General features: G+C 39.1%; 4 protein-coding genes and 1 long non-coding RNA gene across 7 annotated transcripts; 2 read left to right on the forward strand and 3 right to left on the reverse strand.

Annotated features, from left to right (window-relative positions):
* Positions 1-11,562: 11,562 nt before the first annotated feature.
* On the forward strand, positions 11,563-22,137 carry LOC124131589 (1,2-dihydroxy-3-keto-5-methylthiopentene dioxygenase-like). Its single transcript, XM_046494956.2, has 4 exons — positions 11,563-11,799; positions 16,625-16,744; positions 17,096-17,275; positions 20,632-22,137. Exons 1-4 carry the CDS (start codon positions 11,677-11,679, stop codon positions 20,746-20,748), a joined length of 540 nt encoding a protein of 179 aa, XP_046350912.1. The 5' UTR covers positions 11,563-11,676; the 3' UTR covers positions 20,749-22,137.
* Positions 22,138-24,118: 1,981 nt separating this feature from the next.
* LOC124131590 (26S proteasome non-ATPase regulatory subunit 14) lies at positions 24,119-36,554 on the reverse strand. Its single transcript, XM_046494957.2, has 11 exons — positions 36,477-36,554; positions 33,964-34,034; positions 32,945-33,019; positions 30,753-30,872; positions 30,451-30,521; positions 29,424-29,574; positions 28,520-28,627; positions 27,760-27,834; positions 26,361-26,486; positions 25,946-26,008; positions 24,119-24,556 (listed from the first exon to the last, which is right to left on the reverse strand). Exons 2-11 carry the CDS (start codon positions 34,009-34,011, stop codon positions 24,458-24,460), a joined length of 936 nt encoding a protein of 311 aa, XP_046350913.1. The 5' UTR covers positions 34,012-34,034; positions 36,477-36,554; the 3' UTR covers positions 24,119-24,457.
* A 3,695-nt stretch (positions 36,555-40,249) lies between these two features.
* Positions 40,250-46,609, forward strand: LOC124131591 (claudin domain-containing protein 2-like). 3 transcript variants are annotated; one of them, XM_046494959.2, is made up of 3 exons: positions 40,250-40,721; positions 44,485-44,622; positions 45,566-46,609. In XM_046494959.2, exons 1-3 carry the CDS (start codon positions 40,514-40,516, stop codon positions 45,709-45,711), a joined length of 492 nt encoding a protein of 163 aa, XP_046350915.2. In that variant the 5' UTR covers positions 40,250-40,513; the 3' UTR covers positions 45,712-46,609. The 3 variants fall into 3 exon arrangements, with proteins under 3 accessions (XP_046350915.2, XP_046350916.2, XP_046350914.1); XM_046494960.2 differs by having other exon boundaries at positions 40,250-40,703; XM_046494958.2 differs by lacking the exon at positions 40,250-40,721 and adding an exon at positions 42,615-43,245.
* A 6,891-nt stretch (positions 46,610-53,500) lies between these two features.
* LOC124131717 (MFS-type transporter SLC18B1-like) lies at positions 53,501-64,198 on the reverse strand. Its single transcript, XM_046495186.2, has 8 exons — positions 63,953-64,198; positions 61,078-61,223; positions 60,024-60,122; positions 58,901-58,995; positions 57,913-58,008; positions 57,159-57,233; positions 54,347-54,440; positions 53,501-53,893 (listed from the first exon to the last, which is right to left on the reverse strand). The coding sequence occupies exons 2-8, from the start codon at positions 61,108-61,110 to the stop codon at positions 53,801-53,803; spliced, it is 585 nt and encodes a 194-aa protein (XP_046351142.2). The 5' UTR covers positions 61,111-61,223; positions 63,953-64,198; the 3' UTR covers positions 53,501-53,800.
* A 2,129-nt stretch (positions 64,199-66,327) lies between these two features.
* Positions 66,328-68,230, reverse strand: LOC124131718. The gene is made up of 3 exons (XR_006860700.2): positions 68,175-68,230; positions 67,288-67,435; positions 66,328-66,386 (listed from the first exon to the last, which is right to left on the reverse strand). It is a non-coding gene; the product is annotated as an uncharacterized LOC124131718 (long non-coding RNA).
* Positions 68,231-72,089: the final 3,859 nt, after the last annotated feature.

Raw genomic sequence — 72,089 nt, forward strand, 5'->3', positions numbered from 1 at the left:
TGATGCGTATTTCGAGCCTGGCTGCCTCTTATACCAAACTGTGCTTCGCATTCATCAATCAATCTGTGAATGAGAAGATTGGTTTGACAAACATGTTTGTTCTGTAGACATTAGCAAACCACCAGTGTACCTGTTTACCGGAACATACTCGTTGACAACAATAACAAAAGTCAAAACAGACGCATATTTAGTTATACATAGTAATGTAACAAAAAAATATCATATGTAAATAGGCAATTCCCAGATTTAAAAGACCATAACTTGAAACAAGTAATACAAAAAAAGCACACCTCAAAGTCAATTTTCAGTTGATTTCAATCAAGGTCAAAAACGTTCCCAGTTTGACTGGATTACCAACACCTTAGTTAACTTCATTATGACTGTTATAACACGCCTTTCCGTAATATGATGATCACGACGAAGATATCACGGTAGAGTAGACGTTTTTCAAGATGTCGGGGGCACGGGTGGCCCTGTCGTCTAAGGCGCCGCGATTCGCTGTGCAGAGTTACGTCCCTTTGGCACGCCAGAAACCTATGATTGTGGGTTCGAATCCCGGTTCGCTCCGATTGTGTTTCTAGGTTTGTCAGCACCATACCCGTGCTCGTGGGTTTCACCGAAGTGGTAAACGTCTTAGACCTGCATTACCTCGGGCTTTCCTCCCACATTAAGCTGACACGCCGCGATATAACTGTAATACTGTTAAAAGCGGCGTTAAACCCAACTCACTCACTCAAAATTTCAAGATGTCAGGGATCAACCTACACGAGTCAGTAGTGGACAATGGCTAGTATACTATCCAGGTAGGACGATACGAGAGCAGATACATATCACCATCTATGAGAAGTTTATTATGGACGGACATAAGGTACACGGTCCCTATATATATTTCTCTCATATATAAGAAAACATCATTTTAATGTGTAAGGCAGAGCATTATATAAAGAAACGTCCAAAACACAATCTGGGACACTGTGATAGTTTGAAATACTCATGTACTCAGCCATAGGCAAAATATAATGTCAAGGTATTTGCCTTTCTGTGCTCACTGAAGCAACGCTCAAGATAACAGAAGGAGTGTATGTGTGGCGTGGCGTGGCGTGGTTGGCTTGGTTTGACATAGTTCGTCAATTATAGAAAGCATACTTTGGGGAAAGTGTATGGATACTAATAATAAAGGTTTCTGGAAGTATAGGTTTATGAGTCTCTAGCGTATAATGTTATTATAACGAAAGTTTGGGAATCAGCTTGCTTAGCAGAGGTACCACTATACACGACAAACCCACACAACAACACAAGACCTGATGCCTTAGTCGCATATCCACCGATGCCGGGAAAGATTAGTTTACGATGCCCGAAATGGCTGAAAATCGGGCAAATTGAGAGATACCCGACGGGGCGCCGGACGATCATCTGTGAGCATTGGCCATGGTTTTGACATCGGGAACACCCCGGTGGACACATCGGAAGAAAATAACTCGAAGTTGTTTTCTTGCGGCGACCGCTTGTCCACACCCCCATCGGTAATGGATCTGTCACACATCTTCCGGCAGCCCATCAGTGACCTTCCACGCACCTGCCTGACGGCGATGGATCGGACAGATATTTAGTGAGCATGTGTGGTATGGTCACCGGAGGATAGCCGAAAGGTCATCTGCAGGGAATCGGTCAATACTCGGACTCGGTGACCGGACGATTAAGTCGTAAGGTGACCAACCGGAGTTCGGGCAAGCATCGAGCAGGCGTCGAGCGAAAATCTGTGGCACACCGGGGCATCGATAAAACCCACCGATGGCCCCACATCGTCCGGCGACCGTTGTATTTGTGACATGAGTGAATAAACAGTCAGTTTATTAGACAGCCACAGAATGTCTGACTGTCTGTCGCCCGTATTTATAGCTACTACATATAATCTCATTGACTGATTAAAATGACGATAAAGTTGTTATCGCGAACTTTAGTGGCTTTATGAAGACAGAATTATAAAATTTAGTTTGACCGATGCATTGATGATAAGGCATGGGTGTTTATGAGTGAAGTTTAGTAAGAATAATAGTTTATCAGTTGTTGATATGCAGCGAATGTATACGTGGTAGGGTTATTTGACGAGGGTGGATGATAAACAGCTGTAGATACAGGTACAGATATTAACGTCTTAAGCCCCTTTCTCACATTCACGAATCTGAACACGAATGAACACGAGTTAACGTTTTTCCTTAAATCGTGTTAGAACGTATGAAGGTCGCGCACTCATTCGTGTTCATTCGTGTTAAGTCGTGTTTGGTCGTATGACAGTCGTATTGGGGTCGTGTTAAATGAGGTTAAATCGTGTCGTATCGTATGAATATCTTATGACGGTCGTATGAGTGTCGTATTCAGTCGTATGAAGGTCGTATGAGGGTCGTATGAGGGTCGTTTTTGGTCGTATGAGGGTCGTGTCTGGTTAAGAAATTTGCATAAACCACAAGGTCGAGCACGAATCAACACGATTTTTCAACTTTTCTTAAATCGTGTTCGCAATTTCTTAAATCGTGTATGTGAGATAGGGGCTTTACATTTGTTTGCTAAACTCTATCTGACCTGCACCATGAGAATTGCGGGTCCTGTCTGATATGCGTTATCGGGTTGACCCTTGGCAGTCTAAAGACAATGGAACGTGGTCGTTAGTTGTAATATTCCCTTATTTCACAATTACCAATTCTTAATATGTGGCATTTAACGTGATAAAATATTTGTCAAACTTTGTTCATTTTCCCCATGTTAATAAAGTTATTAGCGCTTGAGAACCAACTGCAGAGTAAGATCATATCACAAGCGTCTTGCCAATAAATAAAACTAAAAATAATTATGCTTCCAGTTGAATATTAGAGGGAAAGCGTTCAGATGCATTTAACGTACGTTTGTGTGTAAACATATATTCCACGTTCGCAATCACTTTAAATAGGAAGATATATTTCTAGGTACAGTAAACACCAATAGTTATATCAAAGGTGAATCATTTTTGGCGCATTTGACAACGTATTTGAAGCGCGAAGGCGGTATCTAACAGGAACGAGTGTGGCAATGTATTCATAACTCGCTTAAAATTTGGACATTACCTAAATTCTGCTTTGTAAAAAGACGTCGCTGCTATAAGAATGTAATATTTGAGATGAGGATGACATTCCAACGACTGTCCACTTGGTCCAAGGGGGCCTACTCTCATTTGTAGTTTAAGGTCATCAGACGCCGCGTTAAGAATGTCGCGATGATGCTTTGCCATACTGTTATGTTTTTTAGTGATCCTCTGAGTGAGTGAGTGAATGAGTTTGGTTTTACACCGCTTTTAGCAATATTACAGCAATATCAAAGCAAAATTTGTCTCAACACTCCCACCTAGTCACCTTGAAAACAGTTCGGTCAATATTTGTTGCTGGGTATTTCAAGTGAAATCATAATTCTATCCAACCTTCTTCATTTGTAATTGGGTGAGTGAGTGAGTATGGTTTTACGCCGCTTTTAGCAATATTCCAACAATATCACGGCAGGGGACACCAGAAATGGGCTTCACACATTGTACCCATGTCGGGAATCGAACCCGGATCTTCGGCGTGACGAGCGAACGCTTTAACCACTAGGCTACCCGACCGCCCCAGTGATGCTCTGAACGTTTGTGATGCCACAATGCTTGCAACATTTAGGTACAAAACTTGCGGGCCCTTATACTTATATTCCAAACGTATTGTTCGCGACCCTTGCAATAGATCATAGCTATGCAACTGCGGGGCGGTCGGGTAGCCTTGTGGTTAAAGCGTTCGCTTGTCACGCCGAAGACCTGGGTTCGATTCCCGACATGGGTACAATGTGTGAAGCCCATTTCTGGTGTCCCCCGCCGTGATATTGCTGGAATATTGCTAAAAGCGGCGTAAAACCATACTCGCTCACTCGCTAGCTATGCAACTGCAACACGTTCAAATAAAATATGTCTTTACTGCGAGTTTTGAGGTGCATGCGTGATATCTGCGTATTGCTGGAGGTTCGTGAACATTAACATCAGTAGTGTCTGTCGGGAGTAGGTAATCGGCCTTGGAGCAGAGTAAACGTGTACGCTTTGTTTGTTGTTTTACGCCGCACTCAGCACTATTCCAACTATATGACGGCGGTATGTAAATAATCGAGTCTGGACAAGACAATCCAGTCATTGACAGCATGAACATCAATCTTGCAATTTTATCTATCGTTCTGAAACCGGAAGCACGTACCGCGTCTCACACATCGAGGCAAAATATGCAAAGGTTTATCAAACTACCGTCGCTTAATCACGAAAAAAGATTAATCAGAGATTACGTAATTTATATTCTATCGTCAACTGTTTACTATGTTTGTCCTGGGCAGCAGTCTCCACTCCGATGTTTGATATCTGTTTGTGAGTGCCGCAGGTGCGTGACATGTTGGAAGTCTAAATCCGAAATCGTAATGCTTGGGTTCCACTGTCGATTTATTTCGAAATATTTTCTGACAACAACGGCGGCGGGGAGTGATATAACATATTGATATGGGATAATAATAACTACATTATTTTGTAACTGGTCTAACATTACAAAAAGAACAATTTAGAATATTAAAGATGTTGAAAACTTTGTCTGAGAACCTCCCGTCCTCTGAACCGATTAAAATTTTGGTACACGATGACTGGATGGAGGGTGTAAATATATACAGGATCTGTATGTGATTTTGTTCCCAAAACAAATTAAATTGTACCAAAAAAATTTGTGAATTTGTACCTAAGAAAATAAGACAATAGATCTATAATTATATTAATTTCATGTTTTCATGTAGATGAGCAGAACACATAATAAAATATTTCATCAAGTTCATAATATGAAAATGACTGTGATCCTTGAAACTGATAGTTTGGTTTTGATAGAAAATTTACGTTTTGTCACTGAAGAAGAGTCCAGTTAAGTTGGTTAAACCTAAGTTAAAATGTATTTTTTATATAGGAAAGTGATAGTAAGTTAACTTTAAGACACAAAAATTAATGTATCGCTTTGAATTTATTCTAGTTAGATCTACCATATCACATACCCATTTGGATACCAAAATACTAGAGATTTCGGGTACAAAAGTCACTACTGTACATTTCAACTGGTTTTCGTGAATCAGTGGGATAAAAAAACCTCGTCCCAATGATTCCTTTTCACATGCTAAGACAAGAATTTGTTTTACTAACAGAACAGGCAGATCTGCACGGCTCACGTTTTGTCCTACAAATATTGAAAAATGTGAAATGTGGACACCTCAGAAATGAGGGCTTTTAAAGTTATAATTCTACCTAACTTGTCACATGGTTTGATTTAGGTCTATTAAAGAAAAGTCCTTATGAAAATCTTTTATTTAATGTTTATGACACTGACAATTTCTGGCACTTAACTAAAGTGTATTCAAGCAAAGACAAATATGTTTTTGATTAAAAATATGACTTTCCTTTATAATTCTTGTTTCATGGTGACAGGGCAACTTTTATACACAATAGCTCAGGAAGTTGTGATACTGTGATATTGCATACAAAAGAAAAACAGTACCTGTATGTATAAAATAGACCACACAAGGTGAACTAAAGTCATGGGGCGTGGCTGACTGGAAAAAATACATCTGGCAAGGGTAGTAAACGTGTACAGGTACATTTCTTTTCACTCCAACCAGATGACCGAGACAAACAGAACGTGATAAGGACCTTTTCTGACTGGATATTCTTAAACCCATCAAATGTTCAAGGATGTCAGATCCAAAGTTGGTGATGATCTGCATTTATGTTCATTTTTTTATACATCACACTGACTGATAGACGAAAACCTGTTGGCCACAGTCCACAATGGTTCATGTTCCTTCAGGGACACGAGGCTCACTGTCAGACATCCGAGCATACTGTAACAAACCTGGAAAGTCCTGCCAGACTAATTACACATTATTTCATTGGTGAGAACCCAGAAAAAAATACATGCATTAGGTCATTCGTCACCACTCGCCCCTTTCCGTAACCTGCAAGAAGACTCGTCCCCCTATCGATGAATGTTATGTGCGAAAATACGACAAAACAATCAGAAGGCGCGTATGATTTTAAGTTCTTCGTCAAAGAATCCCTCAGAAATGATTTTGGATTTTACGTATGTCTTGCATCTAAAAATATACCCAAGACACAGATAAATGAGTTCAATCATACTGTATAATTCCGCACTTCCAAATGTGCTTTAAATTGCATCTGAAATATATATAATATATGGGGAAATAATATGTGAACCATTACGCAACGAGTTGACAACTGTTTTAGGTATGCCTGTTTGCGCTAAGACGAACCCGGTCGCAAAAAATGGCCATGAGCGGGGCACGGGTCGCTATTCGGCTTGTCCCGGAATAACACGAGTTGGTCACGAATGGCATAAGGTCGGATATTTCCATGTACTTTTCTCCAACAGAACAGAACTTCAAGAATTGTCAATATGCCCTATTTCTTTTTCAAAAGATACCATTTTCATTTAAACATATGGCTAATTTACAAGCGTATGTGCCACACTGGTTCTTGTGATTAACGTTCGCTCGTCACGCCGAAGACCCGGGTTCGATTCCCGACATGGGTACAATGTGTGAAGCCCATTTCTGGTGTTCCCCGCCGTGATATTGCTGGGATATTGCTAAAACCATACTCACTCACTCACTCACTCACTCTTGTGATTAAACAAACAAATATTTCATGTACTGTTACAAGTAATTAATGTATCATATTCCTATTACAAATATATTTTAGAATTGTTTTATTTGGAAACAAATGGAAACGAATGCACAAGATTAATGTCCACATGAGTTAAGTATTTATATGTTAGGTATCTGATCAACTTAGTCATTATTCATGGAATACTAAAATTAAACGACATCAAATAGTTACTTATTCACATAATTGATGTTCAGAGTGAAAGATAATAATTGCAGAATAAATTATCTTTAAACTGAAGATAATCATTGAATCATCAGTAACACTGGGCTGATCCACTGCCCAATATTAAGTGTCCATACACACAATCATTGTGGAAAAAATATCTACAAAATATAAAAATATAACTTAAAATTTCAAAACCTGTAAACAGCTGTAAATAATTAAACAATTATAAATCTATTATCAATACGCAATCAGGGCGGTCTTCATATTTTGGGAATACATTTCGAAATGCTTCGTGAAATTGTTCTAAAATCATGCTAGAATCTATTAATGTATTATGAAAGCAACACTGTCCCAAATGTAATTTGTAACTAACAGCGAAAATATGTAGCATTTTATTGCTTATATATATCCTATCATATTCAAAAACGCAGGAATGTTATTGTGAAACACATTTTGTCAAGCCCATTTCGCGCACCTGTTGCAGAGGCCCGGGAGATCTTGCTGATCGACAATATCCATAGACGTATTGCGTGGGACACACTTATTACAGTGAAACTTATCAGCGTGTATATCGCAGAAATATGAATCATGTCCATTTATATTCACCGTAACATTGAATGGTGATTCTTAATATCAACAAAGGTTCAAGTGAAAGATACCGAGAAACTTGCATGTAGCATGTTGATTTATCGTCTACCGTTTCCGAGTCACGGGAGCATGCAAAGTCAAACGGATTGAATAATAACCCAATTATATCGTCAGTCACATTTTTATTTCATATTAGTGGTGATTACTGATACTATGTATTGACTTATGTTTTTGCTGCATGTGAAAGGCGAAATATACTCAACAACAAAAGTTCCTGTGACACCAATATTTTAGCGTATTTTTCAAACAAGTAAAGTTTGGTTGTCAATATTGTAGTACATGTATAGAATCAAGTCCCAAAAACGCAGCTGCTACAGAAAAGCATGCATTCCATACAAAAGTTGACTTTTATGCAAGCCCCATGCATTTTATTACCCATGAATGGGTATAAAAACATGTGCGTTAACGGGATTCCATATGCATTGTTTAGCATCGTGCTGACAACAACCACTAAAAAAACAACAAAATTACGCAATTATTCAACATTACGAGATGTCACGCCTGTCCGAAAATAAGCGTCTGCGAGCCATTGGTATGCTTGAAGCAAGATCGAGTCAACGTGATGTTGCAAGACAATTTAACGTCAACAGAAACACCATTTGGTATTTATGGCAACGTTGGCAACAGACGAATGCAGTCAGAACCCATCCTCGGAGTGGCACACCACGCGTAACCAATAATCGACAAGACAACTGGATTCGAACAACACACCTACGAAATCGATTCCAGCCAGTAACAGTGACTGCAAGAAGCATACCTGGCATTCGACGAATATCTTCACAAACCGTACGTCGTCGCCTCAGATGTGCAGGGATTGTCGCCAAAAGACCCGCCAGACGTACCATTTTGACAGGAAACCACCGTCAAGCACGTCGTGGTGCAGACAGCGTCTAAGCTGGACGGCCATGCAATTGGGATAAGTTCTATTCACTGACGAGTCTCGCTTTCACCTCAGCCACAGCGATGGACGGATTCGAGTGTACCGACGTCGAGGTGAACGTTACGTCAATCATTGTGTGATGGAAGAAGATCGGTTGGGGGGCGGCAGCGTTATGGTATGGGGTTGGGTTACAGCAAGACAGGGGACCCGTTTTATAGTGGTAGAGGGAAATCTCAATGGACAGCGCTACCGCGACGAGATCATCGGCCCTGTTGTTCTACCGTTTTTGCGACGTCATGGCCCAGGCATTACCTTTCAACATGACAGGTGTGGTGTGGTTGAGGTAGTTGAGGTGCTTGATGTGAGATGGCCATTGTCCAAAGACCGGTGAATTCTTGCACATAAGGATTGTTTAAAATCTTAGATTGTTCTGTCACTATTTGCAAATAGGCTATTCGTAAATGATAAAACACGCCTGTGAGGTTTTGGTTGAGGTCCAAGGGCTTTTCCTGACCCAAACTGTTTAACCAAAATCTAGGAAAACTTTTAGACTGTGTAAATGCAAGAAATACCAGAAATAATACTCACTAGGCTACAGATGAGGTCGCAGGTTCGATCCAAACGAAATATAACTAACGTAGCATCAGTTGTTTCTGTACATTTCCTAAAGACATAACTGTTATATGTTTGCTATGTATAGATTGAGTTCAAATGAAGAATAAACCGAGGGAGATCCCTGCAGATCGAGGGACTTTCTACAGAATATCCCTGGTTGAGGGTGACTTTGGCTTTGTACAGAATATCCCTGGTTGAGGTTGGCTTTGTACAGAATATTCTTGGTTGAGGGCAATCTCATTAAAATCAGATCTTAGTTCTCTCTACCGCTAAACAAAGATCTAAGGACATCCCATTACGGGTCACGTCTGACCGACCTTTTCCGAACTTTGACCGACCAATGGAATGACTGACATGAAGTCGACATCATCCCTGGGTGAGGAGGACTTTGTGCAGAATGCCCCTGGGTGAGGTTGGCCTTGTACAGAATATCCCTGGGTGAGGGTGGCTTTATACAGAATATCCCTGGGTGAGGGTGGCTTTGTGCAGAATATCCCTGGGTGAGGGTGGCTTTATACAGAATATCCCTGGGTGAGGTTGGCTTTGTACAGAATACCCCTGGGTGAGGGTGGCTTTGTGCAGAATATCCCTGGGTGAGGGTGATTTTGTGCAGAATATCCCTGGGTGAGGTTGGCTTTGTACAGAATATCCCTGGGTGAGGGTGGCTTTGTACAGAATATCCCTGGGTGAGGGTGATTTTGTGCAGAATATCCCTGGGTGAGGTTGGCTTTGTACAGAATATCCCTGGGTGAGGGTGACTTTGTACAGAATATCCCTGGGTGAGGTTGGCTTTGTACAGAATATCCCTGAGTGAGGTTGGCTTTGTACAGAATATCCCTGGGTGAGGGTGACTTTGTACAGAATATCCCTGGGTGAGAGTGACTCTGTACAGAATATCCCTGGGTGCGGGTGACTCTGTACAGAATACCCCTGGGTGAGGGTGACTTTGTACATAATACCCTGGGTGAATGTGGCTTTGTACAGAATACCCCTGGGTGAGGGTGACTTTGTACAGAATACCCCTTGGTGAGAGTGACTTTGTACAGGAAATCCCTAGGTGAGGGTGGCTTTGTACAGAAAATCCCTAGGTAAGGGTGACTTTGTGCAGAATATCCCTGGGTGAGGGTGACTCTGTACAGAATGTCCCTCGGTTCCTCTTCACTTGTGCGTTCCGAATGCATGAAAACCTCTCTACACATTTTGAAACAATATATATATTTTGTTGTTTTGGCTGCATTTTGTTTGCTATCCTGTTTAGGGTACTTAATACATTATTTACATTGTATAATGGGGAGTGATCCATCAAGCTCGTGTTCAGCTCAAAAACGGCGGTACTTGCAATTAAATACTTCACTTTGTTTCCTTTGGCAATGGATATGCCAGCAGACTCATTTTAAATCATCAGGGTAAGTTGAGGATAACTACATATTGGGATTGTCCTGGACAAACATGGGCAGTGAAAAGTATCGAAGTCAATCAAATTAAGCCAGGTGGAGTGAGTGCGCTGGGTTTAACGCCGCTTTTAACAGTATTCCAGTTATATCACGGCGTGTCAGTTTAATGTGGGAGGAAAGCCCGAAGTGATGCAGGTCTCAGACGTTTACCACTTCGGTGAAACCCACGAGCACGGGTATGGTGCTGACAAACCTAGAAACATAATCGGGGCGAACCGGGATTCGAACCCACAATCATAGGTTTCTGGCGTGCCTAAGGGACGCAACTTTGCACAGCGAATCGCCGCCTTAGATGACTGGGCCACCCATGGTGGAGGTTCGGATCGAAGAGATATCTAAAATCCTGTTTTAATAAAGTTTGTTGAGCGATGAATTAGTTCAGCATTTAGGGACTGGTGATTTATTATATGGAGGTGGGGTTGGGGGCGTGAGATTGACCTGAGGACAGCTAGTAACATTTTTTATGCCCCACCCCTCTCTCTATATCAAATGAGCATGCAGTCCTTATAAAACGTTTACATTTAAAAACATATTATTTGAAAATAAAATAGAACTGTGTCATATTTCTATGGGCCCACCATAAACGGAACTCTCCCCATTATATGTTTGCGATTAACCGCCGGGGATAAAGAGCACATGTATCTGAAAGAAATATAAGCCCGATGGTTAATCGAGGAACCACGGTAATTGCCCTGTGCTTGGTTTTTAATAGATTAATAATTGTCACTTCAAACCCCATCTTTATTAGGGTTAGACCAGAAGTAATAAGTCTATCGGTGTTTTTCAGTCGGCTGTTCAAATGGGTTAACCCTCACATCAATTCATCCAACCTTGACGTGCCTGATTCGTGACCAACTCGTGTCATTCCCTCTTGGCAGATTGCACTATCGGCTTGTCCCGGAATAACACGAGTTGGTCACGAATGTATCAGTAGCGACATAAACCCGAGTTTACCCGAGCGGTGTCATTCCTAAGCTGGTTCCCGGCTCCCTATGCGCGTCTTCAACTTGCGTATATTGTGATATTAGAGACGGGGCTGGTTACGGAAAGTGTCGAGTGGTGACGAATGGGCCCGATTTTCCACATGTGACGGATTACATGAATCAAAACAGATCCATATTCCTGCACAACGCATTTGATCGTCTAAACTAACAGCAGTTAAAATGGTGAGGGCGTGGTTTATGGACAGTTCTGACACTGATCAGCGTCAGCCCCACATGCAGGAACCTCCGCAGTTTGTCGACTTAGCTACGCTCAGAGAGCTGGCTGGTGTCGAATACTACCAGGTAAGTCGTCCCTCCCGTGATGAATGACCCAATTGAAAAAATGACACGTTTCCACTCTTTTTTATATTATACAAATATAAATTTTAACATTATTTAGGGACTGGTCATGTAATGTAGGGAGGGGGTGGCATGAAAAAGTGTGACATGTATTTTGGTGGGGATTAAACATGATACAGTCCAATATCATGTTTAATTGTCACCCCACACCAACCCCTAAAATGAAAAATGTCCTGTCCCCCAAAAGGGGATGAGTAAAGGCTACTAGAGCTGGGGATGGAATGGGGTATTGTGCCAGGACATTGCAGTTGAATGACAGACACCTAGACACACTGTGGGGGTGTTATGGTGTCAATAACGGCGTAGAAGAAGGTGCAGAGTGCCCATGGAAAGCCTCTTTGAAAGTTCAAGGCCATGTGTTGTTGACCTGCTGTATGTTCAGCGAAGCAGATGACCCACCTTGATATTGCTATACAGGTATAGTGGCAGGACATTGCAGTTGAATGACAGACACCTAGACACACTGGGAGAATTTTGACTGCTGTTAGGGGTACTCTGTAAAATGGATGAAATAAAACTGATTCACATGGGTTTGAAGTATGACCTATAGAAGATGTTCTGATATTGAGCAGCATTCTCTCCATGTAGGACCTGGTCATGCACCAGTGAAGACATGAGTCAAATGTATCCGTTTTGATTTCTTTGTTGCATCTTTGTCAGACGCTTTTCTCTCAAAGTGAGGTAATGAAAAATGAGGTTTCCAGGGTGCTACCTCGGCCACTTAAATTCTTCTTGCCACACCCTGCTTCCTGGGGATGATGTAGCTCTTTCAAATTATTTATTTATGAAGGAGTATTTCCAATGTTATATTATGTCCTCAGATTGCATGACCTTCTTACACTCCATATACAACTAGATGATGTGAAGTGCGAAAGAGTATGGCAGTACTTAAAAAGATATCATCTGGGTGACTTTTGGCCAACCCATCTTCTGGTCATCAGCACGTTACAGCTCCCTTAGACTCCGCATACCACCCTCGTCAAGCATGGGAAATTAGTTTTAGTGTCACAGCACTAACTTCCATTCCCGCTTTTTCTAGATTCAATGGTACCACCTATCTCTTAGTGTCACAATTTTCACAGTCTATCGGTCGATAACAAAAAAAGAGAAATACATATCATATTGATCCATCACAGAAGTCATCGAGCTACCAATTCCACTGATCGACATCTACACACTGCCAAAACTGAAAAATATTTCTTTATCAAGAATGATGCTGATTAAGATCTGCTTATCAATCGCCTACTCAGAGATAGTTCTATCCTATGTACTTCCATCACATATCTCTTAACTTACATTATATTTATATAAAAAAATATATGCCAAAATTCCATGGTTGTAGTACCACTTTTCTCGCAGCAAACATGGAGTCTCATCTGTGGGACATGAAAACAGTCGAGGAAAACCTCATGAACATTGTTTGTCATTGATCAAAGTTCTTCTATATTTAAAAATAGAAAGTATATTATTTTTCTTATATGATATATTATTCTAAGAAATTAAACATAGATGACTATTCATCCTATTAAGTAGTTTTGTATGTTTGAACAAAGTTTGAAAAGTAGATGCTGACTGTGGCAAAATAAAATCCACAGAGCTGCTGAATGTTGCTTAAATTAGCACTGCATATTCATGGAACCTAAATGAAATTAATCTCATAATTGAAGTCTCAAGGTATGATCAGAATGTTTATTTATAAGTGTATTATTTGTTTCGCCTATAAATATTAAAAATATCCAAGAAAAACAATACAAATGTTTGTTTTGTAAAAAAATAATAGGATATGTATTATACATGGTATTATGGAACGTGTCAGATAATCTTATCAGCCCATCTTTCATAAAAAAGGTTAAGTAGCTTCATGATTTATGATTAAGACATAACAAGAGAGGATATGGTTATGGTTGTATTTCAATAGTTTGTATGTATCTAATTGCAATGCTAAATGGTTTGAAATATATGGAGATGCATGCCTTCTTACATATGTGCAGCACTGTATTGAAAAAATAGCATGCCTTCTTACATATGTGCAGCACTGTATTGAAAAAATAGCATGCCTTCTTACATATGTGCAGCACTGTATTGAAAAAATAGCATGCCTTCTTACATATGTGCAGCACTGTATTGAAAAAATAGCATGCCTTCTTACATATGTGCAGCACTGTATTGAAAAAATAGCATGCCTTCTTACATATGTGCAGCACTGTATTGAAAAAATAGCATGCCTTCTTACATATGTGCAGCACTGTATTGAAAAAATAGCATGCCTTCTTACATATGTGCAGCACTGTAGTGAAAAAATAGCATGCCTTCTTACATATGTGCAGCACTGTATTGAAAAAATAGCATGCCTTCTTACATATGTGCAGCACTGTAGTGAAAAAATAGCATGCCTTCTTACATATGTGCAGCACTGTATTGAAAAAATAGCATGCCTTCTTACATATGTGCAGCACTGTAGTGAAAAAATAGCATGCCTTCTTACATATGTGCAGCACTGTATTGAAAAAATAGCATGCCTTCTTACATATGTGCAGCACTGTAGTGAAAAAATAGCATGCCTTCTTACATATGTGCAGCACTGTATTGAAAAAATAGCATGCCTTCTTACATATGTGCAGCACTGTAGTGAAAAAATAGCATGCCTTCTTACATATGTGCAGCACTGTATTGAAAAAATAGCATGCCTTCTTACATATGTGCAGCACTGTATTGAAAAAATAGCATGCCTTCTTACCTATGTGCAGCACTGTAGTGAAAAAATAGCATGCCTTCTTACATATGTGCAGCACTGTATTGAAAAAATAGCATGCCTTCTTACCTATGTGCAGCACTGTATTGAAAAAATAGCATGCCTTCTTACCTATGTGCAGCACTGTATTGAAAAAATAGCATGCCTTCTTACATATGTGCAGCACTGTATTGAAAAAATAGCATGCCTTCTTACATATGTGCAGCACTGTAGTGAAAAAATAGCATGCCTTCTTACATATGTGCAGCACTGTATTGAAAAAATAGCATGCCTTCTTACATATGTGCAGCACTGTAGTGAAAAAATAGCATGCCTTCTTACATATGTGCAGCACTGTAGTGAAAAAATAGCATGCCTTCTTACATATGTGCAGCACTGTATTGAAAAAATAGCATGCCTTCTTACCTATGTGCAGCACTGTAGTGAAAAAATAGCATGCCTTCTTACATATGTGCAGCACTGTATTGAAAAAATAGCATGCCTTCTTACCTATGTGCAGCACTGTATTGAAAAAATAGCATGCCTTCTTACCTATGTGCAGCACTGTATTGAAAAAATAGCATGCCTTCTTACATATGTGCAGCACTGTATTGAAAAAATAGCATGCCTTCTTACATATGTGCAGCACTGTATTGAAAAAATAGCATGCCTTCTTACATATGTGCAGCACTGTATTGAAAAAATAGCATGCCTTCTTACATATGTGCAGCACTGTATTGAAAAAATAGCATGCCTTCTTACATATGTGCAGCACTGTAGTGAAAAAATAGCATGCCTTCTTACATATGTGCAGCACTGTATTGAAAAAATAGCATGCCTTCTTACATATGTGCAGCACTGTATTGAAAAAATAGCATGCCTTCTTACATATGTGCAGCACTGTAGTGAAAAAATAGCATGCCTTCTTACATATGTGCAGCACTGTAGTGAAAAAATAGCATGCCTTCTTACATATGTGCAGCACTGTATTGAAAAAATAGCATGCCTTCTTACATATGTGCAGCACTGTATTGAAAAAATAGCATGCCTTCTTACATATGTGCAGCACTGTAGTGAAAAAATAGCATGCCTTCTTACCTATGTGCAGCACTGTATTGAAAAAATAGCATGCCTTCTTACCTATGTGCAGCACTGTATTGAAAAAATAGCATGCCTTCTTACCTATGTGCAGCACTGTATTGAAAAAATAGCATGCCTTCTTACATATGTGCAGCACTGTATTGAAAAAATAGCATGCCTTCTTACATATGTGCAGCACTGTATTGAAAAAATAGCATGCCTTCTTACATATGTGCAGCACTGTATTGAAAAAATAGCATGCCTTCTTACCTATGTGCAGCACTGTATTGAAAAAATAGCATGCCTTCTTACCTATGTGCAGCACTGTATTGAAAAAATAGCATGCCTTCTTACCTATGTGCATCACTGTATTGAAAAAATAGCATGCCTTCTTACCTATGTGCAGCACTGTATTGAAAAAATAGCATGCCTTCTTACCTATGTGCAGCACTGTATTGAAAAAATAGCATGCCTTCTTACCTATGTGCATCACTGTAGTGAAAAAATAGCATGCCTTCTTACATATGTGCAGCACTGTAGTGAAAAAATAGAACTTCCTGTTTCTTTAAGAAGGTCCTCACTGTATTTCTTCAGGATTTAGTAGAAGGGAAGTAACTCTTCCTTTGCTTTGTTGTTTCTTGTAAACTGTAAGCCTTGCAAACCAGGGTCTTCTGATGACACTATGGTACAGTGTTTGAATCTGGGAACCCCTAAATCTTCCGTGCTTATCATTAAAATTAGGACAATAAACCATAGACTTTGATGCTTTATTTTGAATACTATATGATATAATGTTCAACAAAGTAGACAAAGGCGATGTATCAGCTGTATTCTTAACCAAAGGTTTTATCTATTTTTATTGTTCATTTCCCCTGCTGTCATCTTCTGAAACTGGGAATGGAGATGAGAAACTCATAATTGATGGACATTGACTCTCATCGCTTGTTTTGTCAACAGATGGATGCAGATGGTTACCTGGAGAACAGCGCCCTGAAAAAGCTCCGTGAGGATAGAGGTTATTCGTATGAAGATTTGATCGAAATTAAAAAGGATACTCTACCAAATTATGAAGTGAAGGTAAACATTTGGGTGAATCCCATTTCTTGTGTTCCCCGCCGTGATATTGCTAGAATATTGCTGTCCATTGTCCATTTTATGTTTTATCTACTAACTGCCTGATGTTTAATGTAACAGAATAATGGTTTACGATAAGGAAATGTCATTATGTGTTCTCGTCATGCCGAAAACCCGGGTTCGATTCCCGACATGGGTACAATGTGTGAAGCCCATTTCTGGTGTCCCCCGCCGTGATATTCCTGGAATATTGCTAAAAGCGGCGTAAAACCGTACTCACTCATTATGTGTTCATTTTTCAGTAAATATGCTGTTCATCATGTAAGATTATGCTTACTGTCCTTTCCACACTAGATAAAGGCTTTCTTTGAGGAGCATCTTCACTCTGATGAAGAGATTCGGCTCATCATTGATGGCAGCGGTTACTTCGATGTTCGAGATAAGGATGACAAGTGGATAAGAATCGAGTGTGTGAAGGGCGACCTCCTCATTTTGCCTGCTGGGATCTACCACAGATTCACCTTAGACACCAAGGTAATGACAGCATAGTATTCACAATCCCTTTCTCCAATATCTGTTGTCAGCCATTGCTGACATTAATGATTAAGTTTATGGCCTCTATCAAGTAATGTAACTTTGTATCCTTGTGCGCATTATCATGGTTATGTTACAAGTAATAGTGACCATAAGTTTCATCATTAATGTAAGCAATGACTGACAGGTGTTAGAGAAATCAGCGTTAGAAATTGGCACAAGTGCTATAGTCTTTGCCAAACAGCCCAATATGAGGTATCATTAGGACTTGTAGAAATTTGCTCTTTTTAAGGATTTTGCTATATGTTATCATTATAAGGACTAGTGCACTAAAGCTATTTGTTTCTATTGCTGGAAATGGATCCATTCATCCATCCATCCATCCACCTCATGTATGTTATTATCTATCCTGTTCATAACTATTTCAGAATAGCATAATTAATTGTATGCCTGAAGTAGTGGTGTAGAGCCTGTGACAACACTGGTAACATCCATTTTCAGTGTTCATGTTTTACATTGAATAGATATGCCGAGTGTTGATGGAAGATTATAATGTACTAGACCCACATACATGTACTTCACTGAAGATAAAACTGTTTATCTCTTGTCTCTATACAACCATATCTATACTGTGTTGTGTTTCCACTAGTGTTCGGGAATGATGTGACATATGTTTTATATTCCAGTACAACATGTTTGTGAAACTAATTTATATCCCGTAATTCATCATGCATACAGAGAAAAACATTAGTTATATATGCACTGGGGATTGGTAAAATGTTATCCTTAATTATTGACAATAATTGACAAATATTGAGTGCAGTACACTCTATGCGAATTGTGATGCTGTCACATTGAATGTTGGTTGGGATGGGAGTGGACTGTTCAGGTCATACGCTTGTCAGTTCTTGTATTTTATCTATTTATCTATCTACTGCAAAAAGTTACCATTATGTTACTATTTACGGTATAGAGCCTGATACAACACTTACAAAATCCTCTGTGTTTAATGTCACAAGTCCTACGGTAAAACATTTTTACTGTGTCATGATGAAATTCCATAATATATTTGACCCACTTATTCAACAGTAGAAAAGTCTGATAATCAGACAGTGTACATGCAGTAGGGTATAAGACCTGCTCCAACACATTTGACATCATCTATATTTAATGTTATAAGTCCTACTTAAATAGATTTTGTTGTGTCATGATGGAATAGCATAATATAGTTGACCCACTTTTTCAACAAATCTGATAATATGTGAGTGAACATGCAGTTCAACACTTATGTTTTAATGTTAGTGTTGACCTCCTCCGTGGTCTAGTGGTAGAGCGTCCGCCTGGAGAGCGGAAGGTCCAGGGTTTGATCCCCGGCTGCATCATACCAAAAGATGTTAAAAGATGGTACTTGTTGTTACGCTGTCTGGCGCTCGGCATTAAGGGGCTAAAACAAGGACTGGTCGGCTTGGAGTCAGTATACTGTGTCTGAGTGGGGTATTCATGTTAAACTGCGGCATGGTACCTCAGTAAGCTAGCACTATAAATCAGGATCCGTCTGGACAAGCAGCCACACACACACACACACACACACACACACACACAAACACACACACACACACACACACACACACACACACACACACACACACACACACACAGTTGCTATATAAGTGCAATAATCTTGGACGCGACGTTAAACCACATTTCACCTCACCTAATGTTAGTGTTTAGTCCTATATAATTTCAGGATATACTACCTATACTTGCATGTATACAGTTACTATTATTATTTAGGTCTGATTCGACCTATGTCTCAGGTTAAAAATAACATGAGTTTGAAAACACCTTATAAACTGGTCTTGCATACACAGCAAGACTGCAAAACGTCTATTGGAGTATGCATTGATATTGGAAATATGTGGTCCTTAAATTTTGATAAGGATGGGTTGGTTTTGCCCAGGTCTTAGCGGCAAACTATACTGTTGAGTTTTCTCTTTTTTTGTTTCATTTCAGGTTATTTTTGATAATGGATAACAAGATCAAAATTATTTCTGTAAAGTTTTGAGGCCTTGCCAACAAAAAGAAAAGAAAAGAGACAAAGAATATGCTTTTGAAAAGTGAATTTATTGTACAACACTGATGAATACTGTATACACTTATTCTTTGTCTCTTTTCTTTTCTTACTAAGTGACTTACTGAGATGAATAAAAAAATTGCAAAAATAAAATAAAAAAATAAAAATTATATCTGTGCTTGTGGGTCTCAACCAAGTTGTGACTGTGCATGTCTTCAGAGGTTTCTCCCACATTAAGCTGTCATAACTGAAATACTGTTCAAAGTGGCATTAAACCAATCTCACTAACTCACTATTTAACAATGTGTTGAACATTCAGATACTTATATTTCATCCAGTGACTTATTATGTTGTGAAACCTTTCATTTAGCTTGGGAGTTAATATATATATGGGTTTCATCAGAATGTTTTTGCGAAAATTTACATTGCCATAAATTGTATATTTATATACTTATCATATCTCACACTATGCATTTCTTACATCTTCTTTTGATCCTATGTGGAAATGCGCTTGAACAAAGTTCCAGCTTCTAAAAACAAATCACCTGAACGCATCCCAGTATCCCATGGTCGCCACCCATACAAATGGGTCACGTACTGTAATCCAATGCTTAGCGACCTGCACGACCTGATCACGTGAATACCTCTGCCACGTCGTTCTCATTCTCAGAGCTAACCAGCTAGAGGAGCAGTGATGCGGGGTTTGTCGGGAGGGCATACAGCATGTGAAATTGTATAGTATAGAAAAGTATAGAAAATAAACAATTTGATGTAAAATTTGCAAATGTCTGACACTATGCATTTACCTCACAGTTGGGCGGTGGGGCACAGTTTTTCACAGCTGTTATGGTGAAAGAGAAGCCAACTTTGTAACACATTTGGGCTTCTTTGTAGAGGAAGGCCTGTATACTGCTTCCTTAGATTTAGCCCAACTATCAATATTACCTTTTGGCATTTGTGTAGGTAAATACATTGAACAAAGGCCACAGCAGTCGCGGAGTGGTGATGAGAAAGAGAATGATGTGGCAGGGGTATTCACATGATCAGGTCCTGTAGGTCGCTATGTATGGGATTAAAGTTAGTGACCCATTTGTTTGGGTGGTGACCATGGTTATGCTTGGATGTGTTCAGGTGATTTCTTTTTAGAAGAAAGAAACATTGTTCAAGCGCGTTTCCACGTAAGAACGAAAGAAGAAATGCATAGTGTGAGATAGGATAAGTTTAAAAACTTTGAAATTATATGATATAATTCATTACTTGGTAACTTATTTATTCCTTTCAGAACTACATCAAGGCTGTGCGGTTGTTTGTTGGTGAGCCAGTGTGGACTCCCATCAACAGACCAGCAGATGACCATCCTGCACGAATCAATTACGTCAAGACAGTGGTTGCTCAGTGAACAATGGCTGGACGTCCTCCGACAGTGCTCAATTTGTAACCAAGAACAATCTATATCCACGCCTTTCTAGATTTCTATGCACAGACATTTGCAGGATAAATCATGTATGAAGAGACATCATTCCAAAATATTCTCCAATGAATAAAAGCTGAAATTGCATGGACGTTACTCTGCATTGTGACCACCAATGGTTACAACACAGCATTTGTGCTGGATCGCTGGGACTAACAGAGGCTTGAGCTGACATCCATTGCCTGTGAGGGTATCTCTCAACCAATCATCTGAATCCATCTATTTGATATCATGCAATAAATAGAAACACTGGCATGTTTTGGTGATCTGTGATAGGTGTAGTCAATTTTATGTTGAATTTGTGATAACTTGTTTTGAGAATTTGTAATGCAGGCAGCATAAATCTTGGTTGTGTTTTGCTGTTGGTAGTCAGTTCAATGGTCAGATATTTGTCCAGCCTTGTATTTTAACAACGATGTACACCATGTAGGTGTATAAATACTGTTGAATATTAATATTGATCATCAGGAACATAACATGTCAACAGATTGCCTTATCAGTCACTCTTACTTCCCTCCCTATATATATAGTTTTATATAGTTTTGATTGATTCTTTACACAATATTTAACCAGTTTAGAATGTTGCACCATTATTAAGACTGTTGTTACAGCAAGCAGCTGGGAGCTTTAGCAATGCCTAGTTATCCCATTTCATGGGTCTTACAGATCAGTGTCTGGAAAATCCTTCAGGATGTGACTGATGTTGATTAGTATTTTCATGTGAAGAATCTTCTGAGTCCTCTTGATTCCAGCAAGAACTGGCTTTCTACTGCGTGTACAATGCATAATCTGTAGTGCAAGAAACTCGCTTGATTATATATCCGAACTGGAGAGCAGTCTAAATGTTTTCATGTCAGATTAAATTCTGTATGCTTGGGAAGGGGTCTGCAAATTTTCCATCCCACAAAATGAACTGTTCTGGGTTGTCACAGTAAAAGTCAACATATAGCATCTCTAATGGCCATATCATCACTATGCAAGGAAGATTGTGCCAAGTCAAAAACCCTTTTCGGTGCGTAAGTGTTGCTCCACAACTTCTATGCATAGGTCCGATTGATTGTTCTTAAAATCATTTTTATAAAAGAAGCACAGAAATGGACCCGTTTCACAGTTAAATTTTGTGGTAGGGTGTTGGGATATGTCTCAAAGAACTTGAACTGCTACCTTGTTATTGTTTAATTCTGTTGATGAAGACTAAACTTACAGAGCAATGTAGTCGGTACATAACTGACTTTTCATTACTTATCAATAACATAACCATGATAACACCATTTACTTATTAATGCTGTTGAAATAAAAGGGTTGCTTCTCTGAAAACAGGTTTTTGATTTATGAAAATGGATGTCTTTATTTCACAAATAATCTTCATCAGAACACCACCTTTTCTCTCTGGATCATCACTCAGAAATCTCCTCTTAAGCTAAAAAAATAAATGAATTGGTTCTCAGGCAATGACTTTTGTATATATCGTGCTGGCGGCTGGTGTTTGTTGTTGTTGCTTGTTCTAACTAGTAGCCAAAGATGTATATACGTCTTTGATGTAACCAAATATACAGTTGTGTACAATCAACCAAGGAAAGGGCCTCCCAACATAAACAAGCATACAAACTCCTATTGCCGCCATGAACATAACATGAGATGCGCAGCAAAGCAGTGCACATGTAAAGGGAAGTAACTGTGTGCTATATTGGATCGCATTTATTTCACATACATGCATCAGGATTTTTATATTTTGTTGAAATTTGAAATATAAACGAAACATACGGCAGACTTTATGATTATGCAGGTGGTGCCTGAGAACCAAGACTATTATTTTTTTTTAGCTTTAAAATGTTCTGCACATAATGTTTGTTTGTTGTTTAATGCTGCGGTCAACAATATTCTAACTATATAATGGCAGTTTATAATTAATCAAGTCTGGACCAGACAATCCAGTGATTGACACAATGAGCATAGTTCTATGCAATTGGGATATGATGACATGCATCAACCAAGTCAGCGAGCCTGATCACCCGATCCTGTTAGTCGCCTCTTTATAACCACCATGGGTTTCTGATCAGCTGTCAGAACAAAGATCAGCTTTGAAAAATGATTGCCAGACGTGCAAACACTCCAACACCTGAAACAATTCATGGACTGTTGTGTACAATTTGTCAAATTGTTATTGTTAATTTTAAATACCTACAGTGACACGAAATCTCTCTTCTCTTGCTTTAATACAGTATAATACTGACTGGTAGAACTCAATGTGAGGCTGCCAATATGTCTGTCTGTGATTTGCAGACTTAGCAACAGGTTTCTGCAGACACATAATATTTTTGATCGGCCCAGCACAGGGACCCTAAGGTCAACAACACAAGTCCAGGATCTATTAATCAGAAACAAGGCCCAAACAGCCAATGAAATCACAGTTTACTTGCACCGGCCACCGGAGTTGCTGACCAGAAGATTAGAAATTGTCCGCATGTTGTACCATTGTAAAGACCCTGTACCACCGTCAACACATTGGCATTTGGCTAGAATGTGTCAATGTTATTTGGTGAGTGGAAACTGGTCTCAGATGAGACCATATTCACCATGTTCACTCTCGGCTTTCTGGAAAGGCATGTATGTGTCTGGAGGCATTTTAAGGAACCCAGTGCTAACGCCAACACAAGCCAACATAAAAGATTTTGTTGTTGGTCTGTAATGATATGGGGCAGTATCACCATGACTGCTCGAATGCCACTGCATATTGTCCATGGAAGGGTCACTGGACATCACTCTGCCTCTGCTTGACGTGCAATATTGTCACCTCTTACAAGTAATAGTATGGGGGATCAAAGCAAAATTTGTCTCAACACTCCCACCTAGTCACATTGAAAACAGTTCGGTCAATATTTGTTGCTGGGTATTTCAAGTGAAATCATAATTCTATCCAACCTTCTTCATTTGTAATTGGGTGAGTGAGTGAGTATGGTTTTACGCCGCTTTTAGCAATATTCCAACAATATCACGGCAGGGGACACCAGAAATGGGCTTCACACATTGTACCCATGTCGGGAATCGAACCCGGGTCTTCGGCATGACGAGCGAACACTTTAACCACTAGGCTACCCAACCGCCCCTTTGTAATTGGGAATATGGATAAATCTTCTCACCTACTTATCTCCAGGAGTTGTTGTGACTTTCCCTGAGGGTAGACTCATCACAAAATCAACTGCCAATAGGATATTGAACATGTTACAATGACACCAAGGTTTACACACTGTTTCTCATGACAAGCTTTGCTTAAATGTAAAAGAACAAACACACTTGATGTTTTCATTGACATAATTTTTATACAAATGAAATGAGCTTAAGCAATACAATGGAAGGTGACAAGAGCACATAAAGTAGTATATACAAGGAGATTAGCACTTATGTGCATCTATTTCTTTCCCAATCCAGACACCTCAAATGTCCATGCCACAAGCAATATTCCATCTTTTACAATAAACTGGGCTGGGTTTCCTTTTGTCTTGACATCATACCAGAGGAACAGCAGTTCACCCATCAAGTGTAAAGATGAGCTTGCTGTATTTCTATTTCACAAAACATTAATTTTGTGTTTTTTTCTGTGACTGGAATTGGTCACTCCACATGATGGTATTAGTGTCTATTTGAATACAACTGTATGTAACATGGAGCCGAGACACTGCACAATGTTCTTGGTCATCAGGACATCTACATGCTCTTCTAAATGACGCTTGGGATCCTGCCAACAAGACAGACATTGTTAGAAATTGTTATTTTGTCAAAGGTTAAAAATATGATGACTTACCAGTATCCAAATGCACTTTCAGTCTGATGACCTTACTTTGGGACAACACATATCAATCATGGCTATCTTCATTTCTTGTCTAACAACATCACATCCTGTTTGTTTTAAAACACACGCTTAATGTAAAATGTAAAATGGAAAGTTCTATGCCTCTAGCTGCAGCTTAATGAGAAAGTTATTGACACTTTATAATGTCGCTTCCTGTTTTCAAATGCATTAACAACTGCATGTTTGTATTGAAAAAATACCTATTACTAGTATGAGAAGCTACTCTTACGGAAACTGCCTGTGACATCCCAAAATATTCATTGTGACCTTGATCTTTGATAAACATTGACTTCCATTCAAGTTCCCCTGGTCCTCACAAATTTGAGAGGACAAATCATCTGACTGTTACAGTAAGTCCAACTTGATGAGACAATTACAACTAATCTGTCTGTTTGTATACAAGAGCTAACAGTTTCAGGTAAGTCTAACTTGTTTCCGTGGAAACGGGAAAAATAAAATTGTATAAAATTCCTAAATAGCAAAAGGCACTACTACTTCAGCCCCTGATTAATACATGTACAAGTTGCATAAATAAAATTGAATAGTTTTTTTAGTTCTGTTCCAGAAATGACACCTACCCGTTTTAGCTGAGTCTAACTTGTTTCCAAGGAAATAGGGAAAACTAAATTTAAAAAAAATCCTAAATAGCAAAAGGCACAAAATCCACCACTGGTAAATACATGTATCAAGTTTGGATGAAAAATCTTTCACAGTTTTCAAGTTATGCTTTGGAAATGAAGTATGGATGGACAGACAGATGATTACTATATGTCCTGCATTATATGTCGGGGGCATAAAAAAGAGCACAAAGATGCGAGGAACCATTTCACTTGTTCCCGGGCCATTTTTTGGAGAAGGCCATTGAAAAGATGCCAGTCTCTAACCTCAGATAAACATCCTTCCCAGATCATAGGGCTTGTAGGGGAAAGAAGCATGGTAGTCCTGCGATGGTGGCTACATTAAATTTCGTGGAAACCTCTAACATTCTGCTGAGGTATAGACTTGCAGCATACCGCCACAAGAAAATACAACTGAAAGATGCTCAGCATGACCACTTTCATATTCCTATGAACAATATTTGCTGCACTCGTGAAAAAGTATGACTTCAACCTATGCATAATATCAAGGGAGGTGATCCGTAGAAAAACATGATCTCGATATTACCACAGATGTATTAACTATATCTTTACAATAACCAAATGTTATTAATAAAGAAAAGAACTGGTAGTTGAACTGGTAGGCAGGGACTCTAATGAAGTGTAATTGAAAATTCACCTGTTTTCCAACATTTTTTATAGCAAGCTGTTCTGGTGTCATACTTTCTTCTTCCTCTAAAGCCTGAAATGAAAACAATGAACTCAATGAAATCTTACAATTGTAAAATCACTCTTGGTGAGAATTTACACAAATATTGCTCCTCAGATAGAGCTATCAATACTGCAGACACTTCAATAACTTTTTGAATCAGCTATTGGTCAATGGGTACAGTGAATCAATGTGGTACAAAGCAGCAGAAAACAATATCCAGGTTTTCACAGTGGCTTGTAATAACAGAGTCTGGACCCTACAAACTAGAGATTGACAAAATGTGTAACAATCTACATTGTCAGGGGAAGACAGCATACAATCCACCAGGTCTACATTGTGACCACCTGATCCTCAGTTTAGACAGCAAATATAGTAATCTAACCTTAGAGTAGTTCTTGGCCAGATCCAGCATCTCCTTGACAGTCTTCTCATTGAGGCTACAGTGAGTGTTGTAGTCCTGCAGCATGAGGCCGTCCACCCAGCTCTTCTTGTGCAGGTTCAGCAGCATCTGCAGCCAGACAAAAACACAGGCTCCAGTGAAACAAGATGTACTGAATTACAAGCATCCATCATGTGGTCATGGTCATCAAGGAATACTGACAGGTGTTTCAGCAGAAACAGGTTCTCGAGAGAATTGGCACAAAATCAGTGTTCATTTCATAGGGTGACATCACATCTTTCTAAAAAATGACGCAAGCATGTTCACCCACATGAGGCAATTGGGCTCAAACATGGAGGAAATATATACATCAACATGAATAACTTTATGACATTATAATTTGTCAATGTGCTTCTTTTGCCAGTCTTTGGAAGTGAGCAGTGTGCAATGCGACAAAGCAAGCTCGATCACAATGCATGAGACATTAGACTCTCATTACACTGAATGAAATATCACTGTAAGGAACTTTGTTGCAGTATCTGACATGAAAAACAGGCTGTTTGATAGACTTATTTACTAACAATGTTATGATTGGCTTAACCAATATGGGCAAAGCTTTGTTTCTGTATGTCAGACAAATCAGAAATAGTGGTAGTGTCAAATGTCAAAGACGCAATTGAGTTTTGACTGACACAAAGTATTGCAAAAGTTGACGAATTTTGCGATGGGACATTCGAAGGCACACTCTACGGTTCATGAGTTTGATGATCAGCAAACCAAATAGTAAGGGAAAGAGCAAGCTAATTACAGCCTTGTTGTCATGATGGGCAAAACATTGTCCTGGACCGACCACTCTTTCCAAGAGGAGTGGTTGGTTTCATTGTTTGGTTGCTGTTTGACCGAAATAGGTAACCAGTGTCTGTTGAATGTGCATTCAAGAAATCAAATTCGATAACAGGATAATTTGTAAATATTTCTGAAAACGCACCCTTACAAGCCATGCTGAGAGTAAGGATCACCAAGTAGTTTGTGGCTACCCTTTTGAAATGACCTCCCCTTTTATGAAATGACCTCACTTTTTTGTCAACTTGACTGAACACAGCAAAATAAGATATGATCATTCCTAGTTTCGTTGAAGGTTTGTAATTCATCACGGTCAAACAACTGGCTGTTTTCATAGACTAATCACAAAGGTAATTCACAGTATCTGGATACAACTCTGACAATTGGCAACTAATTTCTGGTATTGCTCAAGCATGCATCATGTATCTTACATGATTACATTGTGTTCAACTGACTTGTTACATATGTTTTGAAATCAGGCCTTCACAAAGTAGTTCTGAATATAAATAGAGCACAATGGATACATAGCACGAATGGTGCAGTAGATAAAACTACATACCTTTTGTTCTAGTTCATTCTTGCGGTAGTTGATGGCAATGGAATAGTAGTGTCTATTGAGTCCATGGATCAGAGCCTAAGAGAAAACAATCTTCCTATTACATCATACACAAATTCAAACAGGAAACAAAAATACAACATGATTTCTGTGTGTTTCTACTGAGCAGAGCAACCACAGGAACAAACTAATCATTCAACTGAGTGCTGTCAAGCCAGTCCTGGCTACAACGAGGGCACCAATATCTCACTTTGCCTAAAGTCAGTCCCACAAAGGGTTTCTAAAAACAAATACTATTCATATATTCATTCATGAATCAGGAAAGTTTATACTAACAATGACAACTTAAATGTGATACCCTCATATCCTCCAAAAAACAAATTAGTTTTCTTGTCTAATCAGGCATAAATAAATACAGTAAACTACGTTTATAATGAACTATGGTTGTAAGGAACTACAATTAGTGGTCCCTTTGAGTTCATCATAACTGTAGTTAACTGTATAACTGGCCCTGATGAATTTTCACAAGTTGTTAGGTTGTCCATTTTCCAAGCCCAGTTCCCGTTCTGATAACATGTGATGATTCCGCAAACAATTTGATATTGCAGTGAGTTAGAATACTGACTGTATGGTGAATATCATGAAAATTGCATACCACTTGTAAATGACTACAAACATAAGAACCAATCCAGTTCAAGACAAATACTACAGGTAGGTTTGACACCCATAGCCAACTGTCTCACAGCACCCAGTACTCTTGTACCTGTATTGAAGGCTTGTTGAGATGGCCGAGATTGGATGTAGTCTGACGAGGTTCCTGACCCAGAACCATCATGTTTGGGTTGATGAGACGGAAAGCATCAATGACAACCTGTTAGAAAACATCATTATTTTAGCATTTTAATTTCCAAAGAAGGGAAGGTCAAGAAGTGTGTATTATCAATTAAATGCACAGCAAAATTGCAATCAAGCAACTTATATCATACAAATAGATCAGCTTCCACGGTCACTGGTGCATATAGCCTGGTTGGTAATTTGACAGAATTTTACACAAGAAGCATAGAAAGTCCCTGGGATCATAAGGATTCGTGTACAATGAGAGGTGGGTTTGATGCTGCTTTGAACAGTATTCCAGTTATATCACGGCGTGTCAGGTTACTGTGGGAGGAAAGCCCGAAGTGAAACCCACGAGCATGTGTATGGTTCCGACAAACCTAGAAACATAATCGGGGCGAAATGGGATTAGAGCCCACAATCATAGGTTTCTGGGGTGCCCAAGGGACACAACTCTGCACAACGAATTGATGACAGGGCCACCTGTGCCCCCTGGCACAATGGACTAATAATGCAAGATAACATTAAAATACTAGTTGGTAAACCATCTGACAAAATCATGACCTGTTGCCTTGATATTCAAGACAAATGAATAAGAGTCGGATCTATTGTGTCGTCCAATCAAAGCAATTCAGTTGATTTACTGGATTCAAAACAGGTAGCTGTTCACATTAAGGTCATGGCCTTGGCCTTTGCAAATGCTGACATACTGGATCATAATAAATGACAAGTAATGAAATTTGACGTCACCTCATCATGTTTTTAAAATCTGCAAAGGTTCAAAGAAAACAAAGAATCAACAGTTTGCCTGGTAGCAGACTGAACCCACTGACCTTGCCCTTCACACTCTGTATGGGGTCTACAACAACTGCAACAGCTCTCTCGGACAGAGCCTCAAAACTCTGTTGTGTGTTGATGTCGACACCTGACAACCAACAGCCGAAGCCAGGATGGGAGTGATACCATCCAACCACCATCTCAGGTCTGTCAAATACAAAGACAAAATACTCTTTGACATTACATTCCAAGCTGAAACCAAAGTGTCAGTGAGCTTTCAAATGATCTCTCAAATCATGGTAGAATATGTTTGTTTTTGTTTGTTTATTTGTTGTTTAACGTCGCACTCAGCAATATTCCAGATATATGACGGCAGTCTTTAAATAATCTAGTCTGGACAAGTCAATCCAGTGATTGATATCATGAGCATCGATCCATGCAATTGGTATACGATGACATGTACCAACCAAGTCAGCAAGCCTGACCACCCGATCCCGTTTAGTCGCTTCTTACGACAAGCATAGTCGCCTTTTACGGCAAGCATGGGTTGCTGAAGACCTATTCTACCCTTGATCTTCACGGGTCTGGTAGAATATGAACAGGTCAATTTATATCATAAGAAAACACCTACACTGTTATGAATATGACATCACTCTAGAACATTAGGGAATAATTAAGCAATAGATGACACTCTTGGCTTTAGGTTAAAAACTCTATTCCCCCATTTTCTTGAGCATAGTGCACATTTCTTTCCAAAACATATGGCTGAGTAGAGGGTGTGTGCATAATACATGCCAACATCGACTTTTGATGTTTTTCCCCAATGCAAAGACATTACCTAGTGTATGTAACACTGGAAATACAATGTCAACAAATCTGTATTGAAGTATGCAATTAAATCCTGCTAATACACTAGTTCATTTCGTATCTACCTAATCATTTTATTCAAAACTTCATTCCATATTATTTACATTAATTTCAGCAAAATCGTGTGAACTGATAAGCAGATCGCACCAACTCATTGTTAGTTACAGCAACCAGGAAACGTCATCAAAAAGCTTTTTGCATTATGCCCAAACTCACCTCCCTGTCTGTTTCAACATATCCAACATCTTGGCCTGGAACACTGGATCTACTGCCTCTACACTCACACCCTGAGGTAAGGAAAGACAAGCTTTAGTCCTTAAAGTCTTATCAATTAGTAGCATCCATTACAATGAATAGAGTCACCTAAACTTAATGTATCATCAGAATGAACATTGTATTTGCATGGACTTATTGAAACACAAGCTCAAAGCAATTGGTGACTCATTTCTAACCATGCTAATAAACAGGCCCTTTTTACTGATGATTGACCACAACCTGAAGGACTTGTTGATACTCACTGTTCCTGACTGTGGCATGGCAAACACATCGATGACCCTGACAGTGTAGTCATCCACAAACTCCCCCAACATGAGACCCATAACCTCCATTGGTACACCAGCTCGTCCATGCTTCAGCATCTGAATAGAGATATAAGATATGGAATTGTAATTTACAATTTTGTTTGATGCATGGACAAGATAGAACTATTCACTGTTTATTAATCACAGATGATGTTTTCTTTTCTGCAAAATCATATCTATCTTAAACATGTTGAAGATGATAGGTCAAGTTATCCTTGTCAGTGGACACAAAGTGTGTAAAAGAGAGACTTTCTATCTAATCTGTCTGTCTGTATACAAGAGTAGTCATTGAGCTATCAGAACAATTCCCATGGAATTGGGATTCGGAACAATGTATGTCTTTGTCAGGTACACACCACTATGAACAGAGTCAAAATCAAACCTATTGCCATGGAAACAGTAAAAAAATTATTTTTTTAAATCCCTGAATAGTAAAAGACACCTGTTGACAACCTACTCTTTTTGCGTGCAAAGTTTCATGAAAGAATACCTATTAGTTTAACAGATATGGTCCAGACAAAGTTGAAACACACCACTATGAACAGTCAAAGGCAATATTGTTGCCATGGAAACAGGAAAAACACACCCCAAAACCCAAATAATTCCTAAATAGCACAAGGGACCACTTCAGCCACTAATTAATACATGTAACAGTTCTTCTCCGGCAACGACACCTACCTCCGTTTCAAACAAGTCAAACTTGTTTCCATGGAAAGAGAGAAAAATTAAAAAAAGAAACATTCCTAAACATTCAATTTCAGCCCTTGGTTAATACATGTACCAGGTTTGGATGAAAAGTCTTTCACAGCCTTTAAGTTGTGCTCCAGAAACGACTCCCCCCCCCCCCCCCCCCCCCCCCCCCCCCACCCACCCCCACCCTGCAATAATATTTTGTTTATCGTCTTCCAGAAAATTAATTTTTTGATTCCAAAAGTAAAACCTTATAATGAAAATTCACCCTAACTACGCAGGAATGTTTCACCACCCCTTCTAATTGTGACTCAAAAAGCAGTTTCGAGTTTGCAAACTATGAATACAAAATATTTGAGGTCACTAAAATGCTTTATCATAAATATATGATTAAATACAAAATCAACTTCAACAGAAAATATTTTTTAAAGCTATTTGAAGCGAAAGAATACACAATGACCAAGTAACAAAAATGGTGCTTTACAAAACAGAACAGTCTCTTGATTGACGAGTTAAAAGAGAAAATTACAATTACAAAACATTTTCAAGAGAATACAAAATTACAAGAAACGATATTTACTCCATAAAGGACCATCTGTCATTATTTCAATATTTGTCTTGTCAATGTGGAACTAAAGTAAACATGGTAAAAAGGAAGTCAACAATTTGTGTATCACTACCAGCCAGACAAGAACGATAAAGGGAGACATTTTGGCAGGGAGGTAACTCTTGTATGACAATAGATCTGTCAAAGTGTTACATTCACTGTAGTGTAATATCAAGTGTTATATTCACTGCAGTGAAATATCAAGTGCTACTTTCACTGCAATGAAAATATTACTTTTCTCAACTTCAGAAAACTCAGTCTTTCATACTGAAGTATATAACAAAATGGGTTACTCAATTGAACAAACAAGTTAATTTGACAGAGAGAATTTATGGATGTCAACTTCTTTATTATGAGGAACACACCTCAAGTTAATTTGTTTTTTTTGGCATTTCAACAATAACAAGACTTAAAGTGTAGATAACATGAGCTAGACCAAGCTAGTCCACAATTCCTTTCACAACAAGTACACATCGTTAATAATTAAACAGATTAAACATATATATATATATATATACACTCCACATTAGAATAAACTTTACAATTCATCCCTTAGTATTGGACTAGAACTCATGCCAATAACCAGAGAAATCACTATTTAACCACTGTACACTTGCACAAGTTGCAATTATTGAATTCCTGACAACAGCACATTGAGAAATCAAAATGCTGAATAATGCCACACATCAGATAAGTTAAACACAACAAATTCACAAGATAAGAACAGAAGGACTTCATAGCCTTCTAACAATGCAGATTCATACACTGAGAATTATGTAAATATTTTCCTGAATGACCAACATTCTCATTGTAGAAAGATATGCCGTCTTACCTTAAGCAGTGCCAAAGAGGATATGTAGACTTGTTCAGCCGTGTCTACAACAGGGGCATCTGATGGGGTGGCACCCTATGAAAGAAACAACATTCACTTTGTTCTTCAATTCATGAGTACAATCATCATGGGTATCCTAGATGCAGGGTTAGAACTTAACGCAAATGCTTTACCATATTAACTAGCCCGGGTAAAGATAAAATGACCCTTGTAATGATAAAACAATGGGAAAATTTGGAAATTTGTACTAGCCCTGGGCCTAATGGGCTTCTGTTAATTCTTAGCCCTGTAGATGTGGATACTGCTACCAGTGTCGTAAACTAAGATAGCCATCATTTTAGCAGAAAACATCAAAGACTCAATGATTCCTATTAATTTTGAAAACATGTTACAAAGTCAGTCTTAATCCTTAAGAATAAACAACTGATTAGAGTTTGAAAACATCCTGACATAACTCAATAAGTCTGAAGCTACCCAGCAGTACACTGTGTAGTAGAGCTTGACACTGTCACTAGTGCCAGTGTTGGTCCAGGGAAGCTGACAGCATATTAAGATTTTGAATACTGTTGAGACTATGGCATGCATGGGGTAGGAGTTCACTTGGTTCACCAATTAGCCTTCCAGAATAAAGGGGTCTATAGGAATGGTTATCCAACTTTAGGACATGAGTACAATTATCATGTTTATATCATAAAATATGACAAAATGATAAACATAATCATTTTACTTTAGTGATACATGTACTGAATGTTTACAAAACAAAATCATTTAGAGAGACAGGTTTCCTGATTTGATGTCACACAAGTATTGTGCACTGTGACTAAGCATGCGATTATTGCTGGGGTTGGGACAACTTCAAAGCTACCACTCATGAGGAAGATCAAAATAATAAATGCTAATATGATCTCAGGGCAGTGGAGATTTCTGATAACCTGATGGTAAACATGGTAAAAGTCCCTGTGAACACAGAAAACATTTAGCCCAGACAACAATAATCAAAAGGTTCTCTTTATACTTACTTGACCAAGCCCCGGCATACCACCACCCAGTCTTAATAAGCGATCCATTATTCTAGAGTTACTGGTTAAGCCTGAAACACACAAAAGAAAAACATCAAAATAATATGCACTTGGAATTTAACAAAGACTGGATGATGTACCATATCCTTTTTGAATTTTAGGATATGTATGTGTATGTGTTTATATATATATATATATATACATGTATATATATATGCTTGTGTACATGCGTATATTATGGTATGCACATGTGTTAGTGTCTACATTTCCGTATTATTCAATTGAAACCACTGATTTGAGATTTGAGATCTCTCTTTGAGAATATAATGTGTGTGTGTGTATGAGAGTGCTTGTGGCGTCCCTGTGTGAAAGCGTGTAAATGGTGTTTGTATGAGAAGTGTGAATGGCTGTTGTTTTTATGATAAAAAAAGGGGATTCCATCATGTAATACATATATATTATGTATTAAATCATTTATTATCACCATGATCACTAGTAATATCAATCTCACACTACAAATGATGTGCAAACAGTTAATGTATTAATAAGCATTATATCGTGTACAATGTATCCTGAACCCTGAATAAAAAAATTATTACCAAAAAAAATAAATAATATGCACAATAAATGAATCAACGTATGCAGCGTTTGACACAAGTGCCTGCTTGTAGGCCTGTGGCAGGTAGACATCATGATGGGCCCGTAGTTTTAAATGTGTATGAGTCCTTATGGCCTGCAGTAAATTTATGTATTAATTTATTTGTCACAATTGCTGCAGTTTTATAAATGTTACAAACTGAAAGATATTTTCATCAGAGCTTATTGCAAACTTAGAATTTCATTGCACAATTCAAATTTAAATGTATGTTGCAGGTCCAGAGACGGTGATATTGTGAGCTCTATTTGTACAAACTGTTCATCCGGAGAAGTAGAGGGTAAATACCATGTCTTCCTCATATGTGAAACACATTCCCATTTAAGGTATAAATTTCTCCCCATGTTGCAAGGTATTTTTAAAGAGGTATTTTCAGTTAATGACAAATCTGCTAAACTCTGAAAATCCTGATATGATCCATGCTGTTTCTGTATTCTTAAAACATGTCTTTATAATGAGGAATGTGTAACTTGATTTAAAATCTAATCATGTACATCACCTGACAAATGTTAATATCCAATCTGCATTATACTTTGGGCCTTGATGCCTAAATTCTGAATTGAGTCTGTCCGTTTTATAAATGAGGGCTATGGTCCCTGATGACAGACTGGAAATTATGTTTTCTTAAAAAAACTAAATGTTTGTGTTGCTATCAAACCAAGCTAACCTCATGCCTGTGACTGTTAACAGTGTTATAAAATAAAAAATAATCAGTTACTCCCTCTATCTGTGTACTGGAAGCATGGTAGGTATGTGTTACTGCTATATTATAAACTAAATAATAGTCAAGGATAATTATTATTCACATTAATTCATTTGAATCATCAACATGATCAAGAAGGTAGATAATCCCCAAAGTGAAAAATATTTGTGTTTTAGGATGGTTAGATAATGCAACGAAGCCTCTGAAAAAGATTTGTTGTACATGTAAACTTGGTAAACATGGTAGATGATATTTCTTTCTTTGCCATTGGTGCTGCAAATGCACAAAAGTTGAACATGTGTGGAAAGTATTCAAATTAGATATCATAATTTGATTATGATGTTCCATCTGTCAGAGATAAAGGAAATTTATGCAGTCCTACTTACATGATTTACTTTTACTACCATACTGTATCATGACCATACCAAGTCGTTATCACTTTTTTCAATGTTATTTACAATGTGCTGTGAGAAGATTTATCCTGTTTAACATACATATATTATCTATAATCAGTTCATTATCCTATGATTAATCATGTTCACATGGCTCTTCTTGAACATACTCAACCAAATACACTGTTATTTCCAATTGTGATAATAATGTAATAAGCCATGTATGTTGTATGTCTCAGTGTCAATGAGTGAGATGGGTTAAATGATGCTCTGAAAATGCTGCAGAGTCTTTTTTGTATCAAAAAATGTCAGTGCGTGGTAACCTCATATTGTTCATATAGTCTATGTACTCAACTAATAACTAGCCTAACAGGACACACAGCACTCGCTAGTTACAATACCTATCCTCCAAAAGACCTTTTAGTCGTATTTGCTGATTATCGTGATTATACGCCGATATGATCATTACCCCCAATTGGTGAAAAGTGTCTAGTTATGTGCACTACTGTACGTTCAAATGTATTACTATAACGAAGGAGGTATTTTCTCATATGGGTTCAGAAGCATGGGAATAACGTGAGCGAAAACAGAAGGAATCAGCGAAAAGTAAAATAATGGCCACTTTAAGGGGGAAAAACTGTTAATATTCAACCGATTTTTTAAATACCATACAAAATGAATGAATGTGACCAGTAGAGGTGAATATCAACTGCGTTTGTACCAGATGCAAGTCTAATTATCAACAAACATCAACAACACTTACAGTAAATGACAATGCAAGTTGTTACAGGAACTCCTGTGCATTATGGGTATAAGGGAGCGATCATTGAATAAAACTGACTGGGCGCCTGTCTAAACAAGTCCTTTACGACGCATTACTTGTTCCGCCTATTGAGAGTGGAACTAGTTTATGCTTTACCGTGCCCACATTCTGTGCAATGGTCACTCCCTGATTAACTCAATTTCGACGCCTGAGAACCATTATGTCAAACTCCACTTTTACAAGTTTTGAGTAAACAATATTTTAAGAGTGCTACATAATATTAACTTACAAAACAATATGCATCTATTTTACATAAAACAAACAAATACAAATACATTTAAAGCAAAAGTGATTATCCATCTTCTCATTTACAGATAAGTGTTATGTTTTATGTACCAAAGAAGTTAAGACATTTGCTTTCAGATCCATACCGTTCTATCTCTATTAGTAAATCGAAGTGGCGTATTCTCATTATTCTGGACCACAGTTTTCACCCAAAGGAGAAATCGCATACTTCTGACAGCTTATTCTAATGAAGACATCAACTTTTTATCCAGTATTTCAGCTGACAGTTCACAAAGTTCACCTCTAATGTTCACATTCTACAGTTCAGAAATGATAACCAAATGGTCCTATCTCCAAATCAATGTAACTATGTGGTCCTATCTCCATGTAACATATTTTAAGAATTTGATTGGACATGGACATAGAACATTCAGGTTCGATGCCACTTATGAGTTTTTGGACACAGGCGTCTTGAAAAACTACTTTCCATCAACTGGGGCTTCATGAAATTTACAACCATGTTAAAAAAAACCACCCATTTGGAAAGAAAATGTAAAAAAAATAATTTTTTGTCAAATGTGGACATAGGACAATTTGGTTCTCAGGCGACGATATGAACTAGTTGAAACTCAGCGGGTGTGTATTGAAAACTGAGGTTAGCCATGCAAGCATAGCTAGGACATTATCCAACCGATTCTTTTATTTCAAACGATTTCAGGTCACGTACAATACTCATAACATTGTTAAAAAGCGCCTATCTTCAAGTGATGTTTGCACAAGACGGTGTAATAACTGCTGACCGGTTTAATAACTGCTGACCAGTGCAATAACTGTTGACCGGTGTAATAACTGCTGACCGGTGTAATAACTGCTGACCAGTGTAATAACTGCTGACCGGTACATAATGATAATCAAGTACATTTATTCTTTGACTGACCCAAGCCATGTTGAGTTATTATCTAACTTACTCGTACACAGATATTTCAGAAGCAGTTTCGTACTTCTGCTAGTGCAACTTAAATACCGATGCATTCTGTAAAAGTATGCGACATTCAAAATAATGTATGTTTTATATTATTGCAATGAAACGGAGGCCTGTAAATAAATGATTCTGGACTGGACAAACCATGCAGTGATATTCAATTCAATTCGGTTTATTTCGTAAGTGTAGGCCATCGGCCCATAGTTACATTTGTATTACAATGAACGTGATGTACACAGCTGTTATTGTTGTGACAATAATGTACTACGAAGTGACATCGCTTGATAGATATAGATAGCTAGACGTTCAATTAATTTACAATCAGTTGTAGACATAATGATATTAAATTTTTGTATGGTCGGATATTCATAAAATGTCTGTGGTAAGTGATCCATGCGTATCTTGTTATAACCGGAGCAAACTAACAAAAAATGAAACTCGTCCTCCACATACCCAGCATTACAAACACAAACCATGGACAAACCATGCAGTGATAGAATGTTGATAGTTTAGTAATTTGTAACTAGAAATTGTACGTCTAGAGCTAACAATAATACGCGTTGCCCGAAGAATGCGCTGTTTATATGAATCTGATATGGGGCAGATAGACACAGCTTTCTCCAGGCCCCAGGTAGAGATAAATATATGATTATGATTATTATTGTGATTATTATGTACAGATTAAAATAAAAAATGCAGCAAAGAGGGTTTGGGTGATCCTTGCAGTCAGGCTGGTTATGCTCATCATCAGCTCAGGGCCCTAGCCCCCTCTACACGCAGCCCAGACAGCGAACGGGACTACTCCCAGAAAGCGCTGCCTAGTCGAACCCACCCAGAACCTTTCGGAGAATGTGAAGACTCCCCAACACTGCAGCCTTCTGCATTACTCAGATTGTAAGAAGGGCTGTATTCCTGACAGCAAACCCGGGTACTCTCCCAATGTCAGTCAACATATTGGGAGGTACCAAACCTAAGGCACCGAGATCAATGGGGAATCGGACAACTTGGTACTTGGGATGCAGGCGTGACATTTCGAACGCGAAGTCTGCACATTTGCCATCTTTTTCCTGAATCTTGTCAATCAAACTGGTGTCAAAAGGGACAGAAAATTCAATAATATAAATGATTTCATTGGATTTATCAAAAAGAACAAGATCAGGTTTGTTGGCCTGGATCGTCTGAGGCTGTATACGGGCCTATTCCAACGAATTTTGTATTTATCATTTTCCATGATTATGATTATGATTATGGTTGGTTGGTTTGTTGTTTAACGCCGCACTCAGCAATATTCCAGCTATATGACGGTGATCTGTAAATAATCGAGTCCAGACCAGACAATCCAGTGATTGATATCATGAGCATCGATCCACGCAATTGGGATCGATGACATGTATCAACCAAGTCAGCGAGCCTGACCACTCGCCTTTTACGACAAGCATAGTCGCCTTTTACGGCAAGCATGGGTTGCTGAAGACCTATTTTACCCCGGAATATTCACGGGTCGATTATGATTATGATTATTTTTATTATTATTATTGCATACATACATACATACATACATACATACATACATACATACATACATACATACATACATACATACATACATACATACATACATACATACATACATACATACATACATATAGTTGAATTCACTGATTATTTGCAAAAAGAAAATACTTCGTTTTTTCCTGCATCTTTAGTTGTTAATTTTAGATCAGTATTTACGTATTGTTTCATTTAAACAACAAAGAATCAAGGGACAGATCTGTTTAACTGTTTAACTTGCAAAATAAGTACATACAGTCAAGTCTCGTTAATCCGACACTCGTTTATTCGACAATCGGCTTTATCCGACACAAATGATTGGAACCGATTTAATCAGTGTTATTTAGACCCGTTAATCCGACAGTCTCGCAACTCCGACTCCGACACACCTAATTTGCAACGAAATGCTGAAATCACTCATTAATCAGTCTCGTTAATCCGACACTGTGATCAGCGTACTCCGTGGTCATCTGCCCGCGAGTACACACACCCATGTTTTGATGCAAGACGAGTCGGCGAGTAGCTGCATATTTCAATGGCTGCAAAGATAAACTTGCTTAACAATAAACAAGTAAAGTTTTAAATACACAAAACAGGATAAAACACATGCCTAGATTACCTCAATCATTGGTTGATGCATGCTATACTATCCCAATTGCGAGGATCGATTTTCATGATGTCAATCACTGGATTGTCTGGCCCTCACTCGATTATTCACAGACAGCTGTCATAAGATGGAATATTGCCGAGGGCGCGTTAAACAAAGAAAAAACTTTCTAGATTTAAGCATGGCGTGTTACACGAGTGTAACCACCAGTGAAGACGTCTCCTATCTCCCAAACTTGTCAAGTGTGGACAAGTTGCTCCCCAAGAACAATCGTTATGACCCCTCAACAAGGCGATAAAGCGATCCCTTTCAATCGTGCATTCAAAACTGGTCAAGTCGCCGTCTCCAGAACTTCGGCGTTTTTTCAATCAACCTGGTTCCCGACTCTCTTTGCGCGACGTCAACTTGTGATATTAAGAGGTGGATCCCAGCTCAATTTTTAATGAGCTCAGACAATTAAAAATATTCAGCTAAAAATACATAGCTGTTACCCTGGACATGCATGGATTTGGAGACAAGGGTCCCCTCAGAATACACTACCGTTCATCAGGTTTCAAACACATCATACATAACAGTGAAATAATCTTCCGTATCGTTGAACTTTTCTGAGCCATGCTTGGGTATGATTATATAATACCCACGCCTTCTGCACGTGCACGAGTTCTTGTGTGGGTTATAGTCTTGGGGACGGCTTTCCATATAGTGGCCGTCGTGGCCCCGTACTGGACATCGCTTTCTGGGACACATACCGGCATCTGGAAGACATGCTCGGATATCTCCGGATGCTCCCCTCTCTCAGAAGGCAAGGAACTGAATGAACGTAGGTATATTTCACCGATACACATTCGTGCAGACTTCCACCCACGTGTAGATAGACACCGGGTACCATGTGGTCCACAGCTACAAATGCTTGTTGCCAGAAGCGATCGGGTGGTCCAGCTAATGGCATAGGTATACCGTGTCAACGTACCGATTAATGGATCGTTGGTCATAATGCCAATCACTGGATTGTCCGGTCCAGAATCGATTATATACAGGCTGCTGTCATACAACTGGAATATTGCTATGTGCGATGTTACCCCCCCCCCCCCCCCCCCCCCCACACACACACACACACCCAAAGATTAGCTTGATAAACAGCAGAAACAATGTAGCTTTTATGTCAGGGAGACAACACATGACTAGACGTAGACGCGCACACATGTAGTGTGAGATTAACATTATCTGAACGAACGTCGAGCTGTTGTGTACTAAGACACTTTCATGTAGGCTTCCATTTAGGAGGTATACATTGGGTGTTGCAATTTGCATATTTTTGCAATCTGAGAAGGCAGTACATTTTGTTTACAGAGACACCCCGTTAGGTCGGAAACCCTGCATTTCGAACGATTGATGTTTGGAACGACTATTTACACAGAAATAACACCGTGCCAAAAAATCTTCAATTTCGGAATTTGTTAAAGTTTTCACTGGGAACGGTGGTGACTGGAATAACGTCGTTTCACTGTACTATAGTCAGTGGAGAGTACATGTTGTCCTTGGATTGGTTTGCCCCTCATTATAACGCTACACAAACAAGGTGAGATGAGGTGAAATGGGGTTTAACGTCGCGTTCAAGATTATTGCACTTATATAGCGACGTGCATGGTGTACGTGTGTGTGTTTGTGTGGCTGCTTGTACTAGTCCGGACTGATGCCGATTTATAGTGCTAGCTCACTGAGATACCATGTCGCAGTTTAACATGAATACCCAACTCAGACACAGTATACTGACTCCGAGCCGACAAGTCCTTGTTTTAGCCCTTTAATGCCGAGCGCCAGACAGGGTAACAACAAGTACCATCTTTTAACGTCTTTTGGTATGACGCGGTCGGGGATCGAACCCTGGACCTTCCGCTCTCCGGGCGGACGCTCTACCACTAGACCACGGAGGCGGTCCTACACAAACAAATGATCCAGAAGTAGGCGTGGCCTCAGCTAATCAATGCTCCTCTGTATAACAAATTGGGATGTTTAATACATGGGACGTGTAACACATTGGAAGGAACTACTTAAACTATGTGAATATATTACATTACACTATCGGATTGAATTGTACACACGATGCGTACACTTTTGAATCCTATATCATCCCGGTATCGCGTATGTTTTGAAATAACCACAGAAGGCGTAGTAACATCTGTCACAATTTGTATCATATATTACCACCAGTTTGTGAGGAGAATAAGTGCTTTAATTAAGTGGCCAAAATTATACTGTTTAACAGATACGTCCTGGCGCTCGTGAAGGGAAAATACTAATTATTTACAACACCGAATCATAATACCTGAAACACACTTCTACCTCATGACAGTAATATATGTACATTCATATGCATTTAAACCACGCACTCATCATTCCTGTAACAATTTATGAATGTGTTGGGGGTTGGGCGTGGGTGCCTGTGCGTGCGTGTGTGCGTGCGTGTGTGCTTGCGTGCGTGCGTGTGTGCGTGCGTGTGTGCGTGTGTGCGTGCGTGTGTGCGTGTGTGCGTGCGTGTTCGCGTATATATGTGTGATGGTATGCGTGTGCTATGACATCATGTGACCCCGCGATGTATCTGATATACATGAATGTTCAAAGAGACTTAACCCGACTCACTCACTCATCTGTTGAGGACCCTCAACGAGCGAGAAACATCATCATGTTATCAGTACTACTCACATTCCAAACTGATATCACTATTCCCAGAGTCCACAGTGCACTAACTGGATATAATACATTTTGTCATACCAAGAACAGTAGCAAAACAGACGCAGGATTGTATATCGTTTCCTTCACCTGGGATGGTTCTTTGCATGAGACAAGTGTGACCCAGACACAGACATTATTAAGTTCTGAGTCAAAGTAGTACAGGCCCCCGATGCACACAGCAACAAGGAGTCATCTACAGGTGATTCAACAGGATGTGACATAAGCTGGGTTATCTAATGAAACTGTCAGTGGACACTGATCACTCCCCCTTACAGCAGCAGCCGAGGATTAAGTCACTTACCCTCAAGGACTGAATGTATTCACTCAAGGGAAAGTCAATCCATCTTTGATTGTCAGGTCATTCCAGCCCTACAACTGTGAGATTAAGAACCATTTAGACATGTATGCCTATTATAGAAGCATGTCCATACCAGCCACCCCAGGGGGGAGGTTAGGATCGCTAACTTTTATCCTGGCCCAGTGTCTCCACATAGCAGGGACAGCATCGCCATATTGGAGTCGGGATGAAGGTTTCCACTCGGGCATCTGGAAAGACTGCTATAAGGGAAAATGTACCTCTTTCTACGACGAAAATATGATAGATACATGGCGTGAGTAGTGTTACGACCGTCATATCTCCTCTGCGTGATTTCGAGTGAGTGAGTTGCATTTTACGCCGCTTTTAGCAATATTCCAGTAATATTCCAGCAATATCACGGCTGGGGACACCAGGAATGGGCTTCACACATTGTACCCATGTGGTGAATCGAAACTGGGCCTTCGGCTTGATTAGCGAACGCTTTAACCACTAGGCTACCCCGCCGCCCCGCGTGATTTCGAAGAACGAGTGAAGTTGATAGTGTCATGTTTTTGATGTTTCAAAAAATAAATAATGACAGGACTATCAACACTCTGTGCACATGTTCATGATTGTTCTGAGACATTAATCCCTTACAAGGCGATGAATTCGACATTGAGCTGATACTAAGTCGTAATTCTCGTATACAATATTTCATTTTTCATTTTTTATTACGTGTCCGTATTGTTATCTATCTTATAGTTGTCCGATTTTCGATTACTCGTAAATACGACGTAATCATATGCAACCATCGCTGTGGGATTAACGGGACTTGACTGTATATTGGGACAATGGACATTAAGAGTTTGGGTATTAATGATAACACGTCCTTGTAGAAGATGTCAAAGCACACATTAACACCGTGTCAACCTGTCGTCCTTGATTTGTGTTATCTTAGATTGATACAGTGCTTTGAAACGGAGCGCGTCACCGATAACGTTTGAGAGATAGGAGATCAACACAATATTGCTATCAATAGCGTCCAGATTGTATTATTAAATATTGAGGAGGCACGGGTGGCCCAGTCGTCTAAGGCGCCGCGATTCGCTGTGCAGAGTTGCGTCCCTCGGACACGCCAGAAACCTATGATTGTGGGTTCGAATCCCGGTTCGCGCCGATTATGTTTCTAGGTTTGTCAGCACCAAACCCGTGCTCGTGGGTTTCACCGAAGTGGTAAACGTCTGAGACCTGCATCACTTCGGGCTTTCCTTCCACATTAAGCTGACACGCCGTGATATAACTGGAATACTGTTAAAAGCGGCGTTAAACCCAACTCACTCACTCACTATTAAATATTGATATAATCTACAAACGCTATACCTGGGTTATATTTTACATGTCGTATATATGTCGTTTATCATCTAACAAGCAATATGTCGTCGCAACCTCGAGTTAACTCGCTTGCTCATCCTTTTTAATATTTTTATCCTGTCTTTTCTTGTTTGAACACTGCATCTCCGAAGTATATTCACCCCGACACCTTGGGTTGCAGAATGGCTGCGGGCAGTGCAAGCAATGGCTGTCCTGGGAGTTATCATTGCCTTATTTGGAATTATCACTTCCATCGTGCATCTTCGTACCGGTAACAAGAGTCTTCTGACCATTGCAGCCTTGTCGGCAATAGGAGCTGGTGAGTGGAAAAAAAATAAAATTCCAGTGATAGATGGTTTCCAATAATGTGGCGATGTACAGCTGATTCAACGTACAAAGAACTCACAAACCAGTGAAAATTCATAGATTTATCGCTCCCAGTAAGCTCTGTGTCCTCGTTCCTGTTATTGTAAGATATGAATAATTATGAAGACTCTCCAAGTTTTTAAAACGTCTCATTCGTGAGTATTTCATTTTAATGTTTCGGACATAACAAACGAACACAAACTGTGCGACCCTTGAGCTCAAAGAAAACATATTGAATTGATGATTTAAAGCTCATTTCTAATTAGACTTACACTCACAGAGATAACAGACACGTGATCATTTCTTCAAAACCATCTTCCATCGCTGTCCATGCAGATTTGCGCCCTTTAGGGGTGCAAAAATCCTATTATCTTTTTATTCGAAACCTGATAATGGTTTGTCAACATGAAAACGTTATGCAAATTGTGTGAGCGGTGGGTGTTTCCGGTACCCATCACTCGCAAACACCCGGAGTCATCACTGATTTTCAGCGATCCATTCATATACTTTGAGGGGGCACGGGTGGCCCAGTCGTCTAAGGCGCCGCGATTCGCTGCGCAGAGTTGCGTCCCTTGGACACACCAGAAGCCTATGATTGTGGGTTCGAATCCCGGTTCGACCCGATTATGTTTCTAGGTTTGTCAGCGCAATACCCGCGCTCGTGGGTTTCACCGAAGTGGTAAACGTTTGAGACCTGCATCACTTCGTGCTTTCCTCCAACATTAAGCTGACTCGCCGTGATATAACGAATACTGTTAAAAGCGGCGTTAAACCCATCTCACTCACTCACTCATATAATTTGAATCGTTACTTTCCCTTTGCGCCAAACGGAATCTGTTTCGGCGGATAATCTATACAGGTTATACGTGAACGTTATATATTGACGTCTGTTGTAGGCATACTTGTGGTGCTGGGTGCTGTCATCTACGTGGCTTTCAACGACTCCAGCGGTCTCTACTGGGCCTTCTGGTTTGAGGTGTCCGCCAGTGTCATAATGCTGTTCTCAGGGGTAGGACTGTTCACAGAACTGTGCAGAGGATAGCAGTGAAGTGGGAACTCACACTTCCCAGGACACACATGACATTCTCTTTCGGGATGTAGCTGCAAACCTTATTTTCTGAGAAAATTCAATGCGTTTCTGTTGGTGATGTATTCGAATAGTGATCGCTGAAACATTTGGTAAATAGTCCGTCTGATTTGTAAAGTATACGAATTCAAAACTGCCCTACGACAGAAAGAGTTTCCCTTATATTCCACACGCTTGAACGGGATGACCACTCCACATCAACAATCAAAGGGTGTAACACAGGCACTATGTTGGAAATGAACCGAACAATTTAACCCTATCGATATTTGATCATATTTTAAAACGATTGAAACGATGCATTTTTTGGCATTCTGTTTGACGTATTTTACAAGAGTCGAATGAGTACGACGCCAAACACGCACAAGCACTTCCCTTGGCTAGCAAACATTATGAATACCATTAAGACCCTGACATTTATTATCAAATTGTCTATGTGTGCTTGTCCAGATGACTTCTAGCTGACGACTGCACACCCCCGCCATACACACGTTCCTCCACTTCTGTGTGAGTTTACATGTATGTAGTATACTAACTCCCTTCAACTCACGACATATTCTACTTGGTTGGTGCTTGGGAATCCTAGTTGTAAAAACATTATGCTCAAATACTTGGGTTCGAGTTCTTAAATGGGTAACTCGTGAACAGCCCCCTTTTGGGTGTCCCCTGCTGACGACGGCGTGTACACATAACCACCCACTACAATGTCGAGGTGAGGATCATATGTTTGTACAATATTAATTAGCAGGGTTATAAACAGCGGTCAGACACGCGCACATCGCTTTTTGTAGCTTGATTGAGTTCTTATTGCACAGCGCAAAAGAGAATACTTGGGCATTAAAGATCACTGAATTTATTTTTCTTTATTATTTCTTTTATTTAATGCGAATTATAACTATTTTGCAGTACACAATATATCAAAACTGCACAGTTGAAAACCGAAATATAAGGTGTATGAATGACTTGAATTTTGTGTGTATTTGTGCCAAGTGTATTTTTTTTGTAACGTTAAACATTAAACCCCGCAAACTGAATATCTAATGTACCTAAGTATCTTTTTGCCAACAACGAGAGCATCATACTTACTAAATGAAAACAAGAAAAGACAGAAAATGTGATTTGAAGGTATTTTTAAACCATTATGCAACACGCCTCCACCCGTGTCATGGGCTCAAAGTACAGCCAAGGCTTGTTAAACTTACAACTGGGGATAATTGCCGACTCCCTGATATCAGCTTTCAAAATAGATGAAAACATCGATCTAATACCTTGAGATGTGTGTGCGTGCGTGCATGCATGCGTGCATGCGTGCGTGAAGTCTTCATTGAGCAAGATTGAAAGTAGTTCTGACTTAAAGTGTCATTTGACTCAATGATATTCCGATACCAATAATCCCAAATCAATAGCCATATCTCTATTCTATTAAAACTTCAATAATGACTTTTAATATTTGTCGAAATATGACGGAGGCCGGTACTTATCCTAGTCTGGGCCAGACAAACCAGTGATTGTTATTATGAACAACGATCCACGCCGTCGGGGTCGGATGGTACACAATCAACAGTCACCGAGCCTGACCACCCAATCCATCAGTTCGCCTCTTACGACCTATATTAAACCCCAAATACCCACAGGAGATCTTGCATGAGACATACAAATATAGTGCAAACAAATTGGTTATAGATGACGGAAGATGCCACAGTGAGTCACAAGATAAATCTTAATTCCTGATATTCAGATTAAGGTGCTACACTGTAACAGTATTACTACCGCATTACTATTGGCTTGACATGCAGGAACAGGCTTCTTCATCCCCACCTTTTCCTATTCATGAATGCCCAAAAAGATCCCACCTTGTGTCATGAACCAGTTTGACTCACCAATATCATCTCTAATTTCTAATGGTATCTAATGCAGTACACTTAACTAGTCCTGTGCCTCTGGCTTTTAGTGTATAGGATACTTTCGGTTTAATTGCATCACTTCTGTATTAAATGTAATTTACGGATGTCAACTTCTTTATAATGAGGAACACAACTTTTCGGAGTATATGCTTACTCCTTCATCAGGAATCATTGACCTGATGAAGCAGTAAGCATATACCCCGAAACGTTGTGTTCCTCACAATTAAGAAGCTGACATCCATAAATCCTCTTCCTTAATATCTGAATTGTAACTTTAGTGAAATCTTACTTTACGAATGACCTTCAGTGTGATCTTGGCCTACGCCTACAACTTTCGAGTTTGCATACCCGCTCCCAACCCTCCAAGGCAAGGGAGTTAACTTAGGTCCAGTTTCCACCCTTGTCGAACTAGGCTGGTATTATGGAGTTCGACTTTGGCTGGACTAACGAGTCTATGCATAGTTTATCACAATAAATTATAGATCTTGATAATCAATCAGATCGTCTTGACTGGGCGCCGCCATTTTGTTTGCAGCAAATGCAAGTGATACGAGGGGTGGAATCTGATTAGTCAATAGGAGAGGTATAGAAGGGACATAGAAGGGACATAACACGAAATAGCCACTGGTGGCGCTACAATCGAGCCCAGGAATTCCAGTCTAGTTCGGCAAGGGTGGAAACTGGACATTTAAAGTCAGTTAAGTCTCTTGCCTTGGGAAGATGAACCGCTCTATGGATGACATGTATCAACTTTCATGGACATACAGTAAATGCTCCATGGGTTATCCTTTTCTTCAGACTATGACCTCGAGGATCCATACACCTACTTAAATATGATGCAAATACTACTACACGATGCCTTTAATTCCATTTCTGTTCAGTTAGTTTATTAACAAAATCTCCAAAATCCGTAGTTCACGACATTAAGTTAGCCTACTGATTCAATTAATTGCAACAATTCAGTACTTCACAAACATATTCCCCAATAATTCACAACGATGATTGAATACATAATAACAGGAATTGACAGACACACACGTACGCACGCACGCACGCACGCACGCACGCACGCACGCACACACACACACACACACACACACACACACACACACACACACACTGCAAACACCTGTGATCCATGCTTCTAAGATGAGGATCATCCTGGTTATCGTCGTCACTAGTGCCAGTCTCAGGTTCAAACATGTAGGGGTTCACTTGTACCTCTTTCTCAGAAATCTCCAATGTATGTCCCGAGAAACATTTCCATTCCACGATAACTCGAAAACTATCGTTACTCTCAGAGTTTAAGGTATTGCCAAGTCATGATCGATTTGAGCTCACGATACCACAAAAAGGAACGAAATAAGTACTGCGATGCTTCGTCATTTTATACACAGATCAGTGAATATTTTATTACAAGGAAATGTCTCACAACAAAATCAGCGGAAGTTCCGAATCCCGCACAATAAAGGCAACTGAAGAAATAGCATGTTTCGCCCATCGTTTTCTCATCGGAGAGTGAATTCAATTTGTGATATAAATGGCCTTTGTCACACTTCTTATGTTAAAAGAAAGGAGTATATTTTAATCCTTTTAACCTACTCATAGGAAGGAAAGTACAATGTGCAAAATTAATGGTCACTGTTTGATTGTGAGTAGGTGAATGTATAAGGGTTAATAAGGTGGAAGACTGCAGCCGACTACGACCATGAACGGAGGCGTGCTTGCTGGGATGCGAACGGAGGGGCGGGCTTGTGCGACCAAGCGTAAAATTTTGGAGGACATCGCCTGCAATCTTGACCATATATGGAGCCTCTCTGTAATAAAGGCTTCGCCCCCGATGTATTTTCGTTTCAGTCTTTGAAATTGATAGACAGGGCAAATAAACCTGATTTACCGCCGTTTTCGGTTTTTTGAATGATATATTGACATTAACGGCGTTACGATCTATCCAATTCTGCAAAGTTGTATATACTCATGGGACTTGCGCTGTAAGGAATTATCAAAAGATAAGGTAAGTACCACCCAAATAAAGCAACAAAGCAATTACTTTATATAAATATTAATGTGATTCTGCACTTGAAGAACGGATTAGGTTGGGGAAAACACTATGGGGCTTTGTTAGGCTGTTATTTCAGTTAAATCACAGCGTGTCATCTCAATGTGGGATGAACGTCCAAAGTGAATAATATTTTTAAAGTTTTCCACTATTGTGAAAACAACGAAAAATCCAAACCAGACTCAGGACGCCTTAAAACAACAAAACTAGAGGGTCTTTGTGTGGGAGGATCTTCTACACAACATTAAAGCTCTGGGTGACTAGATGGACATAGTGTTACATGACGGTGTCAGCATGGATTTACAAGAATGAGGATACTGTTATTCGACAGTTATGTATGAATCGTATAGGTAAACAAATGTATACACGGGTGGACCAGTACCATTGTTTGACTGTCAGTTCATGCATGGATTGAACAGATTCAATTTAATAATGTGTACCATATGTTCCCGTGTGATAACAGGTGAACAATTTACTTGTCTTTGCATGTGTTTGTGACAGATGCAACGGGTGGGGTAGGGTACGCTCACCTTTTCGCTTACACCTGGAATCATCATTATTTAATGGCGATTCATAAACACATGCTAATAAATGATATGGTCGCACAGTCGATTTTACTTTATGCAGATATTTCTACTGGAAAGGGTTTTGCCGCTTTATTTTCATCAACTAGCTGGGATGTCACAGTGTTGGAGGGAGTGTTTCCTGAAATTATGTTGGATATTTTCTTGTGCTAATATGGCAGTAATTGTTCACAAAATGGATATTTTTGTTACCAGTTATCTACACTATTTTATTTGGCGGAATATTATTGTCATTCAACTTTTGCACAAGGTGTGTGTAGTTTTTGTAACGCGCAGAGTGACTAGTGAGTCGTTTCGATGTTTGGAGACTAGCGGCAACATACCTGCCTTTCATGAGAGGGGGAAGTTTGTTTTTCCCAATACGATATCCATTAAACTACTGATTGCCATGTTTAGGCATGCCAAAATAAAGTGTGTGTTCCGATGTAAAACGGATAATCATTCGACAGAAGTCGGGCGGACGCGTGGAGGCATACAGCGCACCGAGAGAGATCAGCAACATTAGACCACATATTGGGCCTCATGTCGCGACAATCATGTGGACTCTCACCAGTCACATGGATATTCTCGATTGTCTCCATCAACATGCAAAGTGATGTCCCCAAAGACATGTTGTAGTGATCATTGACACCTCTTAACCCGAAATGGAATTGTGTTGTAGAGCCAGAGAGTTATGCTCATTGGGTTACTACGTCGAATAGATCCGGACTGCCGGACTCAATCCCTTCATCACTAATCGGGTCCACGCTCAGTTTCCTTTAGTTCAAGTTTCTCCTCCTTATTACATCCCGTCACGTTGAAAATTGCAAGCATGACGTAAAGGAATAGCCATACCTCCTTCGTTTAGGGACCTCTCGATGCTGCCCTAATAGCCCCGTGTTTTTCGAACACTTATGAACAACGTGCATAGAAGTGTGTCTAGTGCGTGTGTTGGTATTTCGTTTGGCGAATTTCATTTTGAACTTTTGGAATGTTATGAAACAGTTTCAAATCATAGTTTTCTTGGCTGTGTTTCTGTTTTAATTGTCTAGGATCGCGCCATCGATTATACCGTCCACAACAGCGACACATCTATTTAGGGCATCATTAGGCTTTGTGTCACAGGGAATTTGAGATAATCTGCCTTCATCACAGTCAAATCACATCGGTACCATCAATCTGTAATATGCATTTAGCAACGATGATGTCGCAGAAGCACTCCCCTTTTGATCTTTTAAAACATTGTTTCCAACATCAAAGATGTCCATGTTGTTTGTACACACCTGCTCACGTGCACCGGCGAAGAAAGTCTCACTTCCGGTTACCTAATTTGCATGCTTATGTCATGGGGAATGACATGCTTGTTTTTCTGTCCGACGCTTATGTCATGGATAAATACTTTAGTTAAATGATAAACACTATTATTACCTGGTACATATGTTCATTATTCACACTTTTATACTTTATTAAGTACATAGATTATATCATTGTTGGATATTCCTAGACGATAAATTCAGTTGATGTACTAAGTGATATATAACTTCATTGTATATTAATCGGTGTGGCCTACTTCTATTGCAACATAGGTGCAATGAGGGATATACAGCGTTCAGCTGGACAGAAGAACGATTGCCTGGGTACGACTGTTCCTCTTCGTGCCCGTCACTTTAGGCAAGTTTTCTATGGGGGTTCATTTTGCCTTTGTTAGATTGTTATGACGATAGATTCAACAGCACTTCAATAGTCTCAGTGTTTGAGTTTAACTTGTTGCCACCAAGTAGCTGTATATCCTTTTGGATATGATGAGACTCAACCAATTATCTCTTTTAATCAACCACACATAATACGAGTGAGTCAATATGGATTTACGCCGCTTAAGTGGCAATATTCCCGGGCACACCAGAAATTTGCTTCAAACATTGTACCCATGTCGGGTCAATCACACATAAGACTACCTTACGATAAGCATGGAGTGCTGTTTCTAACCGTGGAATCCCGAAGCAATGATCAGCAACAATGGCTGTACATTGTACTTGTAACAGCTCGGTCCTTTATACATTCTATTAAGCTTTGTCAGTGACATTAACGTTGATAAAGGGTTTACTGAACAATTATCATGTTACAATGTGAATATATTATTTCATAAAAGGTAAATCGAAAGTCACGTTTTACAGTCATATTTAAATATCGAGTTGTCCTCTGTAGTCAAAGGTCACCATATGACTCATGACGTGAACTCTAGAAGCATTTTGAGTGATCAATAACGAATATTTGATACAGCTCCATACCCGTGGAGACGGATGTAAATGATCACCAGCATAGTTTATGCATTCAACATTTTCTTACATGCTGATCATGGAAAATGGAAAAGGCGAGTGGCCATGATCATTTATACTGGGATATTTTTACGGCTGGGTTTACATATTTTTCATTTAAGAACAACTACATCATATATAATTGCCATCAAATGGACAAAATATGTGTGTTCTAGATGAATCGAAAAGCAGGAAGATAACAGACCCGATGGAACTACTTAAGGTGTCTGTTTGGGGGCACAGGCGCCGCAATTCGCCTTGAAGAGTTGGTTTGTGGGTTCGAATCCCGGTTCGCCCCGATTATGTTTCCAGATTTGTCAGCATCAGCTTGTGGGTTTCATCAAAGTGGTAAACGTCTGAGATCTGCATAGACTCGGGCTTTCCACGCATATCAACTCACTCACTCACCCCCTTTGTCAATCATACCTGGATTATACATAATAACCGGGTGGGTTTCTGATGTTTTCTGTTATCAAAATAGTTTAAAGACAGAAATGATGACCAATGCAATTCCCTATTTTGAATTTTCCCGTGCTTTTTCAGGTGATCAATTGACTTGCCTTTGCAAGTGTTTGTGACGGGTGGGGCAGGATACGCTCACCTTTTCGCGAACACCTGTATCACCACTTGTTGATTCATAAGCACCTGCCAGAGTTGAACTTGGAATGGTACAATATACTCTGCTTTTCGTAGAGATCTCTCATTACAATGGAAAGTTCTTTTTCTGCGGCGACTGACCATCATGACTTTGACATCGTAACATATCTGCATGTACAATCTGTGTCAGTCACGGCTAAACGCTGTTTTGCAATATGTTGCAATACAATGTTTTGCAAATGCACAGCCCTAATGTGTACGTTGTTTCGTCACGTTCCATTCATTAAAACTCAAGAGTACACGCCCAGTACACACTGATTGTGCTTCGCCTTTAATGTAATTTAATTCTATGTGAGAAACATTCAATCATTAAGTCACATCTGTCAGAAGCGCGTAGATGAGAAAACCAATTGCAGCGGCGGAGGAAGTGGAACTCAAATTCGAGCAAGCCTTTAGAGAGTTACTTTGGTATAGGTCATTGTATCCCAATTGTGTGGATCGGTGCTGTTGATGTCAATCAGTAGATGTCTGGTCGGGCTCGACGATTTACAGACCACAGTCACCACGAGTCGACCATTTGGAAAGCAGAGTTTTCAGTATAATTTGTGTTTATTTTATTTCTATATAGTCTTCCGTGTTTGCATTCTTCAATTTGCCTTTGCTCCACAATGTGACCCCAAGGTAAGGCGTCAAGGACAGCCACTGGAAGAGCAACACAGACAGCATCACTACAATTAGGAGTATTGCATTGTTATTCATGTCTTATAGTTTACTGAAAAACTAGACAGCAGCTGCATAATGGGAAATCGGGTTTAACGTCGCGTTCAAGATTTTTGCACTTATATAGCGACGTGCGCGCACGTGTGTGTCTGAGTGACTACCTGACTAGTCCGCAGTAATGCTGGTTTTATAATGCTGGCCCACTGAGACACCATACCGACGTCCTTGTTTTATCCCACTAATGCTGAGCAAAAGGCAGGGCAACAACAAGTATAAGTTTTTAACGTATTTTGGTAAGACGCGTCCAGGGATCGCACCATTGACGTTCCGCTCTCTTGGCAGACGCTTTATCCACTAGACCACGTAGGTCTTCAGCAACTGTCTGAGGTGTGAATACCAGCACTATACAAGTTCATCGCAATTATAATTATTTACCGTGATCGTAACCAGAACGGAACATCCAACCATCGCCCACGGGAATCCGAAATGATCAACGACTATTCCAGTTACAATGGGACCAGAAAATGTTCTGCAAAGAATAGTTTGAATTATACTCGTACTGACAAACACATTTATCAGTTTCTTACATGCTTGTGATATAGTTGGAAACGAAGAGTGGATATTTCTTAGGATTATGGAAAGGGTTGTGTCTCTTTTATGTATCTGAATAAGTGACAGCGATCCTACTGATATCAAAAAGTCAGGCAAGGGGTTCCATTTTGTAGTAATAATAATAATAATAATAATAATAATATTCAGGAGGAGTTATTGACCATCTCGTGGAAGGTCAGGCATATACGTACTTTGGGATGCAGATTAGGGACAGTGAGTGACTTAAGATTTAACGTTGCATCGCATTATTTCAGCCATTTAGCGACGAACAGGTTAATATATTTATATTTATGCAAAGTTTTATTTAAAAACAAGTTGTGAAACATATTTGAGCATACTATATTTAGAAACAATTTATGAAACATATTTGAGCATAACAATATTACATATACAGTTTTAAAACACGGGCTATAGGCCGCCAGTAACCAAAGCTAGGCCATCTCGCTGGGGATCATGGAGATTTACAGTACCTCTGCTTCCTGCATTTACGTCATCACTTTAGCTACTGGTGGTTGTGCACAATACTAGCCAATATAAAAAAAATACTCAGCAATGAGTTGGCTTAAAACAATGGTTGATGATAGTTACATCGATTATGATAGGATTACGTGTCACAAATGGGGACAACAGTTCTTCAGTAATGTCAGTTGATAATAGCATCACACCAAATTTAAAAACAAGCATTTATTTATTCACATACATATTTAAAATTTATTATACAGACCAATTTCTTTCAAATAGCTGATCATAAGATGCCCGCTAACACTGGAAAAGAGATTTACGCTTTGATAATGTGAAACCCTTGCGGTTGCAAAGTCCACACAGTCAAGCAACCTTTCATCACAAGGGATACACTTAGGAGGCTCGTCCTCATCTGTCTTAAGCAGATATTCGTGTGTAAACCGACTGTGGCCAATACGACATCGTCGTAAAACGACCTCGTCATGTCTTGACTGACAACCCAAGAAGGTTTGACCGATTGTTTGTTTTAATTCGTGAAGTTTATTGCTTCCTACCTGGGTGTCCCACCTCTTTTGCATGAGATCCCGGGCATAACTTTTAATAGTTGGTTTGAAATCACCGCACGGGCTAAGTAGTGAAGATAACGGTTTGTCAAGAGCTGCTTTAGCAGAAGCATCGGCTTTTAAGTTACCTATTATGCCTACATGACTTGGTAACCAGCAAAAGACGATTTCGCATAGGCCAGTTGATCATTGAAAAGTTCTAAAATGTCTGGGATGATTTGAGGATACACGTTTAAGTGCCTGAAGGCATGACAATGAATCTGAGAAGATGATGAAGTTTTTAGATTGGTTTTGATGTTTGATATAGGTTAAAGCTGTAAAGATAGCGTTTGCCACAGCAGTCAAAAATGAACTAGAATCTGGTATTCTTGAGGAGACAGTTCTGGGTCCAATGATGGTGGCACTTGCAACTTTGCCATCATCCTTGGACCGGTCTGTAAAAATGTCACCAGGATAGAAGAACCTCCTGTTGCTTTATCACCAGGAGGGGAAAACGAGTGGTAAGAACTGTACTGACGGATATATAATAGATCTGTGTTTTGTAGATATGTTTCTTTGAGACAAAAAGCTGACGGTTTAAATCTTGGATTAAAAGTTGTATTTCATTACAATTCTTCTTAAGACCTCTGCAATTCCATTGTATAATGTTTTGTGGGGACTGAACGGGTGAGATGTCCTTTTGTATTTACATCTGTACATAATAATGTCATTTATATAATGGTACATATGAATGTGCTAAAAATGCTTAGAAAAGCTATACATATTTTAGAGCAACAGAATAGGTTTTCTCAAACTGATTGAGCGTAGAAAGTGATCTTAAATCTACAGCTGCATTGGAGGCGAAAGATCCGAATTTCAAATTACATCCGGTGACTTGATTGTAAGGCTCTTGAAGGAAAGTACTCGTTCCCTTGATCACACGGTTAGGCCGCGTGACTGTGGGGATCTTGTATCGTATCCTTTGCGAAACAGGAAGTCAGTGAAGGTCGAACTAGTGTGACGGTATTTCTGGGATTTTGTTACAATTCTTGTAGTTGAGTTTTCGACGTTTTGCAGTCTTTGTGTCTTTGGGTGAAATCCAAACGATCTTACTTAAATACAGGGACACATATTTTTTTACCGTACCTAGGTTAGACATATGGGACATACGTACATATGTACATACGTATATATGTACATAAAATCTTTGTTGATCCCTATCCAACGCATGTAAAGTACAGTTTTCAATAACTTCAAAACACATGGCAATGTTAGTAACAATTGTTTAATCCTCAGTGCTATTAAAGCGCTACTTGTATTTATTTTAGGGTATTTTTTTTTTCAGAAACGCCTCATTCACCTTTCTTTGGACGAGTTACATTTCAAAGCATTTGCTGACTGGTACAATGGAACTGCAGGTTGTAGCAAAGTATAAAATACATTACTGGAGTAAGGTTACTGCATTTTATAAAACCAGGAATCAAAGATGAATATAGCTATGTATTAGTGAGGCCAGCTATCACCTTATTTCGGACAGTAGCATTGCTCGGCAGGGTTACGTTCTAAGCTGTTAAGTGCCCTCAGAACATAGGTACAGTTATTCATACAAATCATTACGTGAAACGTCTTACCCTATGTAATTAGATGACTGAATGATGCCGGCTAAGAATCCCAAAGTAGCGCCATCGTCCTTTTGTCCCATATCTCTGAAACAGAAACATTTTCATGTGGGGATTCGGTTCAGAATACACGTGCTGGCGTACTTGGTGGGCGGAAGGGTCTAGCTCTGTGACCATTTGCATGTCAATATGAAATTCAAGTTGATTGTAGTACTAAATATGAAAATATATATTTTTAAGGCAGGTTTATTTTAAGTTTGGAGATCTTGCAATGCTATTGTATGTAATACATTACATGACAATAAGCATTTATGTCGTGAGAAGATTGTATGTAATATTACATCTATAAAAAGTTATTCAAAGCTGTCGAAACTAAAGTTTGGCGATGCGAAGGTGAGCTTACATTAATGACACTGCAAATACCAAACGCATCAGTCATCACTGGAATAAATATCCTCTAATGTTAATTTGTTGGTATTATGTGATACTAATCCTTGAATGACAACGCGGTGTGGTTGAGTGAGAGACTTTTAGCAGTATTCAAACAATATCGCTGCGGGGGATACCAGAAATTGGCTGCCCACATTGTTTAATGACGTTTACGAATTGAACATTGATTGATTTTGTTGTTGTTGTTTAACGCCGCACTCAGCAATATTCCAGCTATACATGTATGTCTGTAAATAAACGAGTCCGGACAAGACAATGAAGTGACTGTCATCATAAGCATCGATCCACGCAATTGGATTGTGTAAACGGAACTCACCTCGCTCCTTGGTATATACACTTTATCGCACTGACAATGACAGGGGCAGTTGAAAAGCCGATGCATACAAACATCAGTATTGTCAGCCACAACAGACTGGTAAAGACAAGTGAGTGAGTGAGTAAGTATGTTTTACGCCGCTTATAGCAATATATCACCAAACGGGGCACCAAAATGGCATTTACACATCGTATCCATGTTGGGAATGGATATTGATTAAATATATCCTTCCAGACAAGACTGTTAATTGGGTTTATCATTGGCATACATGTGGTACATTACCACTTTTGATTCAAATATAACACAGTTGTCTACATCCTCTACTTTCAGGATTGATAAGCGTGCTCTTGAAACACCAAACTCGTAGTTTCTGGCGATTTAGGTAATGTCGTAAAATATGCATTGTGTTTTGTAAGTATTCTGATTTTACCAATTAATGTCAAGTTTCTTCTCCAGTTCGCCAAATGTCTTTTTATATTTTTAGAAGTCTTTTTCTGGAAGTAATCACCCTAAGGTATCTTAAATGAGGTTTAAATGTAATCCCTCGCACGTCAAACGTGTCTACATGCCAATCTAATTGTTTGTTTTCACATAACTTAACATTTGTGTTTATGTTATACTATGTGTGTGCCCATATTGATATGCAAACAAACGTAAGGAAGTATAAAGATATCTGGGGTTTGTGCGCTTGTTACAAAAGTTAGATATACTTCTCTGTGAATAAAATTAGACCAGTTAAAAAGACATCAGCTAAGTGTGTGTGTGTGTGTGTGTGTGTGTGTGTGTGCGTGCGTGCGTGTGTGTTTGTGTGTGCGGCGTCTGAAGGGGTTATATTGAGGTGATACAGAGTTTGCATTAACACACGATTACCATTTTTCACGTTTAGAGTCACAGTGTTATGATTTGGAAGAAACCCAACATTAGAACAACCACCATTGAGATCATTATACAAATAATATTGTAACCGATATTATATGTTAACACTTACGTCGGAACAAATCCCAAAAATGGAGCTGGTCCAAAAAATAGGTAACTGGCGGATAGACAACACAGTGCTCCCCACAATGTAGGGATTGCTGACACCTGGTAGTAAAAAATATTACTCACGTTTCATCACAATTATTTGTTTCATATTTGCATTAAATATATAGCGTTATCCGATTTCAAAGATTTACTGTCTGAGCGTAATTACCCAATGGAGTGAGTGGGTGGGGGCGTGTCAGCTTGATGTGTGAGGAAAGTACGAAGTGATCCATGTTTTGGACGGGCACCACTCCGGTGAAATCCCCGAGCACCACTCCGGTGAAATCCCCAAGCACAGGTATGTTGCTGACAAACCTAGAACATTATCGGGGCTAACCAGGATTCGAACACACAGTCATATCTTTCTGGCGTGACGAAGGACACAGTGAATAGCGGCGCATTAGACGACAGGCCCTCCGATCCACACCATCCCGCTGTGCAGTCCGCGTTCCCGCCTCAACATTATTCCAATGGAAGGGAGCGGATCGCTTGCCATAGTGAAGAGCATAGGGTCAATTCACCAGCACATGGTGTCGATAAATGTGCAGTGTTAGCAATTCTGCTTGAATTTCATTCAGAGCGTTTCGTAACTGAGAAGTAAGTCCTCATATCGGAGAATTTTATAGTGAGTGAGTTTATGCTTAACTTCACATCAGCAGTATTTCAGCCATATTGTGACGAGGAGAATATTACAGTTGTTATTGTAAAACATTCCTATGATATTTACACATAAAATGTTGTATTATCTACTGGTTGATTTGTTGGTTTGTTGTTTAACGCCGCACTCAGCAATAGTCCAGCTATATGACGGCGGTCTGTAAATAATCGAGTCTGGTCCAGACAATCCATTGATTGATATCATGAACATCGATCCACGCAATTGGGATCGATGACATTCATCAACCAAGTCAGCGAGCCTGACCACCCGATCCCGTTAGTCGCCTCTTACAACAAGCATATCTACTGAGGATGTAGGAGACAAATGAAGAAATTCGAAAATGTCCAATTGGTAATAGAAGATAATGTGGTGTGGTGATCGCATTGTTATACATACTCACACAAAGAATGTACTCGTCAGCATGACATACCTTTTTGTCAAGTAGATATCCCCAGAGTGGTGTGGAAAGAGAAAAGGCAGCTGGGCCCGTCATGAAGATCAAACTAATAATAACTTGGCTTACGTGAAACTGAAATAGCAAAGAAAACGGAGTTTTGACACGATTAACACTTCTTGAAACGTAATCAGTTTTCTGAAAATATCTTCTACAAAATGAGAGCTGATGCAGCGCTTTCCACTCCCTGCCTTATTCATCTAGCTCACTAATTAACTCAAACGTCTTCATTTAAAATGTTGAGATATTACAGATAAGTCCATTAAACACACAAAACTGATTATGAGTTTGTTTGTTGTTTAACCCCGCACTCATCACAATTGTTGCTCTATGACGGCGGTCTGCAAATAATCTGGACCAGAAAATGCAGTGATTAATATCATAAACATCGATCTAAGCCATTGGGATACGATGACAAGCATCAACCAAGTCAGCGAGTGTGACCATCCGATCCCGTCAGTCGCCTCTTACAACAAGCACGGGTTGCTGAAGAGTTATTCTAACTCCGAACATCACGGGTCTGATAATGTGTGAGTCATTCAATCTGATGGTCGTCATACCTACATAGTGCTTGTCAGATACTAATATGACCTACCTATGTTCAGTATGATAATGTCTACCAGTGCGAGTCATACCTAGCCATTTCTACCGATCAAGCATCCTTCGGTTTACCTACCTGAGTCAGGTGCCCTAAAATCCTTCATACGTCTTTATCATCTGCCAATCATACCTACCCGTTCATGTTCTCACTGGCCATGACTTATTGTGTCAGATGCTGGGGATACCTATCTGTGTCAAGATCTCATCGTATCGTCTTTTTCTTATACCTGGGGCGGTCGGGTAGCCTAGTGGTTAAAGCGTTCGCTCGTCACGCCGAAGACCCGGGTTCGATTCCCGACATGGGTACCATGTGTGAAGCCCATTTCTGGTGTCCCCCTCCGTGATATTGCTGGAATATTGCTAAAAGCGGCGTAAAACCATACTCACACACTCATTTCCTATACCTGTGTTAGGTGAAAGCCATACCTACCTGTGTCAGGTGCTGGGCGTAGAACGGACCCATAGAGGCCAACCCAAAGTAAGCAGCGTAGATGGAGAGGGCTCCAAACCAGACTGAGGGACTCCTTAATGAATGTGAGACAGCAACACTTGATCGTCTTTGTGTGGAAGGAACAGCTACAACATGACGTGACGTTGAAATACATTCAAGCTATGTTACACCAGGATATAGTTTAACAGTACAGGTTATGCATGGACTTACAAGCTCGAGGTAAAAATGAATGGACAGACAAGCATAACACAGTTTACAGTTTATGTACGGATGGACAAGCTCCAATAATCACAGTGTAATGGTTAGCCAAGGTGGTTAATTCTTTTGCAAACCCATTTCATTTTTCAGTTTTGAAAACTACTTTCCCATATGAAAAACTAAAGAACAACGTCATTCCTTGGTCCATGGGGCTTTTGTTACAAAACTTCTTGACCATAGATACAGTAGCCTATCTCTCTTCAGGGGTTCAGGAAATTTGTCAAAGATGAAAGCAAATGCCATCTTAAGTATACTGAGGAAACAATATGTGAAATGATGGACATCCTCATTGATAACAGCCGTCATATAGCTGGAATATTGTTCAGTGCGGCGTTAAACAAACAAACAAACAAACAAACAAATCATTGATAACAACTATGGAAGTAAAAGATTTAGGTAAGTGAGTGAGTGAGTGAGTTGGGTTTAACGCCGCTTTTAACAATATTCCAGTTTCATCGCGGCGTGTCAGCTTAATGTGGGAGGAAAGCCCGAAGTGATGCATGTCTCAGACGTTTACCACTTTGGTGAAACCCACGAGCACGGGTATGGTGCTGACAAACCTAGAAACATAATCGTGGCGAACCGGGATTCGAACCCACAATCATAGGTTTCTGGCGTGCCCAAGGGACGCAATTCTGCACAGCGAATCGCGGCGCCTTAGACGACTGGGCCACCCGTGTCCCCTTTAAGTAAGTATACGTCGTAGGCTTCTCCATGGGCAACAATTGTATTCCCCTTGCTGCTGATCTGTCTCTTGATGCAGTTGAATTTGAATTTATGATTGGAGTGACAAAGCCAAGAAGTTAAACTTAAGCTTCAGGTCTATCAATGATCTGATATCGCTCAATAACCACCAACTGGCTAATTCCCTTCCGCTGATTTGACCACCTGAACTAAAAATAACGGAAACAAGTGAGAATGCCTCATCGGTTTCATATTTAGATCTGTGTATAAAGATTCAGAGTCACAAAAATGTCTCTACAAAACTTTGTGCGAAGAGGATGACTTTAACTTTTCCTTGTAGTCAACTTTCCCTATGGTCAACTTTCCCGTTACATCGAGCAAATATTCCAGCAACTCCAGCCTTTGGTCTCTAGATTCAACAACTTTTGAAGTACAATCTACGGAGATGTCAAAGAACGTCGTACGACTTTTGCTCAAAAGTTGTTTGATCAAGATTACGAAAAAAAGGTTTCAGTAAAGCTTTCAAATTATGGTGCCACCGGTGGGGCCGAATACGCTCACTTTTTCGTGAAGACCTGGTAACATCACACTATTTGATAGTGAGTCATAAACCCATGCTAATGATATAGTCGGAATCGCACATCCTCCCAAACATATACATGCACATTTATATCGTACAAGCATGAAAATGTTCTCTTGTGTGCAAGATTAAGGTCCCAGAAAAAAAACACCTGGGACTTTTTCTAAAGAATCAATAACACTGAATCAAAACCTCCCATCAGACTGATACCTATATGGTGGTGTTACCATGAGATGCTTACCACTAGATGTAATAGGAGTTTCCATTTATTTCAATGGAATTTAAAAAATAAATATGAAAGATAAAAAATATAAAACACAAAAGTCACAATGCTTCATGAGTCATACTCTGGATACAGAGCTTTTTACTGATTGAATTTAATCCCATGCATACAGGAAAAAAATCCTAAATATCAAAACGCATCAGTTCATGGCTGGACTGATATGTGTCCAGAGTTTGGACTAGAAATATTGAAAGGTCTTTGGGTAATGCACAGGAAAAGAACGGAAGGAGGGGCGGACCGATGGGCAACACCCAATCCTATATCCAAACTTACTCCTGTTTGGTACAAAACGAATGAGGAAATCAGACCTGTCTTTGGCTTCTCTCCAATAAGTCTTTGTTTTATTTCAATAAGATTCAAATGGTTGGATATGTCAGGCCAAACTGGATAATAAGTCGATCGACCCAGCCAGTTTTGTTCCTTAGTCACATGATGGTGGCTTTTATGTGCCCGTGATTGTCTCCCAGACAACAACACTTTAAAATAATTGATGGATTTGTAGCAGTATTATAGGCTGATTAAGTGGAATTGTGGCCACTTCCAACAGTACTTCATATATATTATGGCATGTCAGATTGGAGTGATAGGAACGTTCGATGTTATTTAGGTATTAGTTTCCAACTGAAACAAGTTAAACTCATCATGAGTATGGATACACTGCTGTCAATTTCGCATTCGAACTTACGTTCACAGGATTCCGTTCTTAATCACGAAGCTATGAACAGTAAACTGAGGCCTTTGACGACCAACCGCTCATGACCTTATGTTTAATAATAATACAATTATTTGGTATTTGTGGATTTACCTATTCAATAGTAGTAGGCAAAACACAGATAAAGTTTGCCAATCAGTATGGCTTCTTTGAAGTTGGTTTTAAAATTATAACTTTATAACTTTTGTCAGTTCAATGACACGATGACTACGTCTTCACCACATACAAACTGTTCCGGTCGACGAACTGTATATCTATTCACACCCACTATTGTGAAAGAATTATGGGGATTGAGAAAAAATGATATTCATTGTTTATGTAACAAGCGGAAACATACCGTCTTGACGAGGTAGCACGACATAAGAGGCACATCCACAGGCAAACGTGCAGCTCCCGAGAACCCAGAATGGAAGGCCATACCCTCCTAACTGAGGTGTAAACAATTGTTAATATCAATGCATACCATCTGCATATGAATTACAAGTGCCCAAAGAATGAAAGAACAATATGCAATGTTTAAGACATTAATAAAAATGAGGTAACTTTTCTGAACTTGTTTATCAGAAATGGTTCATGTGTGCTGTATGTCGGAATGAAAAACCAAACATCCCTCGTTGGTAGTCATCGAAAGGTAATTGCTATGTGGTCCACATTTGTTACTAAATATATGTATTTAATTTATTTGAACTATTTGGACTTACTATTGAATTTGCTTTGTAAGATATTTTCGTTTCTGGTTTCTGGTGTTTCTCACTGTGATATTGCTGAATATTGCTAAAAGCTGCGGAAATACACACTCACTCACCCGCATTTTACACATTTGAAGTCAAATTTATATTGATTAGTACACTTGTTTTCTTTAAACAATAACACGAATATTCATAAATAACTAGTAACATTTAACTGTCAATTTGAAATAATGATGTGGAATAATAATGGTATCGAGATATGTTTTCTATTGCAGATATATGTGGGGTGGGTAATTCAGAATAATGACGATCAACAGTTAACCTCTAAAAACGAATGTAAATGATAACACCATTCACACATTTGTTACGTCCAGTGTTTCTAAAGACTCTTTCTGCTAAAATATTCATGTACAAAAAAATAGAAAAATCCTTTCTGAAAACACACATATATTTACAAAGTAATTAAAACATGTAATACAATTTATAAAATGAACTGGGTAACGAAAGTGTACACCTGTCATATAAAAACTGTCCATCAATATCTACAATACCTTAACATACTCATAAAAGCCACTATGATTTGTTTTACTGTTAATTGAAACAATTGTAAACAGATTAGTATTTTTAAGTATTATTGTTTAGATCTCACTTTTGCATGTAATACATTATTAACCAGGTGGTGAGATACTAAATTCGTCACACGTGTGTCGTACGTACAAGGCTTAGTGTATCGCACGCCACACGCCACACACCACAAGTTTGCTTTGCATTCTACATTAGTCATAGATAGAGCTACTACAGACATTATACAATCGAGTTACGTGTACATTCAGACTACAGACCCTATGCACCCGACCACTTTCAATTACAATTTAATAAAAGGCAAATAGTTCACAGTTGCGAAATGAAGCCAGTTTAAAATGTTTGGACCTTCATCCGGACTAACGTTAGATGCTGTGGCTGTTCCGTCAGTGTCCCGATACCCGATTGCACAATGAGTTGGGTTTAACGCCGTTTAGAACAGTATTCCAGTTTCAACACGGCGTGTCAGCTTGGTATGGGAGGAAAGCCCGAAGTTATGCAGGTCTTGGACGTTTACCACTTTCGTAACCCAAGAGCACGGGTAAGGTGCTGAGAAACATAGAAACATAGTTGTTGCGAACCGAGAAGCGAACCCACGGTCATAGGTCTTTGGCGTGCCTAAAGGGTGCAACAGCGAACAGCGGCACTTACTCAAACTTAATATTCCTGATATATGTCGTGAAGGGAAAAACGTCGTGAAGGATTGTCTGACTTCAGATTTTGTGTCCCACAAGATCCAAAATATTACAAATATTATTCCGTATAACAAATAACATTTGACCTCATGCGTAAACCGTTGTGTGTAGATTATGGTTGGATTGTTCTATTCTGATGGTGACATGACCTTTCATTTTAAGCTGTCGCTGACACGATATCAAAGCAGACTCAAGTTGGTTAATTTTCACTTGTTCAGTAGAGGGTCGTAAGTTAAAAGGAAATTCTATGGTGACCACAATGATTTCCCTCTTCGAAAATGGAAAGGGATATAATTTCAGCTTATGGTTAAAAGGAAACCGAACCACGTTGATTGTACAACGCGCAGATGGGATACAGGCGGCGTGTGTGACCGACTGCAAGTCCGAGATTTAAAGAGCGTCACTGTTTGACATTTTAAGTGGTCGGCGAAGTAACATCCAATCGCATGAATTACGATTAGTCGAAGACAGTTTCAAATAAAGAATTTACGTATTGCTGCTGTCATCTTCTCACTCACAAAAGGAACACTTTGTTTAATGAATATGCCTTGAACTGCAAACAATAGCCATATTTAGGCACATCTTATTATTCATTTGCAATGGGTTTTGTTTTGGTCTATTTCTATTGTTGTGTGCGGCGTTAAATCACAAACAAACAAATCATAGTATCAATCGACAATAAGTGTAGTAATCTCTTTGTATGGCATAGTGTATCTCACCTCATACTGTATCTCACCTCATAGAAGCCACCTCCTATTGCTGGTCCAATCATAAAAGCACCTCCATTAATAGACTTAAGCACTGCCTACAGAACATAATCTATATAAGAAAATAACAATACGACTCTGTAGCTCACCTAGATCAATATAAGTACAACAGTAACTTCCTTTAGATATCATTCATGATTTTTTAGGCTTTGGATTGGATACAGTTTTATGATAACAAGATGACTTGCAGTACAACATATGCATTTTGAATTTCCGACATACCGTATTTGACGTTATAAGAGCCCCGCTCTAATAAGCGCCACGGCGATATTTGAAAATATATTGGCTAGTGAACAATCCCAATTAGCACCCTTCCGACTGATCAATGTGCACAATTCGTGTACATTTCTTCGTGTATGATACGCACTCGTGTGTTATATGCAACCTTAATTACGGGCAATTAAATTCTGTAAAATATATCTGTCGTGTACAATACGCACATACTTTTCTTTTGTATCATTTCAGGCTGTCAGCAGAAACCATAAAATTTACGATCTTTCGACTCTTTAACCAAAATTATATTCTAATAAGAGCCTTATTTCTAATTTTGAGAGCGCCCCGGGCGCTTATTACGTCGAATACGGTAGTTCCAGACATGGTTAGATTTGGGCATAAATCCCATCTAAGGTCAAGGTCACAGTAGATCCAACACCTGGTTTTATCACCGTAGACAATACTTTTTAATTATTTAAGAACAGAATATTTTACAAGCTGTGACGATGAATAATCCACACTTTCTTCAATACCTGTGCTGTGCATCATTTAAGAAACCTGTGTCCAAATGCATATCACAACATATTCAGATACTTTACATCTTTCAATACATTCTAAAACCCAACATTAGCTTGAATTTACATTGAATGGTTATTTGTTTACAAGGAGTACATGAAACTTAAAAATTAAAAACATTTAAAATAGAACCAAAAATATATTCCGTACGTAAACTGTTGCGATTCGTTTTGGAAAACACAGTCCCGCAATTGCAAAGCTAGATGTCATAACAGCCGCTGTTCCCAATGCTTCTAAACTCCTTACGATAAAGCAAGCAACAATAAATGGAATCCCTGACGGTAATTGATCCAAGCATCTACAACAAAAGAGAAACACATTAATAAGTCCAATACTTTGACTAGGATGTGTTATTAAACATGTAGACAAAGATCGTTATTCCAAAGATAGTATCCTTGGCGTATAGTGGATAAATGGTATGATACTGTTATGTCGATAATTATTTATAATGAATTTAAATGGGCCATTATATGCGTTCACACTATCTGTAATTAACCATGATTACTAACAATAAATGGGTTAATTTATTCAGTTAATCAGTTATGTATTTTACACTCCTTAAAAGTTTGCATGCATTAAGTACAGTTCTTTCCATGCTTATTGGCTGCATTTGAACCTAATACACACAGAGACAGCATATGTCATCAAAGTGGCAGGGTATTCTCTGTTTAGGCACGTCGTTATATAAGAGCAATAATCTTGAACGTGACGTTAAACCCCAGTTTACCTCACCTCACTGTTGGTGCATCTTGGTTCTAATGTGGACATTTTTTATGAATTCTAAATATATATTTTAAATAACATTTTCCAACATTGTATTATTTATGCAGACAATTTTATCTTTTTTCAACCGTCTGAAGCATAATTATTTTTCCAAACATTTTCCGGGTCAATAATGTTTTGTCGATAAAATCATCGCAATATTGTCCATCATTGTAAGGCTCAGAACATTTCAGCCTCTCCTCGTCGCTCAATCAACTATCATTCAAGCCAAAATGTGTGTACATTATCATTTACGTTCGTACAAATCAAATTACCCGAAAATGATATCACAGCAGCCAAATACACATACTCCGACAATGTAGAAGGTCCGGGGACGGTACTTGGATAACTGAAATTGGAATGTGCATATATATGTATGTATGTATGTATGTATGTATGTATGTATGTATGTATGTATGTATGTATGTATGTACTACGAACGTACGTACGCATGCATGCATGCATGCATATATATATATATATATATATATATATATATATATATATATATATATATATATATATATATGGAAAATAGTCACATCTTAACCACATGTTACCAATATCAAACCAGAATTACACAACACACGTACAAGGTACTAATCTCTCTTGTATACACCTTAAACGAGTTGTACAATAATCAAAAATTGAAAAACATATGAGATACTTTTAATAATTAAGTGCTGCCCTGATATCCACACTATATCATAAAGACGTTGCTTCATTTAAAGACGTACCAGATGTCCAAACACGGGCGATGTTATGAAGACGACGAATTCTGAAGAACTGAAAATTAAACCTATAACGGTCTCGCTTGCACCCTTCTTTGTTGCCTGAAGTGAAAATGTTGATAAAGCTACACTATGAACACGACAACGTCAATTTATGCATATACCTTCCTTACGTGTTGGTCACAGTAGACCTGTTAAATCTGTAAAATTGTTTCAGAGCTTGCCCTCTGTTCTATTGGAGAAATACTGCTTGTGAGTTATGATGAATGCAGTTGGTCAAGCACTGTCATATGACAAAGACTGAGTGAGTGAGTTAAATCTTATAGACCAGATCAATTTATACATCAACACTAATTACATTTAGAAAATATAAAAACCCGTCGACAATGGACAGTAAAACAACTAGAGTATCACATATTTGTACTTTAAACTAGTATGTAACAACAAAATATGACTATGCGCAATAATACATGATAGAAACAGGCTACAGATCGCCAGCAACTTTTGATATATCACTATATTAGGGAGTATGGTGACTTACAGTACCTTTGCTACCTGTTTGGGGTCCTTCAGAATTTATATCATCACTTCAGGTTAGTGATTATTGACAAATATACCCCAATTAAACGAATAAATATTACGAATAGAAACGTGGCAGAATAAAACTACTTTGAATGACTCGGTCGTACATACTCTCTCAGGGGGACACTCATTGGCAGCAGAATTTTGAAATGACTTTCAGTAAGTCGAGGGACTTCAGAAATCTATTTTTCAAATATTCAAACTGAAGCCAGCTAGGCAATTAACCCCGACAAAGATCAAAGCAATACATCCCAAGCACTAGGCAGATAGGTTCCCTGGTTGGCTGGTGTCTCCTGATGTCCATGGCTTCTTGTAGTTTCCTTTGTCGCCAGTAGACAGGCGGCTTCCCACATGATGTTATGGTTTTCGTTCTTCAGGATGTGTTCGGAGAGAGCGGATTTCTGGTCGAGTTTGTTAACAGAGGTCCGATGTTCTTTGAGTCTTGTGTTGAGGGGTCTAAGGGTTTCTCCAATGTACTGGTGGCCACAATTGCAGGGTATCTGGTATATACATCCTCGGGGGTTGGGACTTTGGTTGGCGTGGGCCGGGGTCGGAGTTCTTGAGGGTCTTGCGAATTGTTTTGGAGACTAGGTGGGCAGGATAGCTGTTGAGGGAAGTGAAGGTTTCCTTAAGATGGTACAGTTCACTGCTGACGGCATCAGGGTGACAAATAGATTTGGCACGTCTGGTGAGGGTGGCGATGACGGCTTGTTTTTTCTGGGGATAGTGGCAGGAGTTGTAGTGGATGTACTGTGTGTGTGGGCTTGTGGTACACTGGTGTTCTTAGTCTATCATCTGTGGTTTGGAGGGACACGTCTAGGAAAGGAAGGTGTCGATTAGTTTTGGTCTCCATGGTGAACTGGATTCTCTGGTGCTGGGCGTTGAGATGTTTAAGGAGCTCTGTGGGGTCGTTCTGGTGGGCTATGGTGGTGAATGTGTCGTCTAGCTACTTTTTGGTACCAGCAGATTGGGTTGGAATGGTGCTGTGGATAGGGCTTATTGTTCAAAGGATGTCATGAAGATTTCAGTGATGAGAGGAGATAGAGGGTAGCCCATAGGTAGTCCGTGGACTTGCTTATAGATCATGTCGTTGAAGGTGAAGTATGATGTGTCAAAGCAGCTTGTGGCTAAGTTGATGATGCTGTCTATTGTTAGTTTGGTGTCTAGTTCGTCGATTCTATTCTGTAGTTTGTTGCGGAGGATGTCAAGTGCTTCTTGTAGAGGGAAGTTGGTGAAGAGGTCGATGACGTCATAGCTGACCATGGAGCCTGTGAGGTGTGCTTCTCTCAGCTGGTTGACAAAAGAGGAGTAGTCGCTGACGAAGGATTTTCCATCTTTGCCTAAAGGGGGCTAGAAGCCGTGAGAGGTACTTGGCGGTGTTGTAGAACAAGATCCTCTGGAGCAGACTAGTATTCTACAAGCAAGTGACAGAGGCACAAGCAGCGCAAGTCCTACCCCCCGAGGATGTATATACCAGATACCGCTTTGCCATCGATGAACGTGCCGGTATTCTAAGTTTGTTATTTTTTACATTAATTGTAATATTGAAGCACACGCATATGTGGCAAGTAAAGTCTAGCAAGGGCCCTTGTTTGAAATCTAGATCTGTTTCAAATATTTTTTTACAATACTAACGACATTTTGGATTAATTCATCTTGACGAAATCCCTGTTACGTACATATTTCAGTGTCAGTGCTCTATCATTAGTAATAAAAAGATCCTCGTGATGATTGACATCGGACATTTTCAAAGGACAAAATATAACAGATGGCTGAACAACTCAAACAATCCTTTAATTGACATCGCTTAGTATCGGACATCATTATTATTTCTCAATAATTAACAAGACTATACTGACGTACTATCACCCACGAGTAAGTACACGTAGATGTAATCAAACACCTTTTCATTGGCGGCAAATCTATTCAACAAACCTATTTTCGATCACTGGTAACTCGGGCGCCATGTCATACAAGCATCGATTCGTTGTACAATCACGTAACTTGTTTTAAAATTGTTGTCATGGTTTAAACACGATTAAAAACAGCTTGAGTGATATAATTAGACAATGTTTATACTTAAACTTGAAAGCTCAAGACGTGTGGAGTAGGCTATATTTAATACAAGGAAACGATAGGCTAACCTTCGCAGGTGAAAGAAAGAATTTTTTGCTGTATTTACAGTCCAATCCTATGTAATATCTAGATTAAGTGAAATAGGAAAATCTGGATGAATTTGGTGTTAAAAACACAATTTTCTTTCATATTTCTTTTAAATAGCGACTTTAGAATTGTATTAAACCTTGGTATACATGTACATTTTAAGAAATACATGACAGTATGATAGATTTGAAGTAAAGTTCCCATTTCATCCCATTCTGCAAAAGGAAACGTTTGAAATAGATAATCATAATGATTATAGATAAATGAAACTAATAGCATTATTTATCATTAAAGGGAAAGCAGAATATGAAATTTAATTACGAAAATAAAACTATCAAAATCGTTTATAGAAATGTTTTTAGTCATTATATATCTTTCCCATTTTTCTTTTGGCCTAGCTACAGCACGGGGGAAACATATATGATTTAAACTTGTTAAATAAACACAAGAATGCTTTCATCTTGCTCCTGGACAAGATGTTCTTTTTACAAATGTTATTAAGGATACAAATTAAACAAGGAAACAGTGTTATCACTTCTCCCTACCATGGGGCACATACGAATTTTGTTTGTTCGTATAGTAGTGACCAATAAGGAAATTCATGTTAACTATTAAGAAACAGTCCTACAAAGCCTTAAGAAGAGATGGGCACTAGGGTCGCTTTATGTCAACAGAAACATGTGATAAAGTGTGAAATTAATACACACAAAAGTA

Source organism: Haliotis rufescens, unplaced genomic scaffold (assembly GCF_023055435.1).
Source record: "Haliotis rufescens isolate VD_foot unplaced genomic scaffold, xgHalRufe1.0.p SCAF_1, whole genome shotgun sequence".
Lineage (NCBI taxonomy): Eukaryota > Metazoa > Mollusca > Gastropoda > Lepetellida > Haliotidae > Haliotis > Haliotis rufescens.

What these genes read in the sequence shown, in the direction of transcription:
- LOC124131589 (XM_046494956.2), top strand. Translation starts at nt 11,677, where the DNA reads ATGGTGAGGGCGTGGTTTATGGACAGTTCTGACACTGATCAGCGTCAG. An exon ending in CTGGTGTCGAATACTACCAG is followed by an intron (nt 11,800 to 16,624) that starts GTAAGTCGTCCC and finishes TTTTGTCAACAG; the next exon opens with ATGGATGCAGATGGTTACCT. An exon ending in GATTCACCTTAGACACCAAG is followed by an intron (nt 17,276 to 20,631) that starts GTAATGACAGCA and finishes TATTCCTTTCAG; the next exon opens with AACTACATCAAGGCTGTGCG.
- LOC124131590 (XM_046494957.2), bottom strand. Translation starts at nt 34,011, where the DNA reads ATGGATCGCTTATTAAGACTGGGTGGTGGTATGCCGGGGCTTGGTCAA. An exon ending in TCAACAAGCCTTCAATACAG is followed by an intron (nt 27,835 to 28,519) that starts GTACAAGAGTAC and finishes GTTTTCTCTTAG; the next exon opens with GCTCTGATCCATGGACTCAA. An exon ending in TGGCCAAGAACTACTCTAAG is followed by an intron (nt 26,009 to 26,360) that starts GTTAGATTACTA and finishes TTTTCATTTCAG; the next exon opens with GCTTTAGAGGAAGAAGAAAG.
- LOC124131591 (XM_046494958.2), top strand. Translation starts at nt 43,035, where the DNA reads ATGTATGCCTATTATAGAAGCATGTCCATACCAGCCACCCCAGGGGGG. An exon ending in AAATATGATAGATACATGGC is followed by an intron (nt 43,246 to 44,484) that starts GTGAGTAGTGTT and finishes CTTGGGTTGCAG; the next exon opens with AATGGCTGCGGGCAGTGCAA. An exon ending in CTTGTCGGCAATAGGAGCTG is followed by an intron (nt 44,623 to 45,565) that starts GTGAGTGGAAAA and finishes CGTCTGTTGTAG; the next exon opens with GCATACTTGTGGTGCTGGGT.
- LOC124131717 (XM_046495186.2), bottom strand. Translation starts at nt 61,110, where the DNA reads ATGGGTCCGTTCTACGCCCAGCACCTGACACAG. An exon ending in GATATCTACTTGACAAAAAG is followed by an intron (nt 58,996 to 60,023) that starts GTATGTCATGCT and finishes TTTTACTACCAG; the next exon opens with GTGTCAGCAATCCCTACATT. An exon ending in TGTATATACCAAGGAGCGAG is followed by an intron (nt 57,234 to 57,912) that starts GTGAGTTCCGTT and finishes TTTCTGTTTCAG; the next exon opens with AGATATGGGACAAAAGGACG.